Source organism: Akebia trifoliata, chromosome 14, assembly GCF_017979445.1.
Source record: "Akebia trifoliata isolate Shusen 1 chromosome 14, ASM1797944v1, whole genome shotgun sequence".
NCBI lineage: Eukaryota > Viridiplantae > Streptophyta > Magnoliopsida > Ranunculales > Lardizabalaceae > Akebia > Akebia trifoliata.
Window position 1 is genome coordinate 9,493,656 of NC_141388.1, and position 72,089 is coordinate 9,565,744.

The 72,089-nt window shown below is 35.9% G+C and overlaps 6 protein-coding genes and 2 pseudogenes across 16 annotated transcripts in view; 5 read left to right on the forward strand and 3 right to left on the reverse strand.

The window, feature by feature from the left end:
* Positions 1 to 1,022: 1,022 nt before the first annotated feature.
* On the forward strand, positions 1,023 to 2,228 carry LOC147386097 (serine/threonine-protein kinase BLUS1 pseudogene; annotated as a pseudogene).
* A 1,062-nt stretch (positions 2,229 to 3,290) lies between these two features.
* Positions 3,291 to 10,624, reverse strand: LOC147386098 (phosphoribosylaminoimidazole carboxylase, chloroplastic-like). 5 transcript variants are annotated; one of them, XM_086422350.1, is made up of 13 exons: positions 10,510 to 10,566; positions 7,295 to 7,350; positions 6,926 to 6,975; positions 6,688 to 6,761; positions 6,403 to 6,550; positions 6,082 to 6,255; positions 5,512 to 5,599; positions 5,314 to 5,424; positions 5,024 to 5,121; positions 4,802 to 4,919; positions 4,625 to 4,719; positions 3,866 to 3,972; positions 3,291 to 3,737 (listed from the first exon to the last, which is right to left on the reverse strand). In XM_086422350.1, exons 3-13 carry the CDS (start codon positions 6,968 to 6,970, stop codon positions 3,644 to 3,646), a joined length of 1,152 nt encoding a protein of 383 aa, XP_086278476.1. In that variant the 5' UTR covers positions 6,971 to 6,975; positions 7,295 to 7,350; positions 10,510 to 10,566; the 3' UTR covers positions 3,291 to 3,643. The 5 variants fall into 5 exon arrangements, with proteins under 5 accessions (XP_086278476.1, XP_086278477.1, XP_086278480.1 ...); XM_086422351.1 differs by lacking the exons at positions 6,926 to 6,975; positions 7,295 to 7,350; positions 10,510 to 10,566 and having other exon boundaries at positions 3,450 to 3,737; positions 6,403 to 6,525; XM_086422354.1 differs by lacking the exons at positions 6,082 to 6,255; positions 6,403 to 6,550; positions 6,688 to 6,761; positions 6,926 to 6,975; positions 7,295 to 7,350 and having other exon boundaries at positions 3,450 to 3,737; positions 10,510 to 10,624.
* A 2,254-nt stretch (positions 10,625 to 12,878) lies between these two features.
* On the reverse strand, positions 12,879 to 22,274 carry LOC147386099 (putative phosphoribosylformylglycinamidine synthase, chloroplastic/mitochondrial). Its single transcript, XM_086422349.1, is given in 9 exon segments — positions 12,879 to 12,963; positions 13,129 to 13,417; positions 13,767 to 17,243; positions 17,323 to 17,388; positions 17,495 to 18,698; positions 18,701 to 18,820; positions 18,823 to 21,697; positions 21,820 to 21,869; positions 22,133 to 22,274. Coding segments are annotated over 4 exon segments (4,236 nt in total). The 5' UTR covers positions 21,862 to 21,869; positions 22,133 to 22,274; the 3' UTR covers positions 12,879 to 12,963; positions 13,129 to 13,417; positions 13,767 to 17,243; positions 17,323 to 17,388; positions 17,495 to 17,499.
* A 5,484-nt stretch (positions 22,275 to 27,758) lies between these two features.
* Positions 27,759 to 28,367, forward strand: LOC147386100 (germin-like protein 9-3). Its single transcript, XM_086423279.1, has one exon. The coding sequence runs from the start codon at positions 27,759 to 27,761 to the stop codon at positions 28,365 to 28,367; it is 609 nt and encodes a 202-aa protein (XP_086279405.1).
* A 3,999-nt stretch (positions 28,368 to 32,366) lies between these two features.
* LOC147386101 (serine/threonine-protein kinase BLUS1-like) lies at positions 32,367 to 33,628 on the forward strand (annotated as a pseudogene).
* A 1,057-nt stretch (positions 33,629 to 34,685) lies between these two features.
* On the reverse strand, positions 34,686 to 52,204 carry LOC147386102 (phosphoribosylaminoimidazole carboxylase, chloroplastic-like). The gene is given in 20 exon segments (XM_086423280.1): positions 34,686 to 35,081; positions 35,210 to 35,316; positions 35,969 to 36,063; positions 36,146 to 36,160; positions 36,163 to 36,262; positions 36,367 to 36,464; positions 36,662 to 36,772; positions 36,859 to 36,946; positions 37,430 to 37,603; positions 37,751 to 37,898; positions 38,036 to 38,109; positions 38,640 to 38,695; positions 41,813 to 41,951; positions 42,038 to 42,100; positions 44,879 to 44,990; positions 45,119 to 45,334; positions 46,127 to 46,651; positions 46,922 to 47,315; positions 50,496 to 50,618; positions 51,898 to 52,204. Coding segments are annotated over 20 exon segments (3,039 nt in total). The 3' UTR covers positions 34,686 to 34,987.
* Positions 52,205 to 60,314: 8,110 nt separating this feature from the next.
* On the forward strand, positions 60,315 to 61,254 carry LOC147386103 (germin-like protein 9-3). The gene has a single exon (XM_086424420.1). It carries the CDS (start codon positions 60,531 to 60,533, stop codon positions 61,140 to 61,142), a length of 612 nt encoding a protein of 203 aa, XP_086280546.1. The 5' UTR covers positions 60,315 to 60,530; the 3' UTR covers positions 61,143 to 61,254.
* A 4,096-nt stretch (positions 61,255 to 65,350) lies between these two features.
* Positions 65,351 to 72,089, forward strand: part of LOC147386104 (germin-like protein 9-3) — a 6,787-nt gene continuing 48 nt past the window's right edge. The window contains exons 1-3 of one of the 7 annotated variants that reach the window (XM_086423676.1): positions 65,351 to 65,451; positions 67,443 to 67,486; positions 68,310 to 72,089. The exon at positions 68,310 to 72,089 is cut by the window's right edge and continues 48 nt beyond it. In XM_086423676.1, the coding sequence (XP_086279802.1) occupies positions 71,359 to 71,967 (609 nt within the window). In that variant the 5' untranslated portion in view covers positions 65,351 to 65,451; positions 67,443 to 67,486; positions 68,310 to 71,358 and the 3' untranslated portion in view covers positions 71,968 to 72,089. The other 6 variants (XM_086423675.1, XM_086423681.1, XM_086423677.1 and 3 more) reach the window with 6 other exon arrangements.

The window sequence follows — 72,089 nt, forward strand, 5'->3', positions numbered from 1 at the left end:
GACACTTTCAATACTGAGTTGACCTGCAGTGCATAGAGAATCGTTGATTTTCTAACTTGTATCTCAAGGAAATAAATTTATGGTTATCTATACACTGCTAGGTCAATTCAATGTCGGACCAATGTCATTTTGCTTTCGAAATTTTGAACTTTTTATAGAAGGTTATTTTCATGTTTATGTGAGTTTACTATGGTTATAATTGTATGGACTTCATAGAATTCTACATTGCTTAGTGTCAGGTTGGACTCACTGTATTTCTTTTGACTTGGGAGACTCTTATTTTGCTTTTGTAATTTTGAACCTTTTATGGAAGGTTATTTTCATGTTTATCTAAGTTTATTATGGTCATGATTGTATGGACTTCATAGTATTCTACATTGCTTAGTGTCGGGTTGGATTCATTGTACTTCTTATGACTTGGGAGACTATTATTTTGCTTTAATTATATGAATTTGTGGCTCTTTTACAAGTTAATTTAGATATACCCGTGTGTGGGTCTTGATGAATGTTTGAGATGTGCCATATGATTATTATAGATTTCACTAGCAATTGGAAAACCATTATAGACCTTGATGATGCATCATTATCATCATCTAGTATTGAAGCCGGACAGATTTATAATCTATTTCCATCTTCAGATCATGGGGTTTTTATTGTGGGTTCCTTTAATAGATTAAGATGCATAAGTACTCGTGGTGATCATCTATCATCAGAGTTGAGTCGCGCAAGCGATGACTTGTGATGCAGGTTGAATTATTTGTGGTTTCTATAGAATTAGAGCCGGATCGATAGAGTGGAGGTGAAAATATGTTGGTCTCTCTGGTTGCTCGATTTTGCATTTATACAAGCATTTAATCACCTCTTCACAACCGATTAAATCCATCAACTTTAATGCCTACTCTCTCTTTCTTTCATTTCTTGTGACCAAGAAATCCCAAGAAACCCATTACCTAAAGCTCTTTTAAGTTCTACATAATCTCTTAGAAACCAAATAAATTCTCTCTCAATCCATCTTTGATTCCATGGCTCAACAAGACCAGGAAGAAACTCCTAAAACATTCTCATACCCACTTGACCCAAAATCATACAAGATCCTCCAAGAAATCAGCAATGGTGTTAGTGGCACCATTTACAAGGCCACTTGCCTCCCTATGAACTCATCCGTAGTAGTGATCAAAGCCATTAATCTCGAACATTCACGAGCCAATCTCGATGACTAAAATAAGAAACAAAGGCCATAACCCTTCTCTCACATCCCAACATCCTTAAAGCCCATTGTTCTTTCACAGTTGACTATCATCTTTAGGTTGTGATGCTCTTCATGTGTGCTGGTTCTCTCCACTCCATCATCTCTTCTTCTTTCCCAGATGGCTTAAATGAGTCCTCCATTGCTGTTGTTCCCAAAGAAACTTTAAATGCTTTGTTATATCTCCATGATCAAGGACATCCTCATCATGATATCAAGGCCGGTAACATTCTTGTTGACTCAAATGGGTGTTAAAACGTGCTGATTTCAGTATCTCCACTTCAATTTATGAACCCAAACCATCTATGCATTCGTGATTTTCATCATCGCATTTGATGTTCAATGATGTTGCAGGGACGCCTTATTGGATGGCACCCGAGGTCATGCATTCTCATATTTGGTATAGTTTCAAAGCTGACGTATGGCCCTTCGGGATTATAGCATTAGAACTCGCTCATGGTCAACCTCCTCTTTTTCATCTCCCACCCCCCAGAAGTCTTTGTTTGCATTTCTCTGATTACGCAAAGAACACCAGGAAAGATAAAAATAAGAAGTTTTTGAAGAATTTCAAAGACATGGTAGCTTCTTGTCTTGCTACTGATCCATCAAAAAAACCCACAGCGGAGAAATTACGTAAGCATCCATTTTTCAAGAATTCTGATTTTCTTGTCAAGAACATGTTACGAGGGTTACCCACTGTTGAAGAACGCTATAGAAAAACATACTGAGAAAGACGATGAATGACAACGATGACGAAGAATCATTGATTGGGCCTTTGGAGAAAAATAGAAGGATAAGTGGGTGGAATTTCAATAAGGATGTATTGAAGTTAGAACCTGTTTTCCCAATTGAGAGAGAAGGATATAAGTACCAGAATTTAACTCATGAGAAAGATGACAATGTCAAGCGAGTTCAATTTGGTGAAGAGATGGTCATCCAAGGCACCAATCATGATGATTTTGAAGAAAATAAGAAAAAATGAAGCAGACCCACATCTCTCAATGCCACCAATTTGTTTCAAGGATGAAATACAAGTAGATACCGATGTGAAGGATATCGAAAAGATTGAAGTAGAAGAACAAAGTGGAGTCGATGAAGCTGAAACTGATGTGGGTATAGAGATGAATGAAGAACAAGAAGAGAACCCAACAAATACCCCTGTGGAAGGAGTAATGGTACCAGTTGGACCATTGGTTCCCGGACTTAGAGCGATTTTGGATGGTTTGAAAATAGAGAAGCTATTAGTTTCGGATCTAATTAATCAAATTGGAGGAGTTAATGTAGGTGAGATGAGTCATGAAGAACAGCTTGAACAAATGGTGGTACAACTAAGCCTTCAATTGGATCAAGAGGAGAAGATTTTCACTTTTGGAAATAGAGTTGGAGCACATGAGGACCAAAATTGCAGGTAATATTGATCAGAGCAGCCATGGCACAAGTGAGTAAGAATTTGGTCATCTTTCATTCAACAATTGTTACTTGCTTTTTAAACCAGTGTTTTCCAAGTATGAAATGCCTTCAAATTTAGACATACCCCTCCATATTTTGGTCAAATATACCATAGAGATACATCTTATATGTAAACAAAATATATAATTCAATAAATTATGCCCACATTTACTAGTATTTCTAATCTCATTAGTTAGTGTTTCATTACTCATACAATCACTTTCTCAAGGGTTGGGATGGGAAAACATTTTCCCCATTTGCCAAAGAATTGTATCTTTCAAGGGAAATCATTTTCCCAGTTATTAAACTTCTAGTTCAATATGCCATGATGGATTTGTCAGTAATTGCTTAAATTTATAAATTTGGCGCCTTATATAAGTTGGAATAATTTGTTTGTCAGGCCAATAATTTTTAAAAAAAAAATTATCAAATCAGATCCAAAGTGAACCCAATCTATTAACAGCCCTAAATGCATGAGAGGACATTGCAATAAACAAGAATGGAAACATCTTTAGAAGAAATTTTGGGATGATTTCCTCCTAAAAAATATAGAGTACTAATGAATAAAGTTGGGTAAAGAACTCATTCAATGAAGTTTCCTACACAAACACAGGCCACATGAAGTGAGTTATAGTTACATCTATCAGTACAAGTTAACCAAATACACTCTATAAAAGTTAAACTAATTAAAATATTGACTTTTTTTTTTTTGCAAAATTAAGTGGCCAAAATGCCTTTTTAACGATACAGAAAATTGATATTGAAAATGTTGGAAGTAACGAATTCATTTATATTGCTTTTCTAAGATATCCTTTATATCTTGATTGGTTCAGGGGTATCTTTCCCTTGTACATAAAGGCAGCTCACCCATCTCTAATGGGTGTGGTACTTTCGTACCACAGAACAGGGCCTCCTACGGCGGAACGTGCCATCAGAATGTGTTGGATATCAAGGATTTGAGTATCTTTCCCAACCATCCTTTTCTAGTTTCTCTGCCTTTCTCAAGACCTCGTCCTTCACATCTTCCTGATACTGGATTATTCTGTGAAAATATAAACAACAATGGAAACATATTTTACATATGTAATTTTTTGGGCCCAAATAGGGCATAATGTGTTACTAGTTCAGTGTTATGGGTGACCAAGAAGGGTGAGAGAAATAGGGACTAACCTAGATTGTAAATCAGCATCCGATATCCCCAACATCCTGACTGCTAATAAACCTGCATTTGTTGCATTATTTATTGCAACAGTCGCTACGGGAAAGCCTCTTGGCATCTGCATTATTAAAACAAAGACCAGTAAGTCGCTTTGGGCTTAAAATTTCAAATTGATGTTAAAAAAATTTATAGAAGGAAAATTTTCAAGGTCAATGGACAGCCAATGCTCAGTAAGTAAAGAGGAGAACAGGGGTGAACCAAGTGAAAAATCACAATAGATTAAACTGTAAAGCACATGGATTTAGATTAAATTATTTCACAATAAAGAAGAGCAAAGATGGATGGTAAGGCGTGCATTTGAAGAAGTAGAAGGGTTTTAATCTGGAAAAAAGAAAGGCTAAGAATATAATTTTCATGATTTGGTTGTCTTTAAGTGATTCCTTGATTTGGACTAAAGGAGCAATGTCACATGATCCTTACTAACAAATGCAATATGTTTTATCTTTTGATAATTAATCCCAATTTTTTTTTACAAATATTTATCGAAGTCCTGCTCAGTAATCTGGCCCAAACCCAAACAAAAGAAGCCAAGGTACTATTAATTATTTTCCGCAGATCGGTTTTCATAATTTTTTCCTCAAACCAATTTCTAAAGCAAAGAAAGTTTCAAGGATAACTTCTAACAATATGTGCCCCAGAATTTAGTATTTAAAGAGGAAGATATTCTTAATTGAAAAACAAATAAAAAATAAAAAATAAAAATAAAATACCTGGACTATAGATAAAAGGGAGTCAAGTCCATCGAGTGAAGAAGCACGTACTGGAACACCAATAACAGGCAAGGGAGTTGATGCGGCCACCATACCTAAAACACACATAAAAGGTCATTGAAATGTATAACCACGCATATAAACATGTAAATAATCTTTAAAAAAAATTGAACTAGCCTGGCAAATGGGCTGCTCCACCAGCACCAGCAATGATAACTTGAATGCCTCGCTTCAGAGCAGAAGAAGCGTAAGAATACATCAATTCTGGAGTCCGATGTGCTGAAACTATCCTCACCTGCAAAGTTTTGACATATAAAGGTCTGGTGTGAATGGTTATCAAATGTGTTTAACAACCCATGACTGAAAATCCAAACCGACGTACATAAATAGAAGGTCTACCTCATTAGGCACACCAAAGGTATCCAAAATCCTTGCAGCATCCCTCATGACTGGAAGATCTGAATCAGAACCCATTATAATCCCAACATGGGGAACGACTGCATCAAGCAAATGAATGGGGGCATATGAAAAGTTAACAAAAAATGAGTTGGAATGGCAAACAAACTATAAATGGAAAATATTAGCGTTAATTGTGTCCATTTTGGACAAAAACCGATGTAGAACAGAAAAAGAGTAAACAAAGATGCTCAAGTCACAATGAAAAAGAATTAATTAACTTGCAATCTGACCTTCAGATCTTTCTTTTTCTTCACTCAGCATTGAATTCAATTTTGCTTCTATGATTCCCATAGAAGATCCAATAATTGTGATATGACCCATCTTTCGCTGTTTTCGCATATCTACAATATCATTACCAACAACTTAGCATCACAAGCCAAAGATATAGCATAATTATGATCATGGGTGAAACTTCAACATAATCTAACCTGGTTTATCGTACCGATGAACAGTAGCTCCAGGAACACTCAATGCCCTTCCAATCATTTGATGAGCTAAATAGAACCCTTGCTCCCCCTAGAAGCATATTATTTCCAATCAAATTCACCAATTTGTTAATATTTTATCTTCTATAATTATAATGGTTTCAACACACATTTACTTTGTAGATGGAGCAATATTTATCCACAAGCACAGCCCTTATCTATGCTTTCTGTTCTGACCAACGTAGTGTTCACTTGCTTCGCCAGTCGTAACTTGGGTAGATGAATTGGTTAGTCAAGTTTTATTCTTTTATTGCTGAAAAATAGAATTCCAATTTTTAACCCATCTTTGATATTCCATATTTACATTTCTCATTTTTTTTTTAAACTTAGTATTTTAAATATAAATGAACAAACTTCTAAAACAGAAAACCTACACAAAATATTTCACTTTTTTTCAAATTCCCAAAATGTTTGATTGAACAATCCATTATCAAGTCTGTATAAGATTATAGCCTCAAAGTTCATCCATGCATCAAAACTGAACACTTGTGAGCCAAACAAAAAGAAAGCTACCTCATCTTCACCCAGTAAATTGTACATAATAGCAGCCGGAGTTTTCATTGATGGATCACCAAGCGGAAGACCAACAACGGCTCGTAAATGCTGCTCAAATTGTGAAGTCACGCAACATTCAATTGTATGATGCCCACTATTGTGAGGTCTAGGAGCTACTTCATTTAGCAAAATCTGTGGAAATTAAATATTTAATAATTAAATTATTAAATTTTATCAACAAAATGTTGTATGATAGCAATATTCTAAAGATCATCATAAAGCCACTGACGCATCTTCTAACATATGATGCAGCAATGATATCCCTATTAGAAAACCAACCTGACCATCCCTTGTCAAAAATAACTCAACCGCGAAGACTCCAGCACCTTCTAATGAACTAACGGCTTTTTGTGCAACATCAGTAGCGAGACTCTTGATCTTCCATGACACATCGGCAGGCGCCTTTACAATGTGACAAATATTATCTCTATAAAAAGAACAAAGATCAACAAAACAAGTGTATAGAATTCAAGGCTTTTAGAATTTCAAAAAACATGAAGCGACATATAACGCCACTGTATTGCCATGTTCAGACCTAATGAAGAGTTGAATCTGACATCTTACTTGTGAATAGTTTCAACAACAGGATAACATGAAATAGAATTGTCTCTTCCCCTCGCCACGATGACGGCCAGCTCCTAAATCACAAGATAGAGAGGGATCCCTTCAGTCTCACAGATCTAAATTTCACACTTGGCGATTAAATAAATCTAACTGCAATAAAAGAAATCAGAACCCCTTTAATACAAGAATTTTATATGAACAATGTGACATCTTTTTCCAAAATCTTGCAGTTTTATACCTCACAATTGATTATTTCCCATAAGAAAACAAAGATGGGGAACATTCTCCCTGATGGAAAGGAAAACAGAGTAACATACAAGCAGGGAAGAGAACACAGTTAACCAGAAACACAATTATTTATGCACCCAAAACTATATAGATCCGAGCCAAATAATATTTCATCTGTAAGATAAAGAGTTCTTTCTTTAACATATAAGTTGCCAAATAATGTGCAATCCAATTTACCCAATAAAACAATATCATATAGCACACCTTGACAACAATAACAAGATAGGGATACTCAGTACAGCAGAATTTTATGAGAAAATGCAGGTCTTGAATGAAGATATGATGGTGATTAAATTCTATACCAAATATTGGCACCAACCTTTATGAATGGTGCCCACTTCTCCACATATAAGCCTCGATCGTATCCTCCAAGTGCTGCAAAAAAAAAAAAAAAAAAATGACAACCCAGAGAAAAGAAGGAACATATAAATCCTAAATTAAATTCGAAGTAGCAATCAAAGTAAAATATAAACCCATAATTAAATCCAAAGTGGCAATCAACAACTTGAACCCTTGACGTCCCATATTTGAAGTGCAACAAAGAACATATCATAGAATAACTAAGTTTTATAAAATCATTTGGTCGACTAGGAAGGCAAATGAGGAAGACAGATAAGCAAGACAAAGAACCTGATCATAACTGGTAGGTTCTTGAGAAAATCCTGGAAGCAAAAACGGGTTTAGAGAAGAGCCCATGGGAGGAAATTCAGAACTCAGATGAACATCCAAAGCCTGCAAGCCTCTCACCAATACCATCACCAAAGATTGAGCTGAGCTGGGCAAAAGGAAAGCTAGCTCTATTCCGGTATGCATCAAGCCCTTCAATCTCCCAAATCAGTTTTGGACTGTTGAAGGCTGAGTCACATAACATGTGGAGTTGGAAAGCCTTTATACATGGATAATGCAACAGAAGAGCTGCTCAGACTGAAATATGCTAGAGTTTGTGTGGAAGTCAAAGCTAATGAGGAGCTCCCTAAGACTATTTCAGCGGATATGGGAGATGGGGACTGGGCAGAGGTGCTTGTAGAGTATGACTGGATGCCTTGAAAAATGCAAGAATTGTGAGATCTTTGGGCATCAAGAAAGTAGTTTCCCCAAGGGAGAGAGGAGAAGACTTTGGGATGGCATTTGTAAGATCTTAGGCTTAATAGCAGAACCATGGATCATCATGGGAGACCTCAAAACCATCCTTGATCATGGAGAAAAATTGGGGGTAGAAGACCTTCCAGCCAAATTAAGGACGCTAAGGACAGTTTCAACCAGGCTTGTCTCTCTGACCTAAAAGCAATAGGTTGCAGATTCACTCGGTCTAACAAGCAAGAAGGAAGAACCATAGTGTCCCAGCTTGACAGGGTCCTTGTCAACCCCGAATGGGCAAGCCATTTTAACATTTCAAGGGTGGATTTCCAGCCAAGTGGAATTTCAAATCACAGTCCTATGGTTGTAGATATTTAGCCTCAAAGAATCCCTCTCAGAAAATCCTTCAAATTCTTTAATTTCTGGGCTGAAGACAAGGATTTCATGGGTTTGGTGCGTAAGCCTGGGATATTCCAGTTAGGGGGAATCCCATGTTTAGAGTTATAATGAAGCTGAAAACAATTAAAGCAACTTCTCAAGAGCTGGAGCAAACCAAAGTTTAGCCAGGATAAAGAGTTCGCTCTCAATGTAAAGGCCAATCTTGAAGCCACTCAAAGAGCCCTCCCAGAGCAATACTCTTAACCAAGATCTGGTAGCCTAGAAATGTATACTGCAATGTTTTTTTACAAATGCATCTCCAAGTTGTGGCCAACAGATCAATATGGTCCTCAACCCTCTAATTAGTCTCAACCAATCTACCTTCATTGTTGGGCGAAGCATTGCTGAAAACATTCTCCTCACTCACAAGTTAATCAGGAATTTCCATACAGATAAAAAGCACCCAAGATGTATTGCTAAAGTAGACCTAAGGAAAGCCTACGATTTAGTCAATGAAAGTAGACCTAAGGAAAGCCCATGATTTAGTCGAGTGAAGTGCCATCCTTCATGCTCTAAAAAAGCTCAGATTTCCTGAGAAGTTCATCAGCTGGGTTCAGATGTGCATTTGCTCCCTATGTATTTTGTGGTTATAAATGGTTCTCTGAAGCGCTACTTTGAAAGAGAAAAAAAAGTGTTGAGATAGAGTGACCCCATCTCGCCTTAATCTAGCGTTGTTGCTGCTACCAAAAATCTAGCATGGAGTGCTTTCATATATCATGTAGGGAGAGAGCTGTAACCATATTTTCCAAAACAAGTACAACCCACCACAACAAGTCCTAAGATAGATTGTAAATGATGTCAGGGACAATCAGATTTAGCAGCCTCAAGGTTGAAGATTCAGCAGCTAATAGGCGCTTTGTGGAATCTTGGGAGCTTGAAGTAATAACATGGTTTCACAAGAACTTCCAACTAGTCAGATGGTCTCCTCCCCCTTCAGTCAATTTTTCCCTTAACACTGATGGATCTTTAAGGGGTGTGTGTGGAGGTGAGGGTGAAATCATCAGAAATAGTTTGGGAGATCCCATCTTTCCCTGGGATGGATGCTTCAATGTTTCAAGCTCATGTCATGATTGACTCACAGGCTGCCATAATGTGTATAACCAGAGCTACTCCAGCCCTTGGAAGGCCAGGAGATTGGTTGTCAGGGAGGATGCCCTGGGCCATGCATACATTAGAATGTAGTTATATTTTGTATCTGGTTGGGGTCTACCTTAACCCCAGATTACCATTAATTAAAAAAAATCATAATTGGGGAAAAGGCATTTGGCACCGATACGAGTCATGAGAATGGAAAGAACTATAAAAATGAACTTCCAAGTATTTTTTACGTCAATGGTTTGACAACTTTTTAGCATGTATAATGGTCTGGAAACATGTTATCATATCCATGTATAAATATTCAAAGCGTGTTGTTATGCTCAAAAGAGATGTTTAAAAATTAAAATTAAAATAAATGTCCAATGTATGAAATACATTTATTTTATTTTTTAGAATTTTAATATGTTTTTTGAAAATTTTAAATTTTCCCCTTGCCGACTTATTGTCGAACCCCCTATGATCTTGGTAATTATGCACTAAACATTAAAGGCAGCATACCTATGTGAACAGATCTCTGATCATAATTTTCCAACACAAGATTAGAATATTAAAAAATAATAAGAAAATGCTCCAGTCAAGGTATCCATACAATTCAACATAAAACTGCATAGATACAAAGAATAATTTGTACTCGATATATCAATTTCTTTTTTTGTTTTTGCCAAGTAAAGATTTTATTAATTAGCAAAAAGAGGGGGGTGTGATATAGATGACCACCCCAAAGAGTACAAAAGAGATACAATTGATTTGGGTTAAAACTCAACTTGATAATAGTAATACCGAAGGACATACAAAACAACTAGTTGGCATGCCATGGACATACCTACTACGGATGAAGAAAGCTCTTCTTCATTGTGGAACTTGATAATAGTATATACCAAAGGATATGCAAAACAAGTAGCTGGCATGCCGTGGACATACCTGCTACGGACGAAGAAAGCTCTTCTTCATTGTGGGCAACAGCATTTCCACGCCCATCATATGCCAGCCTTTTACTCTTAATCATAAGAGGATAACCAAATAAGTCCGCTGCTCTCCTTGCGCTTTCGAGATCATCTATCTTCCTTAACCAGAATTCAAGAAATCAAAACACAGGAATAGCCTCAATCATGTTGTGTTTAGGGTACTGTGAGAGTGTTAACTAACCTGCATAAAATCAGGCAATGGAATGGCATGCCAAGAAAAATGAACTTTTTGAAGATATTTGTCCTGCAATGAGGAGAAAAGAAGATGTAACTCAATAGGTAAATTTGAGCATTAAATTAAGTGTTGTGTTTGAATTTGAAATTTGAAGAGACCAATAAACCCTTGCAATGCCAGATAACCACTTCACAAAAAACTGGTACAAATATTTTTTGTTAATCGAAAATTATGATAATATCATGTCCTAAGTCACTCATATTCAATGGAACTTTAAAGATGGAAAACATAAAGTGCGTGAGCATAAGGCTATAGTGAGAAAAAAAATAATCAAAGATAGCTGTATGATAGTGGTTTGCTAATGGTAATGGTGGTGTGACTTCAGGTTCGAGCCAAGAACCCAACCACCCTCGAACCTTTTGGAAAACCCATGCCCTAACTCCTGAGCTTGCTAACATAAAAGTGGACTTAGACGAACCATGTCCTCTCCCCTTTGGTTGGCAAAAGTTTCTAGACCTTAAGGTAACACATGCACCCCCTTTGCCTAGCCTTCACTTAAATGTAGAGGCATTATATCATAGTTTCTTTATTTTTCCTTCATTTTATTCTTATTATGTTATTTACTTACCTTTTCTCTCAATAGCTGTGATAGATGACTTAAATCAAGTTGGTAATTGATCAAAATAATGTGCTAAACATTCAGGACCTATGGAAATTGAATCATTTCTTGTCCATTAAGGTTATTATTTTTTACATGATTAGATATACTAAAGGTCTGAAGGGGATAACATTTCTAGACAATCTGGCCGTGGAATAAATTTTATATATGTTTTTTCAAGACCGTTGTCGCAAAATTTCAATTCATCTTGAATTCTTATTTAATTCCCTAAAACTTGAAACCTTGTAATCTGATTCTATCCTGAATTGAACTCTTTGAATAGGGAATCCTCTAACAGAAACAACAACATACATACATACATATGGGGAGAGAGAGAGAGAGAGATTATTATTAAATGAAAAAAGAAAACTTCTGTTAAGCTCAAATCTCTACCATAATTCACAGATAATTAAATTCATGGATACTATTTTCTTAATTAAGACAAGAATTTTGAAATGGGAACTCTACCAAAATAAATGCCTACATTATTTTATTTTTTATTTTAAAAAAAGGGGAAAAAGCTTCCTACAGGCAACCTCCACTGCTAGCCTCCTAGTTATATTGCTGCAATTGGTCAATCCAAGAGTTTTCTCTGAGACATCAATCGACCAACTGGCCTTTTACCAATACAAACCTGCAAAATTGAAAATAACTATATCTGTAGTGTTCCACTCTAGTCCTATAATAATAATCATTTAGAATAAAAGAATTGAATACAATTAAGAAGAGAAATTACTTGTTGGATGATCAATAAACTATCGACAGACTCACAACTGCCTTCTCATAAGCAAAACCGCACGCCAAACCAACTGAAATGGTCTGAAAATTCACTAGTGAAGGGTTTCCACCAATCTCCTCGAACAAAACCAATGTGTTCATGTCGTCACAAAGAAAAGAACGCGGCACATGGTACCTAATAATATTTGCATCAATCTTACTTGGTAAATGATTTTTCCAAAGATATTTTATAACATCGAAATCAAAACATAATTGAAAGAAAATTTATCATACCATCTTTGAGAAGGCTGACCACAATTGGAAACACATTTGTTACCATCGTATGGACCACAGTAATCACACGTTGCATTGCAACCATTCACATCAGCAAGGAAGGATGGCCAATATCGACCAATAACCATTCTTGTTTTTTCTTACCATTGAATGCCTGCAAGAAGACAAATTTTCCTTTCAGTGTTTCTTCTTTTTTTTTTCTCCCTCTAGAACACAGGCATATGGGAGAAAATCCATAACAGTAAAACAAGAAACCTTATTCCTATTACATTATAAAAGTATTGTACCGATCAAAAAACTTATAAATGGATCGTACCTGGTAGAACGAAATGATATGGAGAGGGTTAATCATGTTGATGAATCCATAGCCCACATAGCATTTGTTCTACATAAAATTTTATGCAATCTTTAATCAGTAAACTAATATATGGACACTTGAATGGCAGATAAAAGAGAGAAAGAGTGGAGAAACTTCACTTGCCTTGAAGTCAATTGGCAGATAAATGAAATCGTAAGTTCCTTGATGGCGTTCATCAATAGCAGTCAAAAGCATCTTTGAAGTGTACCTAAATTTACCACCAAATTAAATAAAAATGGCCAAGTTAAAAATAAAAAAGAATGGGGAAGCACCCCAAAAACAATCGATACGGTTTTTCTACTGAAGGAAGACTACAAAGATAAATAAATAAAAGAGAACTGAGCAGGCATTAATATGAAAAAAGAGAACTTACAATTTTTTACTAAATATTTCTGACAGTGAGCTTGAGAAGAGACCATTCTCATATTGAGACTCCATATCAACCTTATTGCTTTCCACAGAACAAGATGTTGGCTGCACGAGCATGTTTGACTTTGTTCCTAGATCATGGTCTATAAATCTCCAAGACGGTATGGACAGATTGGTTGTTCTTTCTGCTCCAACCACTTGTTGCTCTAGACTAAGCCTGGCTTTCTGCTCCAGTGGGGATGGTGCAATTGACTTGCTTCCTAGTGTTCTTGACTTTCCATCCATTCCTACTCCTAAAGCAAGGCAACATTGATGCAAGAACAAAGTGAACATTCCACCTCAGAGCATATATACGAATTAGACAATTGGATGTAAAAGGGAAAATAAATGAACAAATAAAATATAATTGGGATAACTTGTCTTTCTCTAGAAACATCACTAGGTCCAATCATTAGCTGTATTAAAGCTCAACATGGATCGGGTTAAAGTAGACAAGAGATGCTAATCAAGAACATATAGGGAATATAAATTATTGAGACCGTATTGGGAATATGATATGGAAAGAGAAACTAAAAAAAATCTGAAAATAAAAAGAGCTTCAATATAACCTAATAAAAAGAGCTTCAATATAGGGAGTTCCACCTTTAGCAATAATCCACGTGAACGTCTCGACTTTGTGGATATGTACAACGCCCCACCCTTGCTTTCTCTTTGGATATGTGGCTTAGGACCATATTCACAATGGTTAGTTGGGTTGAGTTCAAATGGCTACAATGATATTTAAGTGGTTATGTGTCTCCATGCAACACTGCCAAGTATGCCTATAGAATCCAAACATAAGACATAAATAACGTAATACACTGGCACAATACTATGGGAAATGCCCTAAATGCAATTGTTATTAATATGTACATGGGCAAGCTAGCTTCCTTTTATCATAGACAAATTTCCCAAATGCAGCTTTTATCATGTGTATGGCAATTTATGAGGCACAAACTACATGGATTCATTACATTACAGAAGCATGCAACATGCATACAGAGTGTGTGAGTTTGAACAGTTCGAAATTATCTGATAGACCCACATCAATTAACTCAGTCGGGATGAGTTTGGTAAAAATAAAATGGTTCGGATATGATTATAGCTAGTCGGTTATAAAATGGATCCAGATATGAATCCGAATAAAAAATCAGATATGGATATGAATATACTCATATCCGGCCTGAACCCAACCCATTTTTAAGCCCTAGTTCCCTAACAATCAATTCACTAGATGTTCATCTCCCAAGTATCATCATAAGATGGAGATTTTGATCCAACATGACGCTTTCTACAGGTGTAACCAACACGTAATCATGTCCATATTATCCATTTTTTGTCATGAATGATAACCAGGTATAAAATGAATTAGGATTTCAAACCTTAATGACTATTCAAATCCAACAGCTAGAAATCATCAATCAAGCAAATTTTTTATGTGTAGGTCCACCGAAGGGTGGGCCAAAAGGTCATGGAGTCAGCAGGCCAAGAGAGTACCCATGGCAATCTTTCAGCAATAACCCCGGGCTCATGATAGATCATCCCAGTATCATATTAATACATCGCCACACTAGAAATATACTACTAAAATAACACTAATATTAGGTAAAATCATCGAGACAGTGATGAGACATCATTAATACAGCACTTTTTCAACTAAGAATCTCATAATTTCAATTTAAAGTCTTCACAACTCACATAATCAAATCAAGAACAAAGGAACTCATAAATGGTACATAGTTTGCTAATACAACAATAATTAGCTGCTCTTAGTTCACTGTCTGATTTTCTAAAAATAGCACAAGATAGTAAAAACTGACTGCATAAGTTCATTAAAAAATACAATAAAACTTACATTCAGTGTCAAAGGGGAATACCAAGTGGTCACCTGCTTTCATCCACAGAGGCTGCTTCATCCAATGTTTCCTGAACCATAATCTGAGTTGGTTTGAGGCATCCTCTCAATGAATCATGGCCCAGTTGTCCCCTCTCATTGTCTCCAGACCCAAAGATAAGGCCCCTGTTGGTGACGACAACCGTGTGATATAGCCCTGTGCTTACTTGAGATATGTGATGAGCTCTTAGGCTGTCAAGGATTTGCGGCTTCAACACTTTATCAGAGACACCCCTGTCCGAAAACCCTAAGCTTCCAAAACCCATCCAACCAAAAGCATAAATGTAATTGATTCATTACATTACATCTTCGTCTCCTTCGTAAGCATGTCTAGGGTTTCTGAACTTTGATTGTGTTGGTTTACTTGGGGTGTAACTAGTAATAGTTGGCCTGCCAATATCATGTTTCTTTGGAAATTTTGAAAATGATGAGGACAAATTTGGAAAGAAAATTTTGCTCTCTTCTCTTCCCTCCTCGTCTCTCCATTTTTGGAGAGAACAAAATTTGATGTTTTTCCCTTCTCTTCCCTCCATTTTTCTTCTCTTCTCTCCCCACTTAACAATCTAAATAGGAGAAAGGAAGAGAAAATTGCATATTTTCTCTTCCCTTCCCTTCTCTTCTCTCAATCCAAACAAACCGTTAAAGCATAGATATTTGACTGGCACACCAACTTTTACTCACAACACACCAATCCTAATGAAATTAAAATCATCCACATATGATTTGGTGTGTTACAAGTAAAAAAATTGGAATGTTAGTAGAAGTTCTTTTAACATCCTTTTGGTGTGCCTTAAGAAATCCATTGTAGAGGCAGTCCAATCCATTGTTTTACGATTATATCTTCATAGTTTGAATTGAGATTTTTCTTGAACAATAGTACCACCAATGGTGTGGCATTAGCAAAAGTTGGTGTAGCAATAGTAGTTCTCTAAATTTAAAAGCTCAATAATCACAATCTCATTAGGATAGGACTACTCCCAGTAACCAAAATCCAAACTCTTTTACAACCAACAAAGATGAATCAATGTCCTAAAGTTGGACATAAACCAACAAAAAAGCCAACAAAGATGATCCAGTATAGCTCTGATACATTTCCCTTATAAACAATCGAAACTGGTATGTTCCAGATTCTCTGATTTTGATTTTACCATCAAAATGGTGGGACTCAGTTCTTCTTTATACGAGGGTCCATCAAGAACAGTCAAACATCAACAGAGAGTATGTATCATCCTACCAACACTAAACATTAGCACGTCATATATATATATATATATATATATTGCACCTAGAAGATAGTACCTCTTGTGTATATAGATAGGCATGCATCGACACGCTGACATACCTGAACACATCTTAAAACCTAAGGTTACTGGATCATGTTCCAATGATTTTATACTTTAAAAAAAAAAAAAAGACTTGTGACAAAGGATGTGTAATCAATCCATCCCATATGCAATCATATAAGGTTTGATTTCTTTTCTTATTTTTAAGGGAAAAAAAACTTTTTGAGTGAAACTTTGAATCTCACAACAACAATATCTTAAGGACACAACTTATGCTGTAAAAGTAACATATATTATACAAAATCAAGTTCTGTTTGGGTTTTAGGGTTTAAGTCACAGTTTTCATTATTAAAGAAAGTCTCCAAAGCAAAACGCCCCATCTGTTAATAGCGTACAGAGAGGATCCTGCGTTTATAGAAGCGATCATAAAAAAAAAAATCCATACAGAATACATTGGATGCAAAGAGTTCATAAATATCTAATAAGAAATGGAACAAAAGACACTCATTCATATGGTAAAGTCAATTGAAAAGATTGAGCATGAGAAACAACGATAAAGAATATGAAGACGTGTCTTAAATCTAAAGGATACAACTCGAGATAGCTAGCCACACGAGCAATTAAAAACCAATAACCCACTGAAATACCTCTACAGGTTGTAAGTATGTATGTATTTTGTATTATTCATAGTTGAAAAGGGTTCCATATAACTGAATAAAGGAAAACGAAAACAGGGATCAATCCACTAATAAATCACCCATACAGTCACGAAACACTTTAGACTCTAACAAAAATAAATTACTCAGTCCACAAGAGGAACATAAATTAAGAAAATAAATTATAGAACTACAGGAAGATACTATTATTTCATTCCCCATTTTCCACTGTTCCTGGTGTAAATATCTGCAAATGGAAAACCCAAATCAACATATGGCCATTGCAAGAAACAAGACAAAACAAGAAGAACAGAACCCTCACTTACCTCTGAAAGCACCGAAAGCTTTGGTACTTCAATAAAACAAAATCCTCTCCTCTTCTAATCTTTCAACTTCTGAAGAAAGACAAAAATTAGGAAAACTTGCCCACCAAAAAGGAGAAACATCAATTGTGGGGAATATCATCAATCAAAAAGGGAATAATGAATAAAAGCTAACCTGTCTCAAGAACACCACTCTCTTGCATTTTGAAACATCCGCAACCATGGGCTGGGGCCTTTCTTCTCCACATCCCAGTGCTTTGGATACCATGGGAACTGCCACATCAAGAAGCATCGCTCAGGATGAGGCATCATAGCCAAGTGCCTCCCATCCGGAGAACAAATAGCAGCCACCCCCAATGGGGACCCATTCTGATTGAAAGGATAAACCTCGGTCATCTTCCCATTATCATCACAGTATCTTACTGGTGCCAAGTCTGACTTAAGGATGCGATCTAGAACACTATCATCAGGGAAATATGCTCTCCCCTCACCATGGGCAGCCCACACACCTAATGTACTACCTTCCATTCCTTTAAACATTATAGAAGGTGAGTCCCCTATCATCACACTCGTGAAGCGGCATTCAAACCGGCCAGACTCATTGTGGATAAATCGAGGCTGTGATGGGTCGCCACCCACACCGAGGACTCCCCCAACTTGGGATCCTGGGACCCATCCTAGCAGAGCCATGAGTTGGCATCCATTGCAAACCCCAAGACTGAAGGTATCAGGCCTGTTGTAGAATTCTTGGAATTGGGTTAGGAGAGGCTCGTTGAACCGGATAGAGGCCGACCAACCTTTTGCGGAGTCTAGCACATCGGCATAACTAAAACCTCCAACAAATACAATCCCACGGAACTCACGAAGAGAGATGACACCATTCAGGAGGTCTGACATTGTGACGTCCCAAGGTTCGAAGCCAGCAGAATAAAATGCAGCTGACATTTCCCTATCCCCATTGCTGCCTTCCTCTCGAATTACAGCTACTTTTGGTTTAGAAGGGACTGCCAACCATTTCTTGTCCGTAAATTCGGGAGTGAAAGATAAAGCCCAAGAAGGTTCGTGCCTGCTCTTTAATCCCTCTTTCTCTGACTCTACACAGGAAGCCAATCTCTGGAACCCCTCAAGTTGGAAACTGGTTTCCTCCCACATGTCCCTCAGGTGGGAAGTTTCCTCTTTCAATTGAGTTGCCCCATTAACCCGTAATTCTATTGTAGGTGATGTAGTTACCTGCCCAATGACCTCAAAATAAATGCTGGCTCCACTAAGCTTTTCCCTCACTTTATCTAAGTTAGTTTTGCTAACCTCAAGAACAAGGCCAAGCTCTTCTGCAAAGAGTGCTTGGAAGAGACTTTCCCCATGTGAATACAAGTCCAAAGGACTCCACAATTCCCAGCGAACGCCATTTCTAATACACACACAATCAGCCCACCATCACTAATATCATGACCTGCAGAGATTAATCCGTCTGCAAGCAACTCTTGTACAACCTCAAAGACACTTTTAAATAAGGGACATCATCAAGATCAGGGCACACATCTCCAACTTGGTCAAAAACCTGAGCAAGAGCAGACCCGCCTAACCGCCGCTTTCCTTCAGCCAAATCAAGGTGAAGCAGGACACCATCATCTCCAAGTTTTAAGTCAGGGGTCACTGTTAATGTTATATCTGGGCAAGTGGCATATACACTGATGACAAGATTTCCAGGAGCCTTGACAACCTCACCAGATGCATGGGCTGCCATAGAAAGACTGTCCTTCCCCCCATCTATTGCAATACCAAGCTTGATCATTGCTTCTGAAAGAGCAGTAGCAGCATCATACATTGCTGCTCCTTCCCCATCAAGCTTGGCAGCATACATCCAATTCCCACTAGCCTTAACATCTGAAAGAGAAGTAATCTTAGCCCAAACAAGATTCGTAAGTGCTTCCCCGACAGCTAGTCTCGCCATGGCTTTTGGATCTAGCAAACCCTTGATAGGCTGCTCACCAATAGCACACGCACCCCCGGTAAACTCAGTATATGTCTGAGCAATGACTGCAACATCAGAAAGAGTAAGTTGCAAGGGCCCAACTGTCTGCTGTTGGGCCACAAGACCTGTTACACATCTGTCAACTTTTGTCGTCAAGAAGCGTTTTGAACAAACTGAAGGAAGCCTTAGTACCCTTTTTAAAGCATCCATTAATGTGACCCCTGGGGCAATATCAAGTGGCTCGCGTGCTTGAATTGTTCGCGTGAATTCAAAGCATTTCTGAGGCATGTCTCCAAGAACCTTCTCTAGTTCAAGATCCACCGCTGGAGGGGGAGGAGGGAGCCCACTCGAATGAGAATGTTTTGCAGCTAAGCTGTCTACTAACACAACCCGTCCTTCACCATTGATAGTTCCAATAACAGCCATGTAAACCCTTTCTCTTTCACAAATTGATTGTAACAGGTGACGGCTTTCAGGCTTCACCAATATCGCATCTTGTTCCTGGTACTCCGCACCCCATATCTCTAAAACTGACATAGTATGGTCACCAACCACAATTGCTCGGATATCAATCTCAGCACCTTTTGGGTAGATTATTTCCTTGACAACATTACAGTTTCCCCCTGCACCCTGATCGTGAATACTGATAATTGGGTTGTTCTCCCCCATCTCAACACAAGCTCGGACGACACGATATAACTTCTGAGCCATCTCCGCATCCCCTCGTTGTACAGCATTAAAGTCCAGGTCCGCATCATTCTGACCACTAACCATGCTTGATGCAGCCCCACCTCCCATTCCAATCCGATATGCAGGGCCTCCTATCTTCACAACTAGCATTCCAATCTCGGGCTCTCCTTTCGTTATGTGGGTGTGATCAATCTGCCCAATTCCTCCACTGAACATGATTGGCTTCAACCATTCCCGTCTTTCTCCACTTGGGAGTCTCATTCCAAAAGTTCTTGTATAACCTTGAATCAAGGGTTCTCCAAATTTGTTCCCATAATCTGATGCACCATTGCTTGCCTCAATAAGAATCTGAAGAGGAGAAGCCAAGTTTGATGGGTACTTGAATGTTGGATCTTCCCATGGTGCGTACGAACCTTCAATGTAAAGATTCCCAACACAATAACCAGCTGTGGAAGCCACGACAAAAGAACCCCGTCCTGTAGCATGTGTGTCCCTTATGCGACCCCCGGCTCCTGTCTCAGCACCTGGGTAAGGTGCCACTGCACATGGAAAATTGTGAGTCTCTGCTGTAAATAAGATATCAAGGTCACGAGTAGTTGTGCTCAACGGAGATGTCAAACCAGGTTGGATCGGGCGCAATTGGTTCACTTCAAAGCCCTTGATTGCACTTGAGTTATCCTTGAAGCCTATCACAGAGTTATTAGGGTTGGCCTTCAATGTACTCTTCACAATTTGCATGAGAGTATTACTCATGGGCTTCCCATCTAAAACAATTTTCCCGTTAAAGAACCAATGCCTACTATGTTCACTGTTAGACTGTGCAATATCAAAGAGTTCCACAGTTGTTGGGTTCCGCTTGATGTCTTCTCTAAAAAGCTTCGTGTAATATTGTAAGTCTTGTTCATCAAACGCTAAACCCATTTTCTGATTAATCTCCTCCAATGCTTCCCGCCCCCTCTCCATAACTGGGATGTACCGAACTTCCTCCGGAATCACACTCGTCTTGAAAGATGTGAGCTTTTGGGGATAGACACATTCCGTCATCCGATCATGAACCATCGCAGCAAACTCGTTAATTTGTTGTTCCTTTAACACTCCACTTCTCGAACGAAGATACAACATGTACCGCCTTGACCTCTCTAGGCGAGTGATTTCTGTCAGTCCACACGCTTGGCAAATTGATACAGCATTAGCAGACCATGCCGTAGTAAAAGACAAACGGGGCCCAACCTCAACTACAACAGCAGAAACACCTTTCTGACTTTCCTTCTCAAGGAAACTATCAGTCCCCAAATTCTCAGGCTCGAACGTCTCTCCCAGTAGCCACTTAAGGACTTCGAGCTTCTCTTTTGACAACTCCGAATTAAGCCCAATATTAAAACATTGTTCAGTCTTCAAGCCAACAATCTGGTTCGAGAGTTTCATTTGGACCGACTTCAAAAGTTCTGCACTTGCACTGTCCTGAACCAATGGGATGCGATAATAATGTATAACCTTCTCAGCTGAACTTCCAATCTTAATTAATTCTTCATCTACAGAACTGCTAACACCTCCTGAAACCAAAGCTTTGGGAACTACTGGAAGCATAACCCTCGAAACAATGCCTCTATTAGAGATCCCAGCCAATGGGATTTGTCTATTTCGGGGAACCCTAAGCAGACGACACCTCTGTTTTCGATAATTTCTTTGCAAAAACAGACTTTGCCTCCTTGAACCCTGTATATAAATAATTAAAAATTAAAAAACTAAAAAATTAAAAAAAAAAACTCAACAGAAAATTTTACTCTGATATTAAAAAAAAAAAAAAAGAAAAAAGAAAAAACAGTAGCTAATCACACCTGCAAGAACTCCACCGCTGTTATCTCCCCTGCAGAAGCCATTAGCTTATCTGTACCAAATAAAAAATTGAACCTTTAAAGAGATTTCGACTAAAAAATTCAAACTTTATAACGATAGTAACTCGTAAGGATCTAATTGTTTGAATTCGATCATACACAAACGGATAAAATCAGCCAATCTCATGTTTTCTTGGATCGGTACTACAATTCTCCATTAATGGAGATCCACAGATAACTCTAAGACATAATAAAAGACTTAATTAATCCGATTTCTGAGAGAGAGAGAGAGAGAGAGAAAGAGAGTGACACTTACAGAGATTTTTTTGTCAAGTTCGGGCTAACACCGAGGAAACGATTGAAGGTCTGCGTGTTTACGAAGTCTAGGGTTTAAAAAAAATAAAAACCCTAAATTCGAAATTCAACTGAGATTTCTTCTGCCACTGCCACCACCAGGTTGTCAATGGGTATCCATTTACCCGGAACCGAAACCGAAAACTCTGGTTCCGATTCCCCTTTTATTTGAAACCGATTAGAGTCGGGTCAAATACGGAATGAAACCAATAGAAATCAGGATCATTAGGTTCTATCCGATAGATACCTAGAACCGATTTATTTTTATATTATACAAGATTGAATGATTTCTTATATTTTAAAATTAACATAAATAATATAAATTTCTTCAAATTTCATATAAATTAAATATTTAAATTTAAAATAGATTATTTCTTTTTTAAATTTATTATTTATAAAGGAGATAAATTTTAATTTTAAAAAATAAAAGTCATTAAATCATCTATTTAATGGAATAAATTATTTTTCAAATAATATGTTATTTTTCATAAGAATTTTTTTTTATAATGATTTTGAAATAATTTTTCTCATTCGATTATTGAAAACCAAAATCGATGGGTATCCGTGATTTTTGACGGTTCCGATTTCATTTATTTTAAAATCGAAATCAGAACCAATAAATATATAGTGGTTATGGTTGTAATATTCATAGGATCCAACGAATGGACACCCCTAACTGCCACTAACCTATTGGGTTGTCAATGGATCGAGTTAGGATCCATTTGATAACAAATGAGTGTTGATCCGATTAAAAATCTATTATAATTTTAAATTTGAATCTGATCCGAAATTAAAAGCTTCCCATTTTTAACCTTTCTTTTTTTCATATTTGGAATTGGAAAAGAAAGATACATGTTAGCTTCAAGTTGGAATAGTGATTTACTGAGCTCATTAACCAATGGATTGAAGCCATGTGTATTGAAAAAACCAAGCCCTTAAATTGCTCTCCTTCCTTCCTTCCTTACCCTCTCTTCTCTCCTAGATGTTAGCCTCTCTCATGTTATATATTTAGGGATTTGTTAACATGTATCCTAAGGGTACACGTTAAGATGAATTAATTACACCTCAAAACTTTATTTTCCAATCAAAAATGTAAATTTAAAAAAAAAATTGCTAAAGTAACATTAAAATTGACATTATTTCACACATTAGTGACGTGGATGTGTGTACAGAACTATATATGCTTTTCATTGAGTTACAAGTGAGAAGCGTCTACGGCTCTGTGCACACCAATGTTTGAAACGATGAAAAAAATTCCTACTAAGAATACCCCCAAGTACTTATCACCAAGGTGTATCTAATGCATCTTAATATGTGCCCTTAGGGCACACATTAACAAAGTCCATATGAATCATTTTACATTGACTTTGTTGGAAACTGCATTCAACATTGCGTTGATGTGGCAGTGCACAAAGAACCATAGATTTCTTTCCTTGAGATACAAGAAAAAAATGTACAATTCTCTATACACTGCCACGTCAACACAGTATTGAACACGGTGTCCAATGTAGTCAGTTTAACATTTTCAACCTATATATCTAATCAAAACCAAATCGCTTCAAAGTACTAGTGTCATTGCTTCTTCGTGACATCATTCGATGCACTTTTGGCCCACCACTTGGTGGACTGCATACCTTAACTAACACTCCAAGAAAAATAAGGACATTATTTATTGGATCAAAATCTATTTAATTTTATTATCGGAGTCTCATTTTTCATGTGAATTAAGATTTTTTTTTTTTAAATATATTTATAGAGTTTTTAGATAACTTTTAAGGATAAAGTGGTCCAATCCTAAAAATAAAGATAATGGGCATGAGGTTTAAGTTATTTCGTTTTGGAATTTTCATTTATGTGAGGGTAAATATGACATTTATGAAGAAATCCAAAAAACATTATTTGATCCTTGGTTTTTTAGTAAATAGAGATGAGAAAATATAATGTACTTTTTGGAGGGTGAGTAAGGGAGTGACATGTGTAAAGATGAAGTGGTAGGTGAAAAGTAGACATTGATTTATTTGTAAATAACTCATAAAACAATGGTGGGTGTGTATTTTTTAAATGAACTAATGGGAGAGCTCCATGTATGTGCTTGAAGATTCTTACATTTTGAGGGTATGATTGGAAGTTCTCTCAATTTTATAGATTATTACCAAAGATTAAAGAAACTTTTTTGTTTGACTACACTTTTTGATAAAGGTATTCTTGAGTTTTCACTAGGGGAAGTTGACTCTCCAATAGAGTTTGAGCATTAGGTATTGAGAGCTTATGAGAGATCAACATGTGTTATCCTTTGAGGAAGTGGGTGGGCTTGGTGTTAGGTTTAGAATGGACTTGGATTATGAAATTTAAAATTTTGATAGTGAATTTACTTTTGGACTTAGAAAATGAACTTTGTTTTGGGCTTAGGTTGGGTTCAGAAATGGACTTGAGTTATCGGTTTAGTATGGACTTTGTCTTAGGTTTAAGTTAGGTTAAGAAATGGACTTAATTTATAGATAATGCGTATTAGGGCTATGGACTTTGTTTATGGATAATGGGTTGTAGGTTTGGAGATGAACTTGATTATAGATAATGGATAATGATTTGGATATGAATTTGGCTATGGATAATGGTAGTATAGACCTTGGGTTAAGGTCTTAGAGTGACTTAGCTTGATTAGGATATGGAGCTTGTTTATGGACTTGGATTAGGGTATGGGTGATGGATCAGTTAGTGGAGAATGGATTTGGATTCGAATCAGATTAGCTTAGATTAGGGATAAGGTTGAGCATGCAAACTATATGACATGATGCATGTATATATGAAAATGATGCAACATGAAAATATGGGCTTGTTGAGAGGTTTGAATTCCAAATTGGAGTCAACTCGAGAAAGTTTGGATTTTTCTAACTGGTTTGTGCAAATTGGGGTGTCTACAGGTATGTTGCATTCTCTTATTGCTTAATGAGAAACTAAAAGTACAACAATTAGTAATGTGGGATTAAGGAATGAAAGGGAAGAGATGGGGTAGAGTCGGATCTAAGAGTTAGTTAGGTAAGCTTCTTATAGTAAGAATTATGAATCTTGCAAGCAATCCCTATGGAAACAAGCTAAAGAAATAGATTTAAATTACATTCCATTTCACGTTTTCCATAGTTTGCTTGATCATAAGCCTTTTCCAAATCTAACTTACACAGGCTATCCCTAGTTTATCTTCTTTAATGGGATTTGGACCTTAATTCTCAGATATTATAAACGTACTATAATTTTAAACTCAGTCTATTCAATCAGTTTTGATAATTTTTTATATAAATAAATTAGGTTTAAAAGCCCATATTCTTTTTATTTTATATAATCTAAGAGTGCAATTTGGTTCAATTCAAACCGAGACCCGAACCAAAATGGTACATTTGGTTTAGTTCGATTAAGTTTGAAACAACTTTCACTCCAGTTCTAGGTTAAGAAAATGCAGAACCTCGACCAATCCAATTCAATTTTCGGTTCAGGATTGGTGTCGAACCAAACCAAACCAAACCAAGAACTGACAAGGGTATATTAAACTTATTATTGCTTAAGATATTTCTAGTAAAACTGAGAATTACGACTGAGCAGGTAAGGAAAAGATCGAATCATGAAATCAAAGTATGAAACATGAATCATGAATTCAAAGGCAGAATGGCAGAAAGTAGCACATCAATTGCTAACAACATTTTTTTTTTTTAATTTAAGGTGTGATTTTGTAGGTAATTTTTCTTCTATTTTCTTGCTTTGCATCTGTTCAACACTTCATACAAGAAATAAAATGTTCCTTTTTTTTTTTTATATAGTTTTTGTTCCATTGTTATTCTTGGATACATGAAGGGGAAAAATGTTGTTTGATCATATTATAAAATTGATCTGATTCGTGGACAACCCTACTTATGGATTTGTGAGCAACCCATCTGTAGTAGGTATTATAAACATATTATAATTGATTTTGCTCATCTTCTCTATTTGCTCCAAACTTAATTAAGGTATTATTTTTTAATCTATGTTTATAGATTAATATAATATAAACTTGTTTATTTCAAGAGAACATAACTTTTTGAACTTGATATTAAAACAACAAAGTATTTCTTGCAAAAATTACTAAACCAACAATAATTTCTATGGAAAAAGTTGAGGAAGAACAATTTTTAAAAAAAATATGAGTGCAACAGTTTTTTTTTTTTTTTAATTTTTTTGAAGTGTAATCATCCAAATTGAGTGCAAAGGGGAATTTTTAAGTGATGGGATGCAATTGGTAATTGGTGGTGTGCAACTAGTCAATCTCAAAAGAAATTTACTAGGCAGACTTATCTTGCAATTTTATTACAAAAACTCCCTTACTTAGCCGTTACATTGACTTATCACTAAATGTCGTTAGTATAACACCTATAGTGGCAATATTTTATTTTCGTCACTAATCGTTAGTATAACTTCTATAATCGCTACATTTGATTTGTCATTAAATATTGTTAGTATAGCACTTATAGTGATAATATTATATTCTTATCACTAAATGTTGTTAGTATAACACCTATAGATGCTACATTTGCGCTAGCACTAAATGTTATTAGTATAACACCTATAGTGGCAATATTTTATTTTTGTCACTTAATGTTGTTAGTAGAACACCTATAGCCATTACATTTGAGATGTCACTAAATGTTATTAGTATAATATTATTTTTATCACTAAATGTTGTTAGTATAACACCTATAGTCGCTACATTTGAACTATCACTAAATGTTGTTAATATAACACCTATAGTAGTAATATTTTATTTTTGTCACTAAAAGCTACTTTTAATGGCAACATATACATAATGGCTAAAAATATGTTTTTAATGGCAAAATATAATTGTAACTAATGACTACTCATTAATAACAGAAAATATATTGCCACTAAAACCCTAAACCTTTAGTGGCACAAAATATAAGTCGCCACTAAATATCTTTATGGACCACTTTTACGGAAGCCAAAATTTTACATCCATGGCATTAGAAACGTATACTTTTGAGTTGTCACTAAATGTTAATGTTATAATATTTTTAGTAGTAGCAAATTAATTTTGCCACTAAAAATTACTTTTTAGTGACAATATATAAATCACGGTTAAAAAACTTGTCACTAAAAACCAACTTTCTTGCAGTGGAATAAAATGGACATCTACATTGGCAGATTCAACTCACCTATATTAGGCTCATTATTTGGTTCCTTGGCAGACTCTAAGCTTTGGGCTCAGATTTGGGGCCGGGTCTGATCTGATCCCTTAATAGCCCTCTGGATTAAACACATAAGAGATGGGGCCCATGCTTTTTTTTTTTTTTTTTTTTTTAAATGTCCTCATCAACCAAGGTTGATTCCTACTAATCTTCCATTAGTTTTTCAAATTAATATAATTGTTGCATTTTCTCTTCACTTAGTGCTATAGGAGAGTTAAAAATACTCAACAAATTCATCTCAATTGCTTGCTGTGTCTGAAAAACACTTGATAATCTTGGGCTATAAATGCTCCATATATGACACTCTTCACCTTCACTGCTCACACCGCAAACAACTCCACACCCAAGTAACAGAAAAAAATGGCCAAGTCACTAGCCCTTCTAGCCACCCTTGCACTAGTCTTCCTTACTTCGGTTCGAGCTTCGGACCCTGAACTAACCTCCGACTTTGCTGTCCCTGATGGTGTTGATGAGAGCAAGATTGATGGAATTTTCTTCACTTACACGGGTCTCCGAGGTGGTGCACCCGCTTCAAGCAATGGCATTGGCCGTAAAACAGTTTCTGTAAAAGACTTCCCGGCTCTTAATGGTATGGGTGTGTCACTTGAACTACTTGAATTCCCAGCTGGTACCGTGAACGTGCCCCACACACACCCAAGAGGAGCCGAGATCTTGTTCATGGTTGATGGTTCCTTGACTGTTGAAACAATGGATAGTAATGGCAAGAGGTACAAGAATGTTTTACAAAAGGGTGATGTGTTTGTGTTCCCCAAGGGCTTGCCTCACTACCAGACTAACTTGGACAAGACCAAGGCTGTGGCTGTCTCAGCATTTGCTAGCTCAAATGCAGGCATTGTTGCTATGTCAAAGAACATTGTCGGGGCTAAAACCCCTGATGAAATCCTCACCAATGCCTTCAAGATATCGGCTGATACTCTTCATGAACTGATGAAATCTACCCAGAACTAAGAATAAGGAATGTGGGGTTAATGGTGCTTGTAGTAGTGAATGAATAAATAAATAAATATGGGCAATCCTTAAAATGGCTTCCTCTCTTTGTGATAAATAACAAAATTGTGAAACGGGTTTACCGTGCTCTGGGCATTTTAATGAAGATTATATAGCATGTTTTGCGTTCAGCGACACATCCTTACTTTTAATTTATATGTTTATTTTTCATTTGCCTCCTTATGTTGGCAATATGTTATGAAAACTCTAATAATGAATATGTACAAATCCTATACCTCTAAAAGCAAATCCAACCCATGTCTCTAAATTTATCTCTTCCAAATTGGCATTGTGTTCTCTAAATTTAGAGAAGATGCTCACCTCCGAATCAATTTGACTCTAATAGGTCCACCTTCTCTTAAACACTATTCATCCTTTGAAACACTATTCATTCACTTGAAAAAATTGTATAATGATATTTAAAACATGTTCAATGAAAAGAGAAAATAAAAAGTGCCATTTATGGAAAAATGGTTATTTAAAAATAGGAATAGTGATTTAGAGAGTCCCTCTAAAATTTGTACAAGTCTCCATATTTGGAGACTTGAACAGTGATTTAGACGGGTTTCTCTAAAATAGCATAGACCAGTTGGAGTCGCAAGGAGTTATTTGATTCCTCTTTTCTTGAGGCATACATACCACACAACACTCTTTCAAGCATGCTAACCTATGAAAGCTTGATTACAACTTAGTGGATCTATACAGCAACAACAACAACAATAAATGGAAAAAAAATAGGAGTCAGATTGGTGATCTCTAACCATTGGATCAAACATTTTTTTTCATGGGTTTCATCAATCGGCCCATGGGTAGGTCATAATGCCATAGTGAAAAAGGTTGATCAACCAAGGAGCATGCCAGACATTCATGTGAACACCCTCTATATATAAAGCATTAAATACAGTTCATTAGACAATTAGACTTGTAGGTGAACCCCAATCCCATGGACTTGTAGGCAAACACTAGGTCGTAAAGACAATTGAGCCCAAGCTAGACAAATCCATATGCATCTCAACCCTTATACCTTTAACATTATAGTATAATTATTGTGTCTAATCACTTAGTTTAGGCAAGCCATGTTCAGCTATCTCTTGGGAATGGTATCACGACATGTCCAAATTTAGGTTTAATTTGTTCTCCATTCGACAAGTCTAGAGGTAATTGTGAATACGAGTAATACATATATTCTTACAATACAAACTCCCAATATTCTTTTGGGAGTGAAGCCAGGATTTTGTGTATGTGGGGCCAACTAAGACTTAAAAATTTTATAAAATTTTGTGGGGCTATAGTGATAGATTTTCATTTCCACCGTTGTTATCCATCACAATAGCGTATAAATTTTAATAATTTTTAAAAGTTATCATGGGTGCCAGTGCAGTCCTCATTGCCCCCACTGTAAATTGGCCCATGCTCTTTTGAGTGTGTGGGCTAGGTGCCTTACAGAATTACAAGCACTCTTACATCACTCTCAAGAATTGGTGCAGAGGTGTGTTTGGAAGCAGTTGTTAGTAGGAGTGGGGGTTGGAGTTATTGGAATTCATTCTAACTCCTTAAATGAATTCTAATGTTTGGTTTCCTGTAGAAATTTAGTCGATGAATTTTTTGCATTTGACTAAGATTTGATGTGACTCCTCTATTACTTGAAAAATATTGTCATAGTCAATAAAATTCAACTGAGTCAGCTCGATTTTATATATTTTGACCAAATAATAAATTTTTGGTAATTTAAATATTTATTATCTTACATAAATATGATTTTGTGATGAAACATATCCTAATCTAAGGCTTAAAATGAGATAGGTTCGGGCCAGATCGAAGTATATTCATATCCAGATTTAAAAAAATTCTTGGATTCAGTTCCGTATCCAAATAAGGTCGTATTAGCTAAAACCATATCCGAGCCATATTGATTACACTATATTTGGATTCGTATCCGACCCAATTAACTTACTTGATTCAAGCAGAATAATTTTGGACTATTCAACATTATATATATATATATATATTAATATTATAATTTATTTATTTTTTAAAAATTCATGTTATATTAAAGTAGTAGATAAAGATGTTTTGAAAAGTAAAAAAAAATTAAAAAATCAAAGCAATATATCATTAAGATGTAGGTGGATATAGGGATGGATATGTATCCGACCCGGATCCAACTCGGGTTAAAGGACACCAACCCATATCCAACTAATATTTTTATTCAAATCTACTCCAAGGGTCCAAACCTACTAAATTCGGATTCGGATCACTCAAATTTTGGATAAAATTTGACTCATTTTATGCCTTATTCTAATTGCCTTATTTTATTAAAAATTTATAATTATTTAAATAGGAATCTTGATTATATAAATTGAATTGAATAATTTATATACTAGATGACTCAGAAGAGTTAAACTTAAATTTTGGGATAAAAATTTGTGCATAGAGTTGTAAATCTCACCCACATAGGTGGGAATTGCAGCTCCTTTAAAAATGGGAGTTGAAGATCTTTTTGGAATTGCAGTTATAGAATTGGTGAAACAAATAACCAATTAGAATTTTAAAGTGGAGCTGTAACTCCAACTCCCACCAACTACCATTTCTAAATAAACCGTATTACATAGACACTTGAGTCCTGAAAAGCAAGTTTGTGTCAAGAAACCTATATTCTAAACTACACCTTTGCTTGGATGGAATTAATGTTCTATGCATGATATGGACCCATATTCTAAACTACACCTTTGCCTGAAAAGGAAGTTTGTGTCAAGAAACCTATAATTCAAGTGAAGTACGTACAATAGAATCGTAATGCTAAAAAATAATTCATATAAAAATAAAATAGTTTTAATAAATCGTATTTTAAATTTCAAATAAATAATCAATCATTAAAAAAGCATAAATGTACATCGCATATTGAAAAGGAAAATACTTTACCACCTTCGTTGGACACTTCCAACACTGAGTTGACCTGCAGTGCATAGAGAATCGTTGATTTTCTAACTTGTATCTCAAGGAAATACATTTATGGTTATCTATACACTGCTAGGTCAATTCAATGTTGGACCAATGTCATTTTGCTTTCGAAATTTTGAACTTTTTATAGAAGGTTATTTTCATGTTTATGTGAGTTTACTATGGTTATAATTGTATGGACTTCATAGAATTCTACATTGCTTAGTGTCAGGTTGGATTCATTGTATTTCTTTTGACTTGGGAGACTCTTATTTTGCTTTTGTAATTTTGAACTTTTTATGGAAGGTTATTTTCTTGTTTATCTAAGTTTATTATGGTCATGATTGTATGGACTTCATAGTATTCTACATTGCTTAGTGTCGGGTTGGATTCATTGTATTTCTTATGACTTGGGAGACTATTATTTTGCTTTAATTATATGAATTTCTGGCTCTTTTACAAGTTAATTTAGATATACCTGTGTGTGGGTTTTGATGAATGTTTGCGATGTGCCATATGATTATTATAGATTTCACTAGCAATTGGAAAACCATTATAGACCTTGATGATGCATCATTATCATCATCTAGTATTGAAGCCGGACAGACTTATAATCTATTTCCATCTTCAGATCATGGGGTTTTTATTGTGGGTTCCTTTAATAGATTAACATGCATAAGAACTCATGGTGATCATCTATCATCAGAGTTGAGTCGCGCAAGCGATGACTTGTGATGCAGGTTGAATTATTTGTGGTTTCTATAGAATTAGAGCCGGATCGATAGAGTGGAGGTGAAAATATGTTGGTCTCTCTGATTGCTCGATTTTGCATTTATACAGCATTTAATCACCTCTTCACAAGATAACCGATTAAATCCATCAACTTTAATGCCTACTCTCTCTTTCTTTCATTTCTTGTGACCAAGAAATCCCAAGAAACCCATTACCTAAAGCTCTTTTTAAGTTCTACATAATCTCTTAGAAACCAAATAAATTCTCTCTCAATCCATCTTTGATTCCATGGCTCAACAAGACCAGGAAGAAACTCCTAAAACATTCTCATACCCACTTGACCCAAAATCATACAAGATCCTCCAAGAAATCAGCAATGGTGTTAGTGGCACCATTTACAAGGCCGCTTGCCTCCCTATGAACTCATCGGTAGTAGTGATCAAAGCCATTAATCTCGAACATTCACGAGCCAATCTCGATGACTAAAACAAGAAACAAAGGCCATGACCCTTCTCTCACATTCCAACATCCTTAAAGCCCATTGTTCTTTCACAGTTGACTGTCATCTTTGGGTTGTGATGCTCTTCATATGTGCTGGTTCTCTCCACTCCATCATCTCTTCTTTCCCAGATGGCTTAAATGAGTCCTCCATTGCTGTTGTTCCCAAAGAAACTTTAAATGCTTTGTTATATCTCCATGATCAAGGCCATCCTCATCATGATATCAAGGCCGGTAACATTCTTGTTGACTCAAATGGGTGTTAAAACGTGCTGATTTCAGTATCTCCACTTCAATTTATGAACCCAAACCATCTATGCATTCGTGATCTTCATCATCGCATTTGATGTTCAATGATGTTGCAGGGACGCCTTATTGGATGGCACCCGAGGTCATGCATTCTCATATTGGGTATAGTTTCAAAGCTGACATATGGGCCTTCGGGATTACAGCATTAGAACTCGCTCAGGTCAACCTCCTCTTTTTCATCTCCCACCCCCCAGAAGTCTTTGTTTGCGTTTCTCTGATTATGTGAAGAACACCAAGAAAGATAAAAATAAGAAGTTTTCGAAGACATGGTAGCTTCTTGTCTTGCTACTGATCCATCAAAAAAACCCACAGCAGAGAAATTACATAAGCATCCATTTTTCAAGAATTGCAAGAATTCTGATTTTCTTGTCAAGAACATGTTACAAGGGTTACCCATCGTTGAAGAACGCTATAGAGAAAACATACTGAGAAAGACGATGAATGACAACGATGATGAAGAATCATTGATTGGGCCTTTGGAGAAAAATAGGAGGATAAGTGGGTGGAATTTCAGTAAGGATGTATTGAAGTTAGAACCTGTTTTCCCAATTGAGAGAGAAGGATATAAGTATTCAGAATTTAACTCATGAGAAAGATGACAATGTCAAGCAAGTTCAATTTGGTGTAGAGATGGTCATCCAAGGCACCAATCATGATGATTTTGAAGAAAATAAGAAAAAATGAAGCAGACCCACATCTCTCAATGCCACCAATTTGTTTTCAATGATGAAATACAAGTAGAATCTGATGTGAAGGATATAAAAAGATTGAAGTAGAAGAACAAAGTGGAGTCGATGAAGCTGAAACTGATGTGGGTATAGAGATGAATGAAGAACAAGAAGAGAACCCAACAAATACACCTGTGGAAGGAGTAATGGCGCCAGTTGGACCATTGGTTCCCGGAGTAAGAGCAATTTTGGATGGTTTGAAAATAGAGAAGCTATTAGTTTCAGATCTAATTAATCGAATTGGAGGAGTTAATGTAGGTGAGATGAGTCATGAAGAACAGCTTGAGCAAATGGTGGTACAACTAAGCCTTCAATTGGATCTAGAGAGGAGAAGATCTTCACTTTTGGAAATAGAGTTGGAGCACATCGGGAACAAAATTGCAGGAAATATTGATCAGAGCAGCCATGACACAAGTGAGTAAGAATTTGGTCATCTTTCATTCAACAATTGCTACCTGCTTTTTTAACCAGTGTTTTCCAAGTATGAATGGCCTTCAAATTTAGACATACCCCTCCATATTTTGGTCAAATATACTAAAGAGATACATCTTATATGTAAACAAAATATATAATCCAATAAATTATGCCCACATTTACTAGTATTTCTAATCTCATTAGTTAGTGTTTCATTACTCATACAATCACTTTCTCAAGGGTTGGGATGGGAAAACATTTTTCCTATTTGCCTAAGAATTGTATCTTTCAAGGGAAATCATTTTCCCAGCTATTAAACTTCTAGTTCAATATACCATAATGGATTTGTCAGTAATTGCTTAAATTTATAAATTTGGTGCCTTATATAAGTTGGAATAATTTGTTTGTTAGGCAAATAAAAAAAAAATTATCATATCAGATCCAAAGTGAACCCAATCTATTAACAGCCCTAAATGCATGGAGAGGACATTGCAATAAACAAGAATGGAAACATCTTTAGGTGAAATTTTGGGATGATTTCCTCCTAAAAAATAGTGTACTAATAAATAGAATTGGGTAAAAAACTCATTCAATAAAGTTTCCTACACAAACACAGGCCTCATGAAGTGACAGTAATAGTTACATCTATCAGTACAAGTTAACCAAATACACTCTATAAAAGTTAAACTAATTAAAATATTGGTTTATTTATTACTTTATTTTTTTGCAAAATTAAGTGGCCAAAATGCCTTTTTAACGATACAGAAAATTGATATTGAAAATGTTGGAAGTAACGAATTCATTTATATTGCTTTTTAAGATATCTTTTATATCTTGTGATTGTTTCAAGGGTATCTTTCCCTTGTACATAAGGGCAGCTCACCCATCTCTAATGGGTGTGGTACTTTCGTACCACAGAACAGGGCCTCCTACAGCGGAACCATCAGAATGTGTTGGATATCAAGGATTTGAGTATCTTTCCCAACCATCCTTTTCTAGTTTCTCTGCCTTTCTCAAGACCTCGTCCTTCACATCTTCCTGATACTGGATTATTCTGTGAAAATATAAACAACAATGGAAACATATTTTACATACGTAATATTTTTGGTCCAAATAGGGCATAACGCGTTACTAGTTCAGTGTTATGAGTGACCAAGAAGGGTGAGAGAAATAGGGACTAACCTAGATTGTAAATCAGCATCCGATATCCCCAACATCCTGACTGCTAATAAACCTGCATTTGTTGCATTACTTATTGCAACAGTCGCTACGGGAACGCCTCTTGGCATCTGCATTATTAAAACAAAGACCAGTAAGTCGCTTTGGGCTTAAAATCTCAAATTGATGTTAAAAAAATTTATAGAAGGAAAATTTTCAAGGTCAATGGGCAGCCAAGGCTCAGTAAGTAAAGAGGAGAACAGGGGTGAACCAAGAGAAAAATCACAATAGATTAAACTGTAAAGTACATGGATTTAGATTAAATTATTTCACAATAAAGAAGAGAAAAGATGGATGGTAAGGCGTGCATTTGAAGAAGTAGAAGGGTTTTAATGTGGAAAAAAGAAAGGCTAAGAATATAATTTTCATGATTTGGTTGTTGTTAAGTGATTCCTTGATTTGGACTAAAGAAGCAATGTCACATGATCCTTACTAACAAATGCAATATTTTTTATCTTTTGCTAATTAATCCCAATTTTTTTTTTACAAATATTTATTGAAGTCCTGCTCCGTAATCTGGCCCAAACCCAAACAAAAAAAGCCAAGGTACTATTAATTATTTTCCGCAGATCGGTTTTCATAATTTTTTCCACAAACCAATTTCTAAATAAAGTAAGTTTCAAGGATAACTTCTAACAATATGTGCCCCAGAATTTAGTATTTAAAGAGGAAGATATTCTTAATTGAAAAACAAATAAAAAATAAAAAATAAAAATAAAATACCTGGGCTATAGATAAAAGGGAGTCAAGTCCATTGAGTGAAGAAGCACGTACTGGAACACCAATAACAGGCAAGGGAGTTGATGCGACCACCATACCTAAAACACACATGAAAGGTCATTGAAATGTATAACCACGCATATAAACATGTAAATAATCTTTAAAAAAAATTGAACTAGCCTGGCAAATGGGCTGTCCACCAGCACCAGCAATGATAACTTGAATGCCTCGCTTCAGAGCAGGAGAAGCGTAAGAATACATCAATTCTGGAGTCCGATGTGCTGAAACTATCCTCACCTGCAAAGTTTTGACATATAAAGGTCTGGTGTGAATGGTTATCAAATGTGTTTAACAACCAATGATTGAAAATCCAAACTGACGTATATAAATGGAAGTTCTACCTCATTAGGCACACCAAAGGTATCCAAAATCCTTGCAGCATCCCTCATGACTGGAAGATCTGAATCAGGACCCATTATAATCCCAACACGGGAAACGACTGCATCAAGCAAATGAATGGGGGGCATATGAAAAGTTAACAAAAAGTGAGTTGGAATGGCAAACAAACTATAAATGGAAAATATTAGCGTTAATTGTGTCCATTTTGGACAAAAACCGATGTAGAACAAAAAAAAAAGAGTAAACAAAGATGCTCAAGTCACAATGAAAAAAGAATTAATTAACTTGCAATCTGACCTTTCGATCTTTCTTTTTCTTCGCTCAGCATTGAATTCAATTTTGCTTCTACAATTCCCATAGAAGATCCAATAATTGTGATATGACCCATCTTTCGCTGTTTTCGCATATCTACAATATCATTACCAACAACTTAGCCTCACAAGCCAAAGATATAGCATAATTATGATCATGGGTGAAACTCAACATAATCTAACCTGGTTTATCGTACTGATGAACAGTAGCTCCAGGGATACTCAATGCCCTTCCAATCATTTGATGAGCTAAATAGAACCCTTGCTCCCCCTAGAAGCATATTATTTCCAATCAAATTTCACCAATTTGTTAATATTTTATCTTTTATAATTATAATGGTTTCAACACACATTTACTTTGTAGATGGAGCATTATTTATCCACAAGCACAGCTCTTATCTATGCTTTCTGATCTGACCAACGTAGTGTTCACTTGCGTCGCCAGTCGTAACTTGGGTAGATGAATTGGTTAGTCAAGTTTTATTCTTTTATTGCTGAAAAATAGAATTTCAATTTTTAACCCATCTTTGTTTTCCATATTTACATTTCTCATTTTTTTTTCTAAACCTAGTATTTTAAATATAAATGAACAAACTTCTAAAACAGAAAACCTACACAAAATATTTCACTTTTTTTCAAATTCCCAAAATGTTTGATTGAACAATCCATTATCAAGTCTATGTAAGATTATAGCCTCAAAGTTCATCCATGCATCAAAACTGGACACTTGTGAGCCAAACAAAAAGAAAGCTACCTCATCTTCACCCAGTAAATTGTACATGATAGCAGCCGGGGTTTTCATTGATGGATCACCAAGCAGAAGACCAACAACGGCTCGTAAATGCTGCTCAAATTGTGAAGTCATGCAACATTCAATTGTATGATGCCCACTGTTGTGAGGTCTAGGAGCTACTTCATTTAGCAAAATCTATGGAAATTAAATATTTAATAATTAAATTATTAAATTTTATAAACAAAATGTTGTATGATAGCAATATTCTAAAGATCATCATAAAGCCACAGACGCATCTTCAAACATATGATGCAGCAATGATATCCCTATTAGAAAACCAACCTGACCATCCCTTGTCAAAAATAACTCAACCGCGAAGACTCCAGCACCTTCTAATGAACTAACGGCTTTTTGTGCAACATCAGTAGCGAGATTCTTGATCTTCCATGACACATCGGCAGGCGCCTTTACAATGTGACAAATATTCTCTCTATAAAAAGAACAAAGATCAACAAAACAAGCGTATAGAATTCAAGGCTTTTAGAATTTCAAAAAACATGAAGCGACATATAACGCCACTGTATTGTTATGTTCAGACCAAATGAAGAGTTGAATCTGACATCTTACTTGTGAATAGTTTCAACAACAGGATAACATGAAATAGAATTGTCTCTTCCCCTTGCCACGATGACGGCCAGCTCCTAAATCACAAGATAGAGGGATCACTTCAGTCTCACAGATCTAAATTTCACACTTGGCGATAAGTAAATCAAACTGCAATAAAAGAAATCAGAACCCCTTTAACACAAGAATTTTATATGAACAATGTGACATCTTTTACCGAAATCTTGCAGTTTTATACCTCACAATTGATTATTTCCCATAAGAAAACAAAGATGGGGAACATTCTCCCTGATGGAAAGGAAAACAGAGTAATATACAAGCAGGGAAGAGAACACAGTTAACTAGAAACACAATTATTTATGCACCCAAAACTATATAGATCCGAGCCAAATAATATTTCATCTGTAAGATAAAGAGTTATTTCTTTAACATATAAGTTGCCAAATAATGTGCAATCCAATTTACCCAATAAAACAATATCATATAGCACACCTTGACAACAATAACAAGATAGGGATACTCAGTACAGCAGAATTTTACAAGAAAATGCAGGTCTTGAATAAAGATATGATGGTGATTAAATTCTATACCAAATATTGGCACCAACCTTTATGAATGGTGCCCACTTCTCCACATACAAGCCTCGATTATATCCTCCAAGTGCTGCAAACAAAAATGACAACCCAGAGAAAAGAAGGAACATATAAATCCTAAATTAAATTCAAAGTAGCAATCAAAGTAAAATATAAACCCATAATTAAATCCAAAGTGGCAATCAACAACTTGAACCCTTGATGTCCCATATTTGAAGTGCAACAAAGAACATATCATAGAATAACTAAGTTTTATAAAATCATTTGATCGACTAGGAAGGCAAATGAGGAAGACAGATAAGCTAGACAAAGAACCTGATCATAACTGGTAGGTTCTTGAGAAAATCCTGGAAGCAAAAACGGGTTTAGAGAAGAGCTCATGGGAGGAAATTCAGAACTCAGATGATGAACATCCAAAGCCTGCAAGCCTCTCACCAATACCATCACCAAAGATTGAGCTGGGCAAAAGGGAAGCTAGCTCTATTCCGGTATGGATCAAGCTCTTCAATCTTCCAAATCAGTTTTGGACTGTTGAAGGCTGAGTCACATAACATGTGGAGTTGGAAAGCCTTTATACATGGATAATGCAGCAGAAGAGCTGCTCAGACTGAAATATGCTAGAGTTTGTGTGGAAGTCAAAGCTAATGAGGAGCTCCCTAAGACTAATTCAGTGGATATGGGAGATGGGGACTGGGCAGAGGTGCTTGTTGAGTATGCCTGGATGCCTTGAAAAATGCAAAAATTGTGAGGTATTTGGGCATCAAGAAAGTAGTTTCCCCAAGGGAGAGAGGAGAAGACTTTGGGATGACATTTGTAAGATCTCAGGCTTAATAGGAGAACCATGGATCATCATGGGAGACCTCAAAATCATCCTTGATCATGGAGAAAAATTAGGGGTAGAAGACCTTCCAGCCAAATTAAGGACGCTAAGGACAGTTTCAACCAGGCTTGTCTCTCTGACCTGAAAGCAATAGGTTGCAGATTCACTCGGTCTAACAAGCAAGAAAGAAGAACCATAGTGTCCCAGCTTGACAGGGTCCTTGTCAACCCCGAATGGGCAAGCCATTTTAATATTTCAGGGGTGGATTTCCAGCCAAGTGGAATTTCAGATCACAGTCCTCTGGTTGTAGATATTTAGCCTCAAAGAATCCCTCTCAGAAAATCCTTCAAATTCTTTAATTTCTGAGCTGAAGACAAGGATTTCATGGTTTTGGTGCATAAGCCTGGGATATTCCAGCTAGGGAGAATCCCATGTTTAGAGTTATAATGAAGCTAAAAACAACTAAAGCAACTCCTCAAGAGCTGGAGCAAACCAAAGTTTAGCCAGGATAAAGAGTTCGCTCTCAATGTAAAGGCCAATCTTGAAGCCACTCAAAGAGCCCTCCCAGAGCAACACTCTTAACCAAGATCTGGTAGCCTAGAAATGTATACTGCAATGTTTTTTACAAATGCATCTCCAAGGTTCTGGCCAACAGAATCAATATTGTCCTCGACCCTCTAATTAGTCTCAACCAATCTACCTTCATTGTTGGGCGAAGCATTGCTGAAAACATTCTCCTCACTCACAAGTTAATCAGGAATTTCCGTACAGATAAAAAGCACCCAAGATGTATTGCTAAAGTAGACCTAAGGAAAGCCTACGATTTAGTCAAGCGAAGTGCCATCCTTCATGCTCTAAAAAAGCTCAGATTTCCTGAGAAGTTCGTCAGCTGGGTTCAGATGTGCATTTGCTCCCTATGTATTTTGTGGTTATAAATGGTTCTCTGAAGGGCTACTTTGAAAGAGAAAAAAAAGTGTTGAGATAGAGTGACCCATCTCACCTTAATCTAGCGTTGTTGCTGCTACCAAAAATCTAGCGTGGAGTGCTTTCATATATTGTATAGAGAGAAAGCTGTAACCATATTTTCCAACACATGTACAACCCACCACAACAAGTCCTAAGATAGATTGTAAATGATGTCAGGGACAATCAAATTTAGCAGCCTCAAGGTTGAAGATTCAGCAGCTGATAGGCACTTTGTGGAATCTTGGGAGCTTGAAGTAATAAATGGTTTCACAAGAACTTCCAACTAGTCAGATGGTCTCCTCCCCATTCAGTCAATTTTTCCCTTAACACTGATGGATCTTTAAGCGGTGTGTGTGGAGGTGAGGGTGAAATCATCAGAAATAGTTTGGCGGATCCCATCTTTCCCAGGGATGGGTGCTTCAATGTTTCAAGCTCCATGTCATGAGTGACTCACAGGCTGCCATAATGTGTATAACGAGAGCTACTCCAGCCCTTGGAAGGCCAGGAGATTGGTTGTCAGGGAGGATGCCCTGGGCCATGCATACATTAGAATGTAGTTATGTTTTGTATCTGGTTGGGGTCTACCTTAACCCCAGATTACCATTAATTAAAAAAAAAATCATAATTGGGGAAAAGGCATTTGGCACCGATACGAGTCATGAGAATGGAAAGAACTATAAAAATGAACTTCTCAGTATTTTTTACGTCAATGGTTAGACAACTTTTTAGCATGTATGATGGTCTGGAAACATGTTATCATATCCATGTATAAATATTCAAAGCGTGTTGTTATGCTCAAAAGAGACGTTTAAAAATTAAAATTAAAATAAATGTCCAATGTATGAAATACATTTATTTTATTTTTTAGAATTTTAATATTTTTTTTCGAAATTGTTAAATTTTCCCCTTGCCAACTTATTGTCGAACCCCCTATGATCTTGGTAATTATGCACTAAACATTAATATAAAGGCAGCATACCTATGTGAACAGATCTCCGATCATAATTTTCCAAGACAAGATTAGAATGTTAAAAAATAATAAGAAAATGCTCCAGTCAAGGTATCAATACAATTCAATGTAAAACTGGATAGATACAAAGAGTAATTTGTACTCGATATATAAATTTCTTTTTTTTGTTTTTGCCAAGTAAAGATCTTATTAATTAGCAAAAAGAGGGGGGTGATATAGATGACCACCCCAAAGAGTACAAAAGAGATACAATTGATGTTGGTTAAAACTCAACTTGATAATAGTAATACCGAAGGACATACAAAACAACTAGTTGGCATGCCATGGACATACCTACTATGGATGAAGAAAGCTCTTCTTCATTGTGGAACTTGATAATAGTAAATACCAAAGGATATGCAAAACAAGTAGTTGGCATGCTGTGGACATACCTGCTACGGACGAAGAAAGCTCTTCTTCATTGTGGGTAACAGCATTTCCACGCCCATCATATGCCAGCCTTTTACTCTTAATCATAAGAGGATAACCAAATAAGTCCCCTGCCCTCCTTGCGCTTTCGAGATCATCTATCTTCCTTAACCAGAATTCAAGAAATCAAAACACAGGAATAGCCTCAATCATGTTGTGTTTAAGGTAATGTGAGAGTGTTAACTAACCTGCATAAAATCAGGCAATGGAATGGCATGCCAAGAAAAATGAACTTTTTGAAGATATTTGTCCTGCAATGAGGAGAAAAGAAGATGTAACTCAATAGGTAAATTTGAGCATTAAATTAAGTGTTGTGTTTGAATTTGAAATTTGAAGAGACCTATAAACCCTTGGAATGCCAGATAACCACTTTAAAAAACTGGTAAAAATATTTTTTGTTAATTGAAAATTATGACAATATCATGTCCTAAGTCACTCATATTCAATGGAACTTTAAAGACGGAAAACATAAAGTAGATGAGCATAAGGCTATAGTGAGAAAAAAAAACAATTGAAGATGACTGTATGATAGTGAATCACTCATTTTTGGACAAATTTCATAGATTAAAAGGAAGCTCATCATATAGCCAAAGTTGAGTTTGGTTTCTTATGCAACCGCACGACCAAAATAGCATACCAAGAAAGTCACTCTCTGAGATTCTTTTTTAAAGCTGAAAAAAAGAAAATCTTTTTTATAGGTAAAAAATGAAAATCTTTTTCAAAGCAATACAAATAAATATAATATTAAAAGTAACACAAATTCAGAAGTATTAAAAAGGATGGACAAACATGGCTGCAAGCTATGAAAAATTGTGATGGGATGCAGACAAAAGGTGCCTGACATGTTAACTTTGAGAACCCAAAATGCCAACACTTATATACAAATGTACTATAAGAAAATAATTTCACTATACTTAACTTAGAATTTTTTTATAATTTAAAATAAGGAAAGAAACACATGAGAAGTTAAAGAAAACATTTCTTTCAATGAAAGTAAATTTCATATCAAAACAAAGAATTTCCAATACCAAAGCATGGTCGTATTTAACAACTTAATACATAAGTGTGATGGAGATGGAAACACCAATACTCATTCCTAAGTCATTTTAATAGAAAATCACTAAAATAGAGAGGTATACTATCAGATGTGATAGGATGTGCATTGGGGTGCATAAACACACATAAGTGTGTTAATAGACATGCAACGTGACCAAAATTATAAAAATGACATTGTCAATATTACATGAGCTGATTGGCTACAAAAGACATAAGGAAAGACATCTTCTTATCTTTCGTTTTCTTGTCTTCGTCATTTTTGTTTTTTGTTTTTTATGCAACAGGGTGTCCCCACGCCCTTTGGAAGTGGGACTAATCCTTGCGATATGCCCTGCCACAACAAACAAGCATATCGGGTAAAGTCGGTGGGGAAACTCGATCTCACAACCCTAGGGAGACATCTTCTTGCCTCATATAAGGGAAAAATGACTTTGTGGAATGTGCTCATCAGTGAAAAGGTGGTTAAATACAAGACACGCACTCATCTTCTAGTCATTGGACAAGGAAAAAAGTGCTTTATGTGGAATGTGCTCATCCATGAAAAAGTGTGTGCGGAGGAGCGCACACAGGCTCATGTTAGCGAAATTTCAAAACTTTCGTGGGTATTCTTCTTCAACAACCCTTGTACCACAACAAGACAAATAGTAGATAAGATTGGAGCTAAACCACAACAATCCACATTAGTAGAAAAGAAGAACGAAAAGTCCAAGCAGAAACATGAGCACCTATACCACCTTTCTACTTGGTGGTACCAAAACTAACTAGTGTTACAAAACTCGATGAGTCAATTCAAGAACCAAGCTACTTAACTAACAATATTCCTAATCGGATCACCAAATAACTTACTTTCTTCACATTGGTTGATTGAAGAACTAGGTCAAGTTACTTGGAAAAATCAACAAAGTTAATTCCAGTAAAAATTGGTCCAGAATAGCAGTTTTCCTATGTTTTTTTTTTACAAGTATAAATTTATTAAGATGAGAGGAAAACAGCTACAACAACGACGGTCAAGATGACCAGCCAAAAAGAAAGAAAACACTAATGACTAAAGGAAGTTGTTCGAGGAGGATCAAGATTTTAGGGCCTATCCCAGATCTTTTAGATTTGGGTACAATTTCAGTTCAGCAGAAAGAATGGCTAGAAAGGAAAATTGAGGTGGAGGAAGTCACTAATGCACTAGCATTGCTGAGCGGGGTAAAGGCTCCTGTCCCTGATGGGATTGGCTATGTATCATCATCATTACCAAGACTTTTCCTAAAAGATTGAGATTGGCTGAACAAATCTCGTGCTCCCATTCAATTATGTTTAGTTCATGACTTATGTCAATTTAAGAGTGTTTGTAACCGCTCCCCACTACCTCAATATCTCTTTTGGTCTTACCTCACTTTAGAACCTTCAACTTGCACACTCATTATAATAGGAGTTGTTATCAATCTTCGGTACATATGACTAAACCATCTCAATCAACTTTCCCTTAGATTATCACCCATCAAGGCTACTCCACATTTTCACAAATGCTTTAGTTTCTAATTTTATCTTTCCATTCATCTAACTCGACACCATCATCTCTGTTACATTCAATCATGAACATGTTTCTTGAATCTTGACTACCCAAATTTCAGCTCCAAGAAAATATGGCCATCTTATAAAATTGTCTTTTGACATTGTCTAACTTCAAAGAATATTTTTTTATAGTTATGATTTCCTTAAGCAACCAACAAAAGGCAACCTCACCATCTTCGAAGAGACCAATAAGGGAAGGGGTCTCAGAATGGCATTTCAAAATACATTCTCTAAAGTATCATAATATGATTGGTTAATAATTTCAAAATTAATTCAGTAAAAATCACAGATGACCATGGTAGCATCTATGATTCTTAATTATGAAGAAGACATAATCCATCCACAATGCTTGCTTAACTATGAAAAGCATTACATGTAAACTCAATAGGAAGCAAGACTGCAAGACATACTTGGATTATTCGAATAGTAGAAGCTTTAGGTTGGCAATCCACACCTTGTTTCTCAAGCTTCTCCAGTGTGGTAACATCAACATGTTCAATTTCAACAGTCAACACTCCGCATCTAACTACCAAGGAGAACATCAGCTTCTGAACAATAAAAATAAATATATAAAAATATAAAAATACAATAATTAGATGTGAATAAAAAATAGATGACATTATTCACATTAATGTCCAGCAAGAGACAACCTCTTCGCAAATTCCTCAACAGTAGCACTGTCATCAAAGCGGCCAACTACATGATGATAGGACAGGGCACTTGCTGGGCAATTCTCAAGTGGATCTAAAACTATTACTTTAATGGCCATTTGGGAAGCTGCCTGGCATAGCATTCGGCCCAGTTGGCCTCCTCCCAAGACACCCACGATGGTTTCAGATAATCCATGGACCGACAGCACATCCGTACTACACATAAATAAAAACAACAGAAAAGCGTGTTAATTCTGAAAAAAAGAAGAAAGGAACAAACATAGTTATTCTTGGTAACATTAGCATCCAAGAAAAGAAACTCATACAAGATGAAAAACAGCCAATACTTGTGTACAAAGAGGAAGCAAGGATGTAGGGATTCACTCTCCAAAAAAAAAAGGATGTAGGGATTCTTTTTTTTTTTAATGAAAAGTGTAATATATTGATAAAGGAAAACAAATACAGGAGAACACAAATACAAGGAGGCCGAGGAGGCCTCACAAAGAACAAGAAGGAAAATAAAACAACACTAATTACAAAGGTTGTTCCATCTAAAGACAAAATCATCAAAAGAGAATCCTGCAAACTCTTTATACTGTTTTGACCAAAGGTACAAATAGCCCAAAATCTCCAAAAAGCCTGCATGCGAGCTTCTAGTCCCTGTTGTTTCTCTCGTTCCAAACCCCCCAAGCAATAGCCGAGGGAAACATAGTCCACAGAAGTCTTTTTTTGGAATTAAAGTTATTACTAGCCCATTCAACTAACAGGGAGGAAAACTTACAAGGAAGGACCCAATAGATGCGAAACTGACCAAGAAAATAAGACCAAATAATAGAAGAGAAAGAGCAGTGAATTAGAATATGATCCACAGACTCCTCATCCCTCAAACAAAGTGGACAACAATTAGGGGCGATCCAACCCCGAACAATCAGATTATCCAACGTGAGTATCCTACCAAGGGAAGCCAGCCAAACAAAGAAGGAGACTTTAGAAGGAATAGACTTACACCAAACGATGGACCCAAAAAGGGATCGCTCCGCACGAGGGTTAAGACTCTCATAGAAGGATCTGACAGAAAATCTCGAATCCTTCGCCCTCTTCCATTCCCACTTATCCTGTTCTCCCTTATTGAGATGAACCGTGTGCAGGAGATCAAGGAAAGATATCAAGTTGTTTAGCTCCCAATCATTAAAATTTCTCCTGAACCCCAAATCCCACGTGGGACTAGACTCATTGCGTATTAGACACTGCTGGATAGAGCAATTCTTCTTAATAGAATAAGCATACAATGACGGGAATTGAATAGCCAGAGAGGATGTACCACACCACCAATCCTCCCAAAATCTAACTCTGTCCCTCGTCCCCACTTTAAACCTAATACCACTCTCAAAGTCCTCGCTCAGCTTAAGAACGCCTTTCCAAATGCTACACCCGTAAGAACCTTTCGCCTCGCCACTATACCAACCTAGCTTCCTCTCCCCGTATTTAGCCTTAATGATCTTTCTCCAAAGTCTCCCCCTCTCCTCCCCAAATCTCCACAATCATTTTCCTAAAAGCGCTCAGTTTGCTAATCTAAGCCCCCTAATTCCCAGCCCCCCATTCTTCTTGGGCATGCAAAATACTTTCCACTTGACCAAGTGATACTTCCTCCCACTTCTCTTATCGTTCCATAAAAAGTTCCTCATGAGCCTTTCCAATCTAGTCTCTACTGACCTTGGAATCGTGAACAACTAGAGAAAATAAACCGGGATACTCGACAATGTGCTTTTAATAAAAGTTACTTTCCCTCCCTTCGACAGATACTTGGACTTCCACATGCTCAACCTTTTCTCCACTCTCTCAATCACACCCTCCCAAATTTTGGTACTGTTATAGGGAGCTCCCAATGGTAAACCCAAATATGACGTTGGTAATATATCATGCCCACACCCCAAAATTGCAGCCATCACCTGAATATCATTCACCTCTCCAACTCCGAAAAGTTTGCTTTTATTCAAGTTGATATGTAAACCTGACATAGCCTCAAAGCAACATAATAAAACTCGAAGAACCCTCACCTGATCCCTCGAATGCTCCAGGAAAACCAATGTGTCATCCGCAAACTGCAGATGTGAGATCAATGGTCCATCCTTCACCTTAAACCCTGTCAGCTTATCCAACTCGACCGCTCTACTAAACAATTTGCCCAGAGCTTTTGCTACAATAAGAAACAAGAAAGGGGATAGAGGATCCCCTTGTCTCAACCCTCTCGAAGCCCTAAGGATGTAGGGATTCTTATAAATATGCGATGAGAACATACATGAACAAAATCAATCAAACCACACAATTAATATTGAACGTCCCAATCAATTAAAGAGGCTTAGAATCACAGAGAATTCTTCCACAATACATAAGAATTTTTTTATCCTTTTATCTCAACTGGCCCTGCTATTTTGCATCCACTATAACATATGTGGTGGCTTTGCTCATACATATATAATTTCTAGGAAATTTAAGATCGCCTGTTATGAGATTGTTATTTTTTGGATACATAAGGCAATATTAATACATCAAAAGAAAGAGGACCACCAAATACAAGAGGAAAACAGAAAAACTATCTAATCTACATACAACCTGTCCCCCACCTAAAAACAAAAATCCTCAAAAAATAAGCCCTTGAACTCCAAAATAACTTACACAACCAATAAAATTGACATCGATTCTGGAGTAACATTAAAATTGACATCAATTCTCACATTCCTGATGTGGAGGTGCATACATAGGCATAGCCATGGATGTTTTCACTCGTATCTTGATGAAAAGCATCTATGGTTCAGTACATACATCCAAGTCAGCAATTTGAGAATCAATGTCAATTTTAATGTTACATCAGCATTTTCCTAGAAAAAACCCACCCATAACAGAAATAATAACGTCTTGAACCGAAAGCCCTTCACCTTCAAAAACCTACTATTCCTTTCTTTCCAAATGCCCCAACAAACAGCCAAAGGGGTTGGTTATCAAAGAATCCTATGTTTAGAGCTAAAACCATTGGTCTTCCAACTAGAAAAGGAATAATTGTAGCAAAAATTCTCTAAATCTTTTAGTGTTCTCTAATATATAATCCCTAATAGGCACCAATCCAAGCAAAAAAGTAAAAAAAAAAAAAATGAATATGAAACTAACTGATAACAATCTCAATAATAACCACATTTTATTATAAACTTATCATATATGAAGAATTCAAATAATGAGTAATTGTAACAAAAATTCAAATAGTGAATAAATGTAGCAAAAATTCTCTAAATATTTTAATGTAATATATAACCCCTAACAGGCACCAATCCAAGCAAAACAAAAAAGAAAGAAAAACAGCAACAAAATTGAACATGAAACTAATTGAAACCAATCTAAATAATACCCACATTTAATTACGAACTTCAAGTTATTATCATATACGAAAAATTCAAATAATGAATAATTCTAGCAAAAATTCTCTAAATCTTCTAGTGTTCTCTAATATATAACCCCCAATAGGCATCAATTCAAGCAAAACAAAAGCAAAAAAATTTGAGCAAAAAATTAATTGAATCTGAATAATACCCACATTTAATTATAAACTTAAACTTATTATCATATATGAAGAATTCAAAATAATGAAATCTGTACCTGATTGAACTAACATGAACTTCTTCACTAGATGCTTGGCAAATAGATATTTGATTCCTCTTCTGCTGAAGATGAGAAGAAGAACCAATCTCAATCTACCCTCTTTTGATCGGTTCCATTAGAAAAGCAAACTCCTGTCTTCTTACAGAGATAAACTGAGTTCTGATATCTGAACCAAACACATAATCATGCCCATTACCGCAGAATGCAAGAGAAGGGTATCGAAGAAGCATTCTGCAACTTAAACCCTAAAAAGAACTACTTCTGATGATTCTGCAAAATTTAACAAATAAAAATACGAATTCAAATCGCAGACTCAGAGAGAGAGAGAGAAGGCGGGAGACCTTTCCTTTCAGATAAAGAGAAAGAGACAAATATGCGACAGAGTAGGGCTGTTAAAAGTAGAAGATGCAAACTTTGAGAAAAACTTAACATATACCCACCTTGTCCCTTGAGGTGACCTTGAGAGTTGAATGTTCTGGTTGATGATAAATTGTTGGAGATAGTAGAGATTGTTAGTTGAGAATGAAGAAATAAGGGGAGTTCTTGAGTAGAAGATTGGGTTAAAAAGTTAATAGAAAATTTGGATAACGTTTAGGGTAAAGAAATAGGGCTTGAAAACATGAATTGTTCATAGAAAATTGGACTATTTATAGAGTTTTTGGATAACTTTTGGAGATAAAGTGGTTTAATCCTAAAAATAAAGAGAATGGACATGAGGTTTAGGTTATTTTTTTGGATTTTTCATTTGTATGAGGGTAAATGTAAAATTTGTGAAGAAACCAAAAAAAATATTATTTGATATTTGGTAAATAGAGATGAAAGAACAAAAAAATAATTTTTAGAGGGTGACTAGGGGAGTGGCATGTGTAAAAGTGAAATAGTAGGTAAAAAGTAAACGTTGGTTCATTTATAAATAACTCATAAAACAATGGTCGATATAAATTTTTGAAATGGTATCAACTTTATGAATTTTTTATCAAAGATTAAAAAACCTTTTTTGTTTGACCACACCTTTTGAAAAGGGTATTCTTGAATTTTCACAAGGGGGAGTTGACTTTCTAATTAGATTGGAGCATTGGTTGTTGATGGCTTGTGGGAGATCAACATGTGTTATCCTTTGAGATGTTGTGAGAAAATGGACTTAGATTGGGCTTGGTATTAGGTTTTGGGTTAAAAGATGGACTTAGGTTATGGATAATGGGTATTAAGGCTATGAATTTGGTTTTAGACTTTGATTAGGGTATGGATTTGGATTAGGGTAATGGGTATTAAGGTTATGGATTTGGTTTTGGACTTTGATTAGGGTATGGATGATGGGTCGATGAATGGAGAATAAATATGAGTTAGGGACAAGGTTCGGGCATATAAGACTATATGACATGATGCATGCATGCATGAATGCACGAAAAAAATGCCAAATGACAATGTGGGCCCGTTAGAGGGCTTAAACTCTAAATTGAAATCAACTCGAGAAAGTTCTGGATTTTCAAAGGGATTCGTGCAAATTGGGGTGTCTACACAACCTTGTTAGTTTCCTTAAAAATATGCAAAAACCTAACTTCTTGGAAGCTAGACGAAACCTTTTTGATAAGAAAAACAAGGTGAAGAACGTGTCACGGGATGAACCATTTTCCCTTCAAGAAATTGACAACGAGGATCAAGTCAGACTTGACCTAAATTCTAAAATAACCTCTTGAGCGAGCAAGCCATAGCCCATGAATTATACCTTGTAACTCGTGATGGATAACAAATTTCAGGTCCTCACACCCAGCCAAAACTGCCAGAACAACTCCTTGATGATCTCTAATAACAACCTCAAACCCTTCTTTAGTGGACAAATAGGCACCATCTGTGTTAAGAGCACAAGCACCATTATCGAGCTTCAACTAAGAGTAGTAAGATCTCTGACTCACAAGCTCGCAATTTGCCAGCATAGGATAATAATCTACCCTTCCAAGAGTTGATTCTTTGAGTCATCTTCTCCACTAGAGGAAGGCATTCTTTAGAAGAGAGTTTTGAAGAAAGGAGCGGAAGCCCCAAGTACTTAATTGGCAACTTGCTTTTCCGAACCCCTAGAATAGAAACACAGTCATCAACCAAACCTTTGTCGTTACTAGCCATGAAAACAACACTCTTATCGAGATTAACTTTTAGCCCAATAAGTTGATGAACTCCTCAAGAACCCTCTTAATACCCAAAACACTCTTATAGTTACCTTTGGAAAATATGGTGTTTGTCTACAAAGTACATGTGGGTGAGCCCTTGATTCTTGCATCTGGGGTGAAAATCAAACTGTGGAAAAAGATATAATCCAAAATTTTGAAACTCCACTTCTCAAATAGTGTAGAAACACACTAGCCCAAGACTCATAACCAAGAAGAAGAACAACAATTAAAATGATGAAAAGAAAAATACTAATTTAATTCAAAAAGAAACTTTACTAGTTGGAAATGAGCCCTCCACTTATTCAAGATATGGAATTTGGAGTGTTGATGATATCTTAGTTACTTTCTCTCTTCTTAATGGTTATTTCAAGGATTTGGCTGTGAATGAGACTCTTTACATGTATATATAGGTGACGGAGGAAATTTCTAGCATGTTAGAATGCTTGTTCAAGAAGTTTCAAGAGGGTTCAAGATGGAAAACGAAATTGTATTGGGACATAAGTTTGGTTGCATGGGAAAATGGAGATAATTGATGATAATAGAGTTCATCAATGAAGATGGAAAACAAAATTGTATTGGGACATAAGTTTGGTTGCATGGGAAAATGGAGATAATTGATGATAATAGAGTTCATCAATGAAGGTGGAGATTTTAGAAGAGTACATGGGAGAAGCAATAATGGTTACATGGGAAATGCAGAGGTGATGAGGTAGAGAAGAGATAGAAAGTGACATGTATCAACCACACATGTGAAGTAAGGCCTATACAAAATTATATAAATACCCTCACTACAACCCTTAAAATAAAATAAGACTTCTAGAAAATTAACTTTAAAATTTAACAAAAACTGCTTATGATTCACTTTCTCCTAAAATAAAAGGTTGAGAGCCTCCACGACCGGCACAAAGAGGTAGGGAAACATGGGGTCCCCTTGTCTTAACCCTGTCTTCCCTTCAAATCAACCAACGAAAGAGCCATTAAGGGAAATGGTGTAGGTGACACTCGAAATGTACTTGATGGTCCAATCTATGAATTTTTGGGGGAATTTGAAGGCCACAAGACTTGCTTCAATAGCATCCCACTCCACAGTGTCGTAGGCTTTTCTCAAGTCAACTTTAACAACACCTATAAGGTTGGTGTTCTTCCTGTGGTAATTCCTAACAAGCTCATGAACAAGGAGAATATTGTCTGCAATACTTCGACCTTTGATGAATGCAAATTGGTTCAGACCCCCCAACTTATGAGTTACCTGTCTAATTCTGTTAGTCATAACTTAGAAATAATCTTATAAATCATGTTACAACAAAAAATAAGTCTAAAGTCATTAAGAGAAGGAGGCATGTCCACCTTGGGTACTAACAAAATAGTTGTCGCATTTGACTCCTTAAGGAGGTTACCACTTTTGAAGAAGTATTTGACAACACTAAGCTAGTCATGTTTGATAATCACCTAAGCCTTCTAAAAAAAGCTAGTCATGTCTGGGCCAAGCACCTTGAAGGGATCCATACTAAAAAGAGCAAGTCTAATTTCCTCATCTTGGACCTCAGCAATAGAAGATCCTTATCATCTTTATGGAGCTGATTCGAGTGATTAATACTAATCCAATACCTCTTTGTCTCAAGTTGCCCAACAGTTCCCATATAGTCCTTGAAGTGGCTAACCACCTTTTCTGCCACATCCTCTTCTGTGGTGAGCACATTGCCATCCCTGCCTACCAAGGTGGTGATCCTGTTCCTAGCCCTCCTTGCTTTAATCGAGTGATGGAAGAAGGCGTTGTTTTTGTCACCCAGCTTTAGTTTTATTTATTGCAAAAGTTGAAGGCAAGATTGAAATTGATGGATTGAGGGATTTGAAGGTTGAAGTAGAGAGCGATTAATTTTGAGAAAAAAATAAAGTTTGTTTTGCTAAAATTGAGGTTCACTTGAAAAAGTTGTAAAGAGAAAGTAACACAAATGATATTAAAACATATTCAATGAAAAGAGAAAGTCAAAAATAACATTTATGGGAAAAGGGGATAAAATGGGTATTTAAAAATATAAATAATGATTGAGATAGACCCTCAAAAATTTCTCCTGATGTCTATATTTGGGAATGTGAGCAATGATTTAGAGGGGGTTTCTTTAAAATAGAGACCAATTGGAGTTAGGTTTGAACATCTCTATCTCTAAATTTAGAGTTTTAGAGACCAATTGTAGTTTCTCTAAGAGATTAAAGAGTTAGATGACTCCTCTTTTCTTTTAGCATACATACCACACAACACTTTTTCAAGCATACTAACCCATGAAAGCTTGATTACAGCTTGGTGGATCTATAGAAGTTGAAGAGCTTAGAAATGACTAATTTTAGGATAAACAAAGAAGTATTTTTAGTTACAGGTTGAAGATGAGCATAATTAGGTTATTTTTTTGTTAGTGTAGAAAAGAAGAACAAGGTCAAAGTACCTTAAGTTTGAAAATATAGGGGCATCTCAAGTGTGGAGGGGTGTCCAAATCAACTAAAATATTGGGGGGCATGTCATCAATTTGAGCACATAGGGGTATCTCAAATACCCATAAAAAATTGAGGGGGTATGTCATTCATTTGAAAGCAAAAGGGTGTCTCAAATATTCATCGAAAAATTGAGGGGGTTAACAAGGTCAAAACGGGTAAGTCATCTATTAGAAAATACAAGTGGTATCTTTTTTTTTTATAATTGGGTATCCTTGTAGATAATAGATCGGGCTAGTATCTAGGCTTTGCCCATTCCTTAGACCATGGTCTTGTCTAAGAACTAGTCCCGGGGCATGTGCACCACCCGCACATCACACACACACCAAGTAAGTGAGGGTGCACCCTTGTGGGTGGCCCCTGAGGAATTAATGCTTATACTAGGTATCGAACTCACAATCTACGGCCATTAACCGCTTATTGGTCCGAAATTGCCATTGAGGCAATCCCTTGAGGTTAATATTGGTGTTAAATATAAAATAAAATAAAAAATCATAGGAAATTCCAATAAATCAAAAAAATTTGAGTGGGGGTGGGGGCAAACTCAAAATATATCAAAATTACCAAGTACGTCATGTAATTTAAAAAAGAAAAAAAATTATTGTGAGGACAAGTGTTGTGAGGACAAGTGTCCCCTTTGCCCCAACTTTAATTGTGCCCATGACCAGGGAGCATGCCAGACATTCATGTGAGTTACATAGTTTTTAGGTGGCACACAAAATAGACAAAAATAGATGTTTACTTGTTTCTTTGAAGTACGAAAGTCAAGACTTGTAAAGTTTTATTTTGAGAATATTTTTGCTCCTACTAATGAAAGTCAATACATGATTTCACAGAATCCCAATCAACAAAATCGGATAAACTACGCAATATTTCATAAAAAAATCGAGAGAATTTTGAAAAATATAACAATGATGATTTTAGGTTTCTTACCAACATCCATCATCTTCATCCTCCATAAAATCCCTATCTTGTGGTTGAGATTTAAATATTGAAGAAAATAAAAATTTGAGGGTGAATGATAGATTTTTTTAAAAACATATTTCAAGATTAATTAATAAATAACTGATTAATTCTCCAATTCATGGATTTATTCGTCTAGTCCCTCACTTGGAGAAATTTTGTACTCTGCTTGTAATTAGATTAGAAACATGAAGTCTTAATAGTGACCAATCAGGGGAAAACTGTAGTATGTCATCCTTAAGTGTAGACCAGCAATTATCCTTGAGATTTACAAACACAACAAGATGGAAATCAAACGGCTATGCCCTCTTTGGGAAAAAAATGTTATAGTTCCGGTACTACTGATATATAAATGTCATCGTAAAAGATATTACTAATCAAAACGAGAATAAGTTGGACCAATTATTTCTAGAGTCATGCTGGAGTGACCTCAAGCTGGAACCTCATAAGTTCCTATCCACTTTCACGTCTAGAAGTGCGATTTGAGGTTCCAACTTGAGGTCACTTCAGCATTTTTCTTATTTTTATAGTTGGCGACAGATATTAAAGGGGAAAAAAGGTTAAAACGGAAAACCTTTGATGTGGAGTCATGTTGAGGTCCAAGGACGACACTGCAGTGCCATCAGAATCTCGATATTCAATTATGTGAATCTCAAGGAATGCAACAACATGAATTATTGGCTTGTATGGCTAAGATACTATGATACTTTCTATTGACAAGCGTTTTTTTGTTTTCTTGTTTGATGGTTGCATGTGTTAAAAATTTAGTACATTAGGTTTTGTTTACCAGTCTTTTGCTACACTTAAAATTTACTTCTTTTGTTAGGTCTTGTGCTTCGTTTGGTAGCAATTTAGATCAACATTACAAATTTTGGTTTAAGCTAAATTTTTTTGATGGATAAAGGTGTTATTTTGGTGAACATGTAAGGGAGAAGCGTCATGTTTTCCTTATTTCTTCAATCGGGCACATGAGACTAAGCAACTTTCACCCAAGTAACTTGATTTTTTTTGTGGTAATCAGCACTATGTAAAAAGGGGGTTAAATTCGACGCCAAGATCCATTGAATTTGACTAAATCTAAGAAAATTTGACAAACCTTGACATCGAATTTACCCATTTTTTCACTGAGTTCATCATCCCAGATCCCGGATCATTTTTTATGAGTAATTTGTTTGAGAGCAAACTTAATGGAAAACTCACCATTTGGAGAAAATGGTGAACACCATTTATATATAGGGACCAACTAGTTGCACACCACTAGCGACTGGTTGCACACCAATCTTAAAAAAAAAAACTCTTTTTTGTTGTTTGTAATCTATCTTAATCTACAAATTGCACTTCATTAGGATAACCTACTTGTTCATTTTCCAAATTCTGCTCGTGTTCTCTTTATTTTAGGATATTTAATTATTTATTGATTAATTGATAGAGTTAAAATAATATATATTTTTAATGAAAATGTGTCATGATCATTCTTTGGGGAACTCGATAAAAATCGGTCTGGTCTTTTTTGCACTAATTTCTGGACAAACAATATTTTTTGTGGCATGGTTGAATATAAAGGAAAATCGAGAGCAGCAGTTTTAAAGGAAATGTGTCGATCATACAATGGAGTGCAAGGGGGAACTTTTAAGTGATGAAGTGCAATTGATAATAGGTGGTGTGCAACTAGTCAGTCCCTTATATATAAAGCATCAAATCCAGGTCATTAGAATTGTAGGTAAACCCCAAGCCCATGGACTCGTAGGCAAACCCTAGGTAAAATGCAAAGACAATTGAGCCCAAGCTAGCCAAATCCATATTTATCTCAACCCTTATACCTTAACCTTATAGTATAATTATTTCGTGTCTAATCGCTTGCTTTAGGCAAGTCATGTTCAGATCTCTTTAGCACATTATCACGGACTACATGTCCCAAATGAGGCTTAATTTGTTCTCCATTCAACAAGTCTAGAGGTAACTGTGAATACGAATGATAAATATCTTCTTACAATATGAGTAATACATGTCTTCTTACAATACAAACTCCAAATATTCTTTTAGGAGAGGAGTCAAGATTTTGTCTACGTGGGGGCAACTAAGACTTAAATTTTTTACAAAATTTTGTGGGGGCAGTAGTGGTAGATTTTCATTTCCACTGTTGTTACCCATCACAATAGCATTTTATTTATTTATAATTTTAAAAAATTCTTATAGAGGAAAGTGCCCACATTGCGCCCACTGTAAATGCGCTTGTGTTTTGTTGAGTATGTGGGCCAGGTGCCTTATAGAATTACAAGCACTCTTACACCACTCTCGAGAATTGGTGCAAATTACATTAAAGATACAACGTGAAAAAAACCTATATTCGACAGTCTTGAGTTGTCAAATTTTATAAAATTCGACGGATCAAGGTGTCAAATTTTTTATTGTTGAATTTTATTTTTCAATGGGCCGAAACTGTCAAATTAATGGAGGATATGAGAAATTCGATGGTTCTAAACAGTCGAATCGGGAAATATAAAATATTTCGTTGGTACTCGGACATCAAAATTCAATTTCTAAAATTCGTGGGCCTTGACCCATCGAATTTTCCTATAAATTTTTCCAATTTTCACTTAGTGAGAGTATGACATGGGCATTGAGTGTGGAAGAAACAAGTTTGTGATAACAACCCTACATTAATTCTAAACTACATAAAACAAGTTGGAGGATGATATGGACCCACATCATCTGGTTTGTCTTTTCAAAATTGGGTTCGCGATTTGCCAATCTCTATGGAATCTGATTTATTATGGGGGTAGAAAGAGAATTCATTGCTTGATTTGGCTAGGTTCATTAGTTATAATCTCACAATATAATTCAAGAATGGAAGTGAAGTACAAGTAGAACCATAATGTTAAAAAAATAATTTATATAAAAACAAAATAATTTTAATAAATCATATTTTAAATATCAAATTATGAGTAATTGTTAAAAAAGTATAAACGTACAACGCATATTGAAAATTAACAGAATGAAACCTAAACTAAAGACACACACACACACACACACACACAAGCACACATCTAAATACATTGTATATTACATTTTGGTTCGTTCAGATGGTACGTTGAGTGTGGCAAATCCAATAAAAAATTTCAATGTGGCTCACAACATTCCATGTAAGATGACTTGGTTTGGCTCTAACCTATCAAAAGTTTGGTATTGTAGTGAATTTGGTAACTTAGATAAATCCATCCATAACTCGTGCCTTGACACGAAGCAAGTGGCCAAACTTGATTAATTTGAAATTCAAATTCAAAACTTGGTCGGAGAATGCTAATCTTTTGATATGGAATTATATCTTTATAAGCCTAGAATGTTTGATTCATTATTGAGCAATGTAAGTTCAAGTCCAATTTATTCACCAAAAAAATAGGTTGAAAAAACTAGAGGTTTACGGCGTGCGGCTAAGTTTTCACATTTGAGATACAAATCACACATTACAAACAGATAAGTAGGGATATTCATACTTGCAAGGCACATTTAGTTCAGATTTTAGAGCTTGATTCATGATTCTGATTATGGACTTTGAAAATCAAATTATAGAAATTGAATTTCAGAATCCAAAATTTTGTTTGGTTAATATTGTTTCTGAAAACTTGTCTTGTGAAAAAAATAACCCAATTACACTTATGTAGATTGAAAATAATAGTAAAAATGCATGTCCTAGAGATTGAGGATAAAGGACTTTTGAGAGAAAAAATTCATCGAATATTTGAAAGAGTTAAAAAAGTAGACATTTAGGTCATTTTGTATTACTTTTCAAGTTAATCATACATCAAGAAGCATAGTAAGATTACCCAAAAAATTATAATGATTTTATATTTATATTTCAAAAACTATTATTATTAATATTAACTACTACCACCACCACCACCACCACTACTACTACTACTACTATTATTATTATTGTTGCTTTTGTTATTGCTTCTACTACTACATTTGTTAATTATAATTAGATTGATATTATAATTAATTACATTATTGATATCATTATTGTTATAATAATAAATTTATTATTGTAAGATGTATTTCAAGATTCTTGTAAGTGGATAGTTTGTGAGAATCAGCATAAACAGTCTAAGAATTGTTTTGGATTCTCCATGATATTGGTTCTTGATTATGAAAAATTAACTTGATAATCCAAACCAAACGATGCATTAAATTTTAGAATTTAAACCAAATGCCCTGGAGTCTGGGGAGGGACCCAACCGCCCTCCCTTCATTGGATGGCCAAAGCATTTCTATTCTCCGGATGTCCCAACCATATCGTGTACACAATGTGAAAATGCCCAAATTTGATGGCCTTGGGCCGTCAAATTTCATAAAATTCAACGGACCAAGAAGTCGAATTGACGTCTAATTTTTCATTGTAATATATATTTTTTTTCAAAGGGCAAAATCTGTCAAATTAATGAAGGACGAGAGAAGTTTAACAGTTCTAAACTGTCAAATCTGGGAACATCAAGAATTTCGACGGTCCTAGACCGTCAAAATTCAGTTTCTAAAATTCGTGGGCCTTACCCTGTCAATTTGTTCTGTAGAATTTTCCAGTTTTCACGTAGTGGTATATATGTGCTAAGGTTATACACGACAATGGTGCAATTTAAGATTCGTGAAATAAGTAGACAAGTCCATGTCAAAAATTGTAGCTTCTACCTAGATTTGCAACTAAAGGTAGAGACCTTAGCCCATAAGACCCAAGATCCTATAAAATGAGCATGAGATGCACTGTATTTTTGACACGGCCCATCTCATCATATGTCTTTAAGATTTGGATTAAAATCAATTAGATGTTAGATTGGATTGAGTTTATTGTCTTTCTATAGATATTGGTGATCTCTGGAGTCTATATATATGAAGACAATAGAATTAATTAATGTAACCATATCTAGTGTTTCATTAAATTAAATTCTTTTTTCTTCACGAACTATCTGTCCAACATATAACTTGAGTAGTCAGATTAGTGAGATGGCCTACCAATTGGATTAGATGACACAGGTTGTTCGATAGATTGAGGATCAAGTATGAATTATCCTTAATGTGGATATGGTTATCAATGGATCGGATTCAAGCGGGATTGCTAATAAATTAATGAATTGTGATAATCTGACTACCCCATGTGGCACACTCAATCGACTCTCCTGATTATTCAGTCATTGATGGTAAACTATTAATCTGTCTAGGACTTTGAAACCAAATTGAACTACATGGGTTAATATCATCGCTGTTCCAAGCGTTAGAGGCTCCCAGAAAACTTTTGATCTTCAATAAATTATTCTTTAATTTTGACATTGGTTCAAAAATAATAATTAAAGAAATTATTCTTTGATTACTTAGCCATAGATTTGTTCGTCTCGGGATACACAACTACACTTCCCCATAAAAAAGTGTATCCCAAGGGAATTGTGTATCCCTATGTGTACAGATCTGCGGCTCCCAAAGAGTCGATTGAGTGTGCCATATGGGGTAGTCAGATTATCATGACTCTAAATTAATTTGTATCAATCAGGGAAGAATTTTATACATGTGGACCTGATCCAGATCCGAAAAATAAATATTTTGGATCAAAGCTAATCCAATCTGATCGGTATTGATATAGAAGAAAATAAGAAACATGGATACACATCATATATCTAAATAAAATATCTAAATAAATGTATAATTTGCATATTTTCTCACATATAATCATTTTAGGTCTCTTTCGAATCAAGATTAAGTTATCAAATTGGATCCTGGCCCGACTCTAATTAAGCTTTTGGCTCAGATATCGGTCTTATCGGGTCCATTAATAGTCCCAAGGATTAAACCCTTAAGATAGAGGGCCAATGATTTTTATTTTTCTAAAAAAAAAAAAAAATTGTGACAGTTGGGTGAGGAAGGATCACATCAATCACAAGGTTGATTCCTACTAATCTTCCATTAGTTTTTCAAATTAATATAATTGTTGCACTCTCCTGACTTAGTGGTATATGAGAGTTAAAAACACTTCACAAATCCATCTCAAATGCATGCTGAGTATGAAAAACACTTGATAATCTTGGGCTACATATACTCCATATATGACACTCTTCATCTTCACTACTCACACCACAAACAACACACCCGAGTAACAGAAAAAAATGGCCAAGTCACTAGCCCTTCTAGTCACCCTTGTAATAGTCTTCCTTACTTCGGTTCGAGCTTCGGACCCTGAACTAATCAATGACTTTGCTGTCCCTGATGGTGTTGATGAGAGCAAGATTGATGGAACTTTCTTCACTCACACCGGTCTCCGAGGTGGTGCACCGGCTTCAAGCAATGGCATTGGCCGTAAAACAGTTTCTGTAAAAGACTTCCCAGCTCTTAATGGTATGGGTGTGTCGCTCGAACTACTTGAATTCCCAGCTGGTAGCATGAATGTGCCCCACACACACCCAAGAGGAGCTGAGATCTTGTTCGTGGTCGATGGTTCCTTGACTGTTGGGACAACGGATGGTAATGGGAAGACGTACAAGAATGTTTTACAAAAGGGTGATGTGTTTGTGTTCCCCAAGGGCTTGCCTCACTACCAAACTAACTTGGACAAGACCAAGGCTGTGGCTGTCTCAGCATTTGCTAGCTCAAATGCAGGCACTATTGCTACGTCCCCAAAGAACCTTGCTGGGTCTAATATCCCTGATGAAATCCTCACCAAGGCCTTCAAGATATCGGCTAATTCTCTTCACGAACTGATGAAATCTACCCAGAACTAAGAATAAGGAATGTGGGGTTAATGGTGCTTGTAGTAGTAGTGAATGAATAAATAAATAAATAGAGGCAATCCTTAAAATGGCCTCCTCTCTTTGCGATAAATAACAAAATTGTGAAACGGGTTTACCTTGCTTTGGCCATTTTAATGAAAATCATATATGGCGTAGGTTTCGCATGTTCCAAAACTCTTCGGAAATAATCATCCTGTTAACTATTTACATAATATTTGGGGATTCTTCTTTAACTTTTAATTTGTTTGTTTATTTTTCTTTTGCCTCCTTAAATTGGCATATTTTATGAAAGCTCTAATAATGAATTAGTGCAAATCCTATACTCTTAAGAGATTAAGGAGTTACCCAACTCCTCTTTCCTTTTGGCTTGCCACACAACACTCTTTCAAGCATACTAACCCATGAAAGCTTGATTACAACTTTGTGAATCACTGAATCTATACTACAACAACAACCAAAAAAAAATTCTGATTGGTGATTTTAACAGTTGGATCAAACATTTTTCTAATGGGTTTCATCAATATGGCCATGGGTCGATCTCAAGGCATAGTAAATAGGGTCTTATTTCATGGCTTGAAATCATCAATCATACTTGTTATGTTGATCTACCAAGGGGCATGCCAGGCATTCATTAACTTGAGGGAGTTTTTATGTGGCACATAAAATAGACAACGATACTTATTCCAGCTCTTTAAATCGTTCTTCACTTTAGCTTAGCAGGAAAAAAAAGAAAAAAAAAAGATAAAGAGGAGACCCCTCCACTCTAGGTCTCTTAGATCTATTGGTATCCAAAGATAGAACAAGGGAACAGTTGTCTTGGATAGTGTTTAACAATATGATTTCCAATAAGATTAATTCAGGAAGAAGAGAATAAGATTCTATCCAATCTACAGCAGATTCTTTTCCTGAAGTTTGACAAAACCAACATTAGTGAGCCCCGGCCAACCTGCCCAAACAGGAGTTAAAATTCGTAGAGTGATCTCAAGTTTGGGGAAAGGCTACCCTTTTTTCATGGAGTCGTGCTGAGGTGACACAAACTCGTGGTGGCGCACAAATTACCGTAGATGCTTTTCCGCGAGATATGAGTAAAAAGCAAGTACGGTTATGTGCGTGCCACCACATCATTTTTGTCACTTTTGTGTCATTCCAGCATTTTCCTTTTTCTTGAATGTTGCTAATAACATGAGTCATGCTGAAGTGCCCTCAAAATTGACTTCATTTCACACTTTTTTGACGTGGAGGTACGCACAAAACCATAAATGCTTTTCACTCATATCTAGATGAAAAACATCTTTGATTCCTACAGACATCCATGTCAGGAAAGTGTGAAATGAGGTCAATCTTGAGGTCACTTCAGCATTAGTTCTAATAAATTGAAGTTTCCAACAATAAGAACAACATCGTTTGGTGTAATCAAAATTTCTAACTCAGTTCATAAAGCTCTTCTTTCAATCGCAGAGCAACTTCCCAGAACAATCCATATTTTAGAGAGAACCCCATCAAACATAGCTTCCGTGATTAAAAATTGCGAATCCAAGAAGATAAACTAAATCTATCTAGGACTTTGAAACCAAAAAACCCAAATCGAACCACATGGGTTAGTATCATAGTTGCTCCAAGCTTTTGAGGCTCCTAGAAATTAAATTTTTGATCTCCAATAAATTATGCTTTAATTTTGACATTGGTTTGAAAATAATAATTAAAGAAATTATTCTTTGATTATTCAGTCATTGATGGTAATATTTTTTTTAAGAGATTCCATGATGAAGCTGTTGAATAGTTGAAGCGGTAGATACCCGAGAATGAACAATATAAACGTTTGACCGAGGCTTGTGTTGAACACAATGTCCTTAAGACAATTTTGTTCCCGCAACTTGGTGCACACGGATCAATGAACAATTGTCTCCCAGGATACAACGATCACACGTGTAGAGGCAGCACTACAATCTACACGTCTAGCGAACCGAACACTACTGTTTATACTCTCAAAGAATGCAAAAGGAAAATAAAATGCTTGCACGTTTAAACAGCACAGCAAAGAAGAAGAAGAGAAAATTTTTGAGTGAATAAAACTGAGGTCGAGATGACCTATTTATAGAAATTTAAGAGACAAGGTGTCTCTTAGGAAGAGGAATGTGCAAGTGTCTCTTAGAAAAGGACAGGTGCATGTGTGTCTCTTAAGAGACACCCAAAGAAATCAAAGGAGGTGTCCTTACTGGCCGAACAGGCACCCATGGTGTTCTAATGGACGGTGTGGGGTGTGCCCCTTAAAATTAAATGGACGGTGAGGGGTGTGTGTGCCCCTTCATAAGAAAACGGATTTTGAGCTCAGCCCAAGCCCAATACGAAATTAGCAAAAGGGCCCGTCGCGCGCACCCACGTGAAGCCAAATTGACGGGATTTGCACCCCCCCTGCGCGCGCATCGTGTGCCCGCATACGCATTAAGGATATTTTGGACCAATGGATCAAATACTCCTTGAGCCCATTGGGCTTATCCAAGTCTCTCTCTCATATACACTTAAGTGATATAAGAATATCTATATAAGAACTAGACAATTTTCTTATTCCTATCCGATGTGGGACTAAAGAGTTTCTCTTATAAACTCAATAATCTTATAAACCACATACAACAAACCATGGCTAATAGGGGTTCTTTGGAGCTGATTTGTCATTCACCCATAATGAATTTTTGACAACTTAAAACATGAAACTATTCTCTTCAATGAGATGAATAAGTTTCCAAGTGGTCCAACTACAAAAAAGTAATGGGACCCACTTGAATCGTAGCTCAAATATCCCTACTTGATCACAAAAATCTGGATAGAAATGCAGATTTTTCCAACAGAAGCCCCCCTCAGGTTCCGATTGGCTTCGTCTTTCATTTCCCCTTCTTCGGGGAGAACAAGAAACTTTCCTCCAATCGGGTCTGAAGTAGCATAAACTGCTCCACTTTGATTTGTCTGGTTATCCAAAGACATGTTTTGATCCAATTCACCCGGTCCAAACAGATTCACGAAGAGGTCGGCCTCGTTGTAATCTTCTTTTTGTAACGTAACAGATATGGGAACTCCAATTAGAGAATCTTTGGAGCATGGTAACAAAAAATGATTTTTTTTTTCTTTTCTCGTTTTTTCATTGGAAAAAAATAAAAATTAAACACTTTCTTATTTTTTTAATGTAGGATTTGATACATAATAGATTTTGATGACACATAAATGATAAGAATATGGGATTTGAAGATAATAACTTGATTTTATGAATTTTCATTTGATATAATAGATTTTTTTAATGTGGCGTTTGGAGACCCTAAAGAGAGTCAAATTTCTTTTTTTTTTTTTCCAATGCATGGGTTAGAAGTTTTGAAATGGACTAATTTTTGATAAGGATTTAGAGATCATTCTCACTAAAAATCAATCCATTTTGAAACTTCTAACCCTATCAAAAGTGATTTACAAAAATTGGACAGTTCATGATTCTTCAACTTGTAAATTATGGTTAGAAGTTTCGGAACGAATTGAATTTTGATGAGAATGATCTCTTTGAAACTTCTAACCTATGTTTTGAAAAATATTTATCACAAAGTTTGACCCTTTATAGGGTATCAGAACACTCCACTATACATATATGGGAGTGTTTGAAGGCCCTAAAGATAGCCAAACATTGTGTCAATTATTCTTTCAATATATGAGATTAAAAGTTTTCAAATGTGTTAATTTTTGGTGAAGATGATCTTTGGAATGTGCTGATTTTGAGATCATCCTCACCAAAAACCAGCATATTCTGAAACTTCTGACTTCATCAAAAGTGGTTTTATAAAAAGTGGACAATCCACAATTCTTCAACTTGTAAATTAGAATTGGAAGTTTCAGAATGAGTTGATTTTTGATGAGGATGATCTCTTCACCGTAGAGATTATCATTAATATATATATATATCTCCTTTATTTTATCATTTTCCCTAAACGTGTATATATATAGGATCAGGATCAGTGTACACACATATCTACAATGTGTTTTGTCCTATGTGGGTTAAACTTTTTGGATTGAGCTGATTTTTGATGAGGATGATTTCCTCGTCATAGAGATCATCCTCACAAAAAATCAGCTTAAGCTGAAACTTTTAATCACATGGGACAAAACATGTTGTAGATATATGAATAGACATATCTGTACTCGGAACCGGACCATACATATATACTTTTCTTTATCATTTTTTCCCAAACTTTCTGACTATGCATTGTAGTCAACGTCAAGAATCTCTCATCTCATTACAACCAAAATGCGTTTTAATTTGAGAACGGTAATAGACTCTGTAAAAGTAGTTTCTCCTTAATTTTCTGGTTTGTTCCTTTACAAATGCTGTGATTTCAATCATATTTTGGATTTCTCTTTGGTAGTTCATGCTGCAAATTTTTTCTTCTTGATTTATGTTTATTTTAGATTATAAATCAACCCTTATTGTTCTGTAATGTGGTGTTGTGGATCTTTTATAATTTTCTCCTTTTTCTAGGTATCTGAAGATCCGAGCTTTGTAATCAATTATTATGTCTTGTTTTTAGTTCACAAGCACCATATATGGATTTTGTTGGAGTATTGATTATCTTGAAGTTCTACAACACAGATCTTTGAGCGAGACCATTTTGCTTGCCACATTGTGTTATTTTGAAGCTTTGATCTCCATTTTCTCCCCTTTTTGTTCATTTCTGTTTGTTCTTGTTAGAGTCAAATTTGATGATGAATTTGTTGACCTTTTATGGTTGATGTTATGATGGATCTGATTAATCTGAAATTTTGAGTTTTCATAGATTTACAAAAGCTTCTTCCTCGATGATTAGTGGGTGAGCTCTTCATTTAATTCGTAGAGCTCAAAGTTGTCTTGTATATTGTTTCGATCTTTTGATTTCATTAGTTCCATAGATTATTATTGTTGGAAAAAATCTGCAGTTTTTTCCAGATTTTTGTGACCGAGTGAGTTTATTTGAGCTATGATTTAAGTGGGTCTCACAATTTATTTGAGGTGGGACTACTTGGAAACTTATTTTTCTCATTGAAGAGAATAATTTCGTGTATTTAGTTGTCAAAAATCCATTTTGGGTGAATGAGAAATTGGCTCCAAACAACTCCTACTAGCCATGGTTTGTTGTATGTGGATTGTAGAACTCTCGAGTTTATTAGTGAAACTCTTTAGTCCCACATTGGATAGGAATAAGAAAATTTTCTTAAGGACATTGTGTTCAGCACAAGCCTCGGTCAAACTTTATTTTGTTCAATTCTCGGGTATCTACCGGATAAGAATTATTGATTTAATTGAGAAACTTGATCATTTACTTCAAATAATGAATAAGAAGAGATTAGTATTTCGAATGCCATTGAAAGAATCAGGAATCTATAAATTTATAATTCTTTTCTTATTTCTTGATCTTAAGGCTCTTCTTCTCATCTTGACGGTGCTTCCACATAAATTTTTCTTTCAAGTTTTACTTAACAAAAAAAGAAAAATAAAAAAAATTGTTTCTTTCAAGTTTTAACATCTTGAAAGCAAGTAACCAATATTAGCTTTCACCATAGTAACCACGTTAGGAAAGATGGTTCGAGTTCTTAGCTTTTATAAAGAAGTAGCTTTCACTAATTCTTTAATCACCTGCACAACAAGATCATTTTTCAGTTGGTATATAGTCTCACACATTAAGACATCAAGAGGAGGGGGGGACAAAAGGAATGTTATATGAGACATGATCATCACGCCTTATGAAAAATATTGGTTTTGCATCAGCAGGGCGGATAATTTTTTTCCTTGATTTATACATTTCCTAGAGAAATACATAAAACTGAAAGAGAATTTTAGTGACAAATAATAAATGATCGAGAATCACCTATATTGGTTAAGATTCACCTGACTTAGCCGAGCCAATTTAATAGTATTTAGATATTAGATGTTTCAGAGATTGCGGCAAGGTGGCTTCAATGACTTAGTTTCAATTGTAACTGTTTGCATAATATTTCAGCAATCACCTATTTAGCAAAAATTTTCTCCTCGGTTTACACAGTTCCGAGAACAAGACATTTCATCTGTTGACATAATTCAAATTTTATTTTTGCCTTCTTTTTCTCTCTACTTTGTTCTCTCTGATTTTTGTTGTTAACGAAGACAATAGCTTTTCTCTCTCTCATTTTTGTTTGAAAACAGGGTTATTACTTTCCCTTCATGTGTTGTTGGGTTGTAAATTTTTGCAAAATAGTGGAACATTCCATCCTTCATCACTGATTTTTGGTTCAAATTAGATCTTGCAGTCAACAAAGAGTAGCCCAAATAAAAAAGAAGCAGAATTCAGCAGGTATCCTTGCCTCTCTCTCGTCTTGTAATTGTTCTTTTTTTTTTTGTGTGCATGTTCCTGGATGAGCATAAGGTGGACAATATTTATGATTAGATTTGAAATGGAATTCTTTATTTGTTGGTTGTAAATTTTACTGTTGTTAAAGAGCAGGTTATTAAAATATATCTGATACTTCAAATGGAAGGAAAAACTTATGATTGAATTAAATTGTAACTCATTAAGGTAAATCATAAAGAATTAGAGCGATCTTGGTTTTATGATTCGTGTTATTTAGACTAATTATCTCATCAAGGGATTGAAACCCTAATTAAATTAGTGTATATTGTATATTTTTATGTGTAAGGAGATGTTTGGAGTCTGGCCAAACATGATGGTTATGGATCTCTCAAGTTCATGGAGTGGTCCCATGGTGTATATATATTATTTGCAAATGATGGAGTGTTGATCGATGAAACTTGAGACTGAGTAAATTCAAAGCTAGATCTATGGAGAAATGCCTTAGAAACCTAGATTTTTAAGGTAAGTAGAATAGAGACAATGTATGAAGGGCAACTTTATTTAGGATACCTCAAAATATGAAACTTTAATAATTAGGATCAACAAGTAAGAAATACCCCAAAAAGAACACTTCCATGTTAGATGGGAAAAAATGGAGTTAATGAACTCCTACTTCCCTGAGCTCATCATGAAGTGAATAGAATATCTGCAAATTTCTAGTTAATCTTTGTTTAGTTGTTCCATTGTCATTGAATGCAGTGGAGGTTTAAAACACCTAAAAATGCATCAATTTACTCATCACATGTCTCTTGACTGGACTTGGTAGGTTGCTGTTCCTATATTAGAGAATACTTTCACATCTATCCTGGACTTGGCTAGAATTGTACTACCTTTCCTAAAGTGGTAAAGTGGTTCATTGGAGGCAATGGTTCTAAAGGTCCCAGGGTTCTCAATTGTCTCGTACGTTCTCCATGGACTACAATTGATATTATTGGCCAGGTAAGGCACCCCCTACACAGCTAGTAGGCTCCTTGAATTGTTCAATTGGAAACCTAAGCAATAGAATACAAGCCTAATAAAGTGAGTAGAATTGTTCAACTGGATGCATGTATATACATTGTTGCTATAGTAATCACAATAAAAGCCTAGATGAATGACTATATATATTGTTGTTTCTCATCATGATGAAACGAGATACCATATAAAACACCACTAGGAGCAAACAATATTTGTATAATAAGTAGGTTATTAGATTCAAAGAAACAGATTCCCTGGTGGTGCTGTTGCATTAGTTGCAGTGGCAGCAACGGTGGTAGTGTTGGACTTTATGATAATGATGCATAAGTTAGATGATACGCCGGTGGTATTGGTGGTGCTGCTGCATTAGTTGCAGCAGTAATAGTGGTGGTGGTGCCCGACTTTATGGTGGAAAAAATGACATGGATGGTGGCCCATTGGCTGTTGACATTCACATGTGGTGTATTATGTGTAGTCACCTAAGCAAGTTCTTTGCCTACCTGGGATCCTTGGCTTCTAAAACAAGTTGTAGGCAGATTTTAGTACAAAATCAATCATCTAGAATCTGGGCATTTAAATATGGCCAAGCAAACTTCTAGATCTAGGGATAGTCATTTTGATTTGGATTCTCCTCTAGAATGACACTCATTCTCTATGATGTATTACTATGTAATCTCTTTTGCTTAAATTACACAATGTTTTTTTTTTTTTATAACAAAAATTGTTCTAAATAGAATCCTAAAAACCTAAAAATGCCCCCCCAAAAATCGATCATACTCTCATGGCAAAAAAGTAATGTTAATTGGAATATTTTCATCCTTAACATTACCAAGAGTGTCCACTTCATCCCATCACTCTAGCAAGTTTATTTGCCTCTTCTTATATTTATAGCCAGGGGTGTCAAAATAATAACATAACCCCTTGTTTTGTCACTTTCATCTCATCACTTCAAATTCGTTGTTGAGGTGCTGTGATCATCTCAAATGGCTTTTTGGTGTGTGTTTGACCATTGGTAACCAATCCCGACATTGATTGATCTATATGACGAAGTTAGAACAATTTTTCTTCTTGTCGTTTTACAAGTCCCATGACTTCTTGGAGTGTAGACGACTTGACCATTAGCACTTCTTGATCGATTTCTTCATGTAAGTCTTGAATAAAGGTTCACATCAATGCGCGATCTGACTATCCTTCAACCTGTCTAACTTTTCAAATTCCTCTTGGTAACCCAAGATAGTCGACATCCCTTGCTTCATCTTGGCCAACAAATCCAACAAATCGTCCAAAATTTCAAAATCCATGGGACCAAAATGATTTAGCATAGCTGATGTCATATTCTCCACATAGAATGCAGATAAGTGCGACTATACCATTGATACCATGTCAAAGCTTCTCCTTCCATTTGGAAAGAAGCCAACAATGTTTGTTCGTGTAAGCAAAAAGTTGATCCTCTTTGCATGTGAAGTTGAGATCGGTTTGCACCAATCAAATTTTGGAAAGTCGATTTTAGCGTATCTTGTTTGAACTTGACTCTCAAACTGATATTCTTGTGCTTGATTCAGACCACAACCTTCAATCAACACAACACAATTATCTACACTTGATTCCCCATCAACAAATTTAATTGTATGATCAGGTGGATGGTGTGCAGGAAATAGTTGGATCGACAGACGCTCTATGAGCTGTTGGTGACTGCTCTTGATCATTCTCTAAAGTCTGTTGCATGTTTGCAAGAATGGATTGTATGTTCTCCTTCAAGATGAGCCACAAGTTCCCCCATTAATTCAAGTTTTGATGGTTTCTTTGCCTTTTTCCTCGCTGGCATACACATACAAATTTGCTCTTATATCAATTATTAGGAACCTAGTTCTTAACGTGCTCACTCAAACGAAAGAAAGGATGATCTTGAATGTTCAACACACCAAGGATTAATTAAAAATAAATATTCTCTTATTTATTTTGGGTCATGTTTAAGGGTCAACTATGCGACCAATGAGTTTTGTCCCACATGGGTTTGGAATTTTGGAATGGGCTAATTTTTGGTGAGGATATCACCCTCACAAAAAATCAGTCCATTTTGAAACTTCAAACCCTATCAAAAGGGGTTTACAAAAAATGGACAGTCTACGATTCTTCAACTTGTAAACTTGGGGTTATAAGTTTCAGAATGAGCTGATTTTTGGTGGCGATGATCTTCTCACCATAGAGATCATCCTCACAAAAAATCAGCCCATTCCGAAACTTCTAACCCCGGTAGGACAAAACATGTTGGCAAAATAATTGGTCTTGAACAATTTTATTACTAATAATGAAATAACATCTTTATATAAATAAAGAGTCCTAGTGCTAACAACTTACAAATTCCACTCACTAAAATACATACCAATTATTAATTCCATTCTTATTAAAATACCTACCAAATCAATAATTAACCATAAGAGTATAATCCTAATTGGAATAAAAAATTATAAATAGAGTCCTAACATTTGTCAGTCATTGTTGACGTCCACTTCAAAACTCTCTGTCAAGATGAATCTCTCCTTCAACCATGTTGCTTTCATGTCTGCTTCGTTTGAGAAATTAAGGAGCACTTGCCTGAAATTACTCAATGTTTAAGTACCTCATCAACCATTGTTGATTCCTACTAATCTTCCATTAGTTTTTCATATTAATCTAATTATTGCACTCTCCTAACTTAGTGGTATATGAGAGTTAAAAACACTTAACAAGTCCATCTCAAATGCATGCTGAGTATGAAAAACACTTGATGATCTTGGGCTATAAATACTCCATATATGACACTCTTCACCTTCACTACTCACACCACAAACAACTCCACACCCAAGTAACAGAAAAAAATGGCCAAGTCACTAGCCCTTCTAGTCACCCTTGTAATAGTCTTCCTTACTTCGGTTCGAGCTTCGGACCCTGAACTAATCAACGACTTTGCTGTCCCTGATGGTGTTGATGAGAGCAAGATTGATGGAACTTTCTTCACTCACACTGGTCTCCGAGGTGGTGCACCGGCTTCAAGCAATGGCATTGGCCGTAAAACAGTTTCTGTAAAAGACTTCCCGGCTCTTAATGGTATGGGTGTGTCACTTGAACTACTTGAATTCCCAGCTGGTACCGTGAACTCGCCCCACACACACCCAAGAGGAGCCGAGATCTTGTTCATGGTTGATGGTTCCTTGACTGTTGAAACAATGGATAGTAATGGCAAGAGGTACAAGAATGTCTTACAAAAGGGTGATGTGTTTGTGTTCCCCAAGGGCTTGCCTCACTACCAGACTAACTTGGACAAGACCAAGGCTGTGGCTGTCTCAGCATTTGCTAGCTCAAATGCAGGCACTGTTGCTATGTCGAAGAACGTTGCCGGGGCTAAAACCCCTGATGAAATCCTCACCAATGCCTTCAAGATATCGGCTGATACTCTTCATGAACTGATGAAATCTACCCAGAACTAAGAAGGAATGTGGGTTTAATGGTGCTTGTAGTAGTAGTGAATGAATAAATAAATAAATAGAGGCAATCCTTAAAATGGCTTCCTCTCTTTGTGATAAATAACAAAATTGTGAAACGGGTTTAC

Coding starts and splice junctions, on each gene's coding strand:
- LOC147386098 (XM_086422350.1), bottom strand. CDS start 6,970: ATGTTCCCCATCTTTGTTTTCTTATGGGAAATAATCAATTGTGAG. Junction 6,256..6,402: donor TTTTGACAAGGGATGGTCAG/GTTGGTTTTCTA, acceptor TAATTTCCACAG/ATTTTGCTAAATGAAGTAGC. Junction 5,425..5,511: donor TCATCGGTACGATAAACCAG/GTTAGATTATGT, acceptor ATGATATTGTAG/ATATGCGAAAACAGCGAAAG.
- LOC147386100 (XM_086423279.1), top strand. CDS start 27,759: ATGGCCAAGTCACTAGCCCTTCTAGCCACCCTTGCACTAGTCTTCCTT.
- LOC147386103 (XM_086424420.1), top strand. CDS start 60,531: ATGGCCAAGTCACTAGCCCTTCTAGTCACCCTTGTAATAGTCTTCCTT.